Here is a 57810-nt window from a genome sequence, read left to right as displayed (position 1 = left end):
AATAATATATTTGAAGATTGTAACGTTGCCTTAAACAGTAATCTACGTGATATTTCATAAAGGCACTTCCATATAAGCATTTCATTTTGATCGGTCAGTTTGTATAAGAGTTTCAGCATACGTACGATTTTGGCGGTTCCAACAAGTGAGCACTTTCATCGGAAGAAAAGGTCGTATGCGAAATTCCAGTTCGTTGTCTCAAAACTGAGAGACCAGGTCACATTTATATATAGAAAAGGAGAGTTCGATAAACAGATGAACATCGCTTCGTTTTGGTAATACAAACTTCGTGGCAAAGTTAATATAACCGGTTCCGGGTGTAACGAATCTTATGGGATAGTGATTAACGGAATTATGCAATGATGTGGCCATTTTGAGAAGTAATGTCAGTTTAGTGTGTAATCTGTCGTTGTGTTTAATACAAATTTTGTAACGAAAAGGAGAGAGTAATGCTCACCACAAGTATTGTTATAAAATATCGCACTGAAGGTTTAGAAAATATATATGGCATCCAAGTGAAATATTCCCTAAAAAAAATAGATGACTGTCTATATTTTTAAAATTTACTCTGTATATTAACAATTTCTTTTCTACGTTGATATTTTAGAACTTAAATATTTAGTTTAGTAACCTTGAATAGTTGATATTTGAGCTTGTCTAGCCGTTGAAAGAATAATGCTCTGAATAATGCTATGCAGTGTAAAATAAATAAATAAATATTCAATTAATGACTTTTTAAGGGGGTATTCTCATGTAATCACGTCGACAAATCGATTTTGTTTTTTATATTTTGACAGTAAAACCTATTGAAAACATGCTGTGAAAAATTCAGACCGAAATTCATAGTATTTGATAAGTTACAGCTCATAGTCGCCGACGTGTCGTAAGCGACTGTCTACCAGGCGCCATGACAAGTCTGCAGCTGCAACGTTTCTAAACGCATTTTTCTCGAATCATCATTTTCTGAAACTGTTATGGTCCTAAAAAAAAAAGTATGCAACCGATTGCTTTAAAATTTACATACGTTCTTCTACTCATTTATAGTTATCGTCCCTACCAGAATTGTTTACTTTCGAAAATATTTTCATATTTTTTTAAACGGTTTTTAACAAAAAAAAAACAAGATTTTCGTGACTTTTTTTTGAAGTTCAACATTTTTTTTTTTTTTTTTTAATGAAATTGATTATATTTGGTAGGGACGATAGCCGCAGAACTACTGAATAATAATCCATTCGATTTTTTTATTTCAGACAACATGAACAGCCGCTATCACCATGACCAGTGAACTACTTATTTTGTTGGGGACTACTTTGATTTAAAAAAAAGAAATATTAAAAATGAAAAACAAAAACGAAAACAAAATTTTTTTTGTACATGTCAAAATACAAATAAAAATATATTAAAAAATTAAAATGATTGAATTTTGTTGTCGCATAAAAAAAATTTTCTAAAAAGTGGCAAAATGTATGCGTTCACATGCGAGTACCCCCTTAAATATACCTTTCGCCGAACCGATCGATTTGCATAAAGTCAATTGAGTTTACATATATCGTAAAATTATGCATAATTAAATCTGCCAGCTGTCACTGAATGTCCGAAACTATACTCGTACAAGTAGAAAATAGTACGATAACATTGTGAAGTGATTAGCATAATTTGTATTTGTATTTGTGTTTGTATTTGTATTTGTATTTGTATTTGTATTTGTATTTGTATTTGTATTTGTATTTGTATTTGTATTTGTATTTGTATTTGTATTTGTATTTGTATTTGTATTTGTATTTGTATTTGTATTTGTATTTGTATTTGTATTTGTATTTGTATTTGTATTTGTATTTGTATTTGTATATGTATATGTATTTGTATTTGTATTTGTATTTGTATTTGTATTTGTATTTGTATTTGTATTTGTGTTTGTATTTTATTTGTATTTGTACGTGTACTTGTGCTAGTATTTGCACTTGTATTTGCATTTGCATATGTATTTGTATTTATATTGAAAAACTAAGTTCAGTTAGTTCAATTGAATGTTAACTGCGAGTAGTGAAATGTTTTTGCTAACGGCAATTTGTATTTGCGTTTGTATTTTTATTTGTAATTGTACGTGTACTTGTGCTAGTATTTGTACTTGTATTTGCATATGTATTTGTATTTATATTGAAAAACTAAGTTCAGTTAATTCAATTGAATGTTAACTGCGATAGGTTTTTGCTGGTAAAAAGCTAGTTTTTTCTCCTTGCTGAAGTCAACTATCGAATTAGCTTCCTGATTTGCGGTAATGCATTCCACGATGCACTCGCTGCTGTAAGTTTTTACGCGTTGTACTTGTTTCAGCCAAAAGGAAATAGCCGCAAAGTGATAAATCCCAGTAAGGACTGCACTAAAGCCACATTTAGGGTCAGTGCGGAAGTTTTATGGCTCTCTAGTTCAACTTTACGAATTAAAGCGCGAGCAGCGCAGAGTAAATATGTATTTGCCAGCAATGTTTTGATTTTCTGCTTGTTGTTGTTGTGCAGGAAAATGTGCTCGGCTCAATAAGCCACATTCTCTTCTTAGCGAGAATGCGCTCTTGTAGTAACATATTACATGCATAAATATGGCATGCTTTGGATTAAGGGCCAGTACTGGTGGTGGGTCGTTGCGTATAATGAACCACATACATACGAGTATATGCATGTGAAACGGTGAAAGGTGTTAACCAAGCGCATTTTCCGTGGAATAGTGGTTCAGGGAACTTTTACTACGCAGTAAATGGTGAACCTCAGTTCAAATTTCCGAAATAATCAAGTTTTTATAGAATTCTTGCACTACATATTTGAAATCTCTGTCTTGAACATTGTGGAAACTTTGTGGAATCTGCCTGCTTTTCTTCTAATTTGCACTTAAAGATAGCTTCAAGATATATAACAGTTAATTGCATTTTCCATGGAATAGTGGTTCACCATGATTTCAGTTCATATTTCTCGTTTCCGTATACTATTATATTATCTTTTTATAGAGTTCTTGAAATCTGTGGAATCTGCCTACTTCATTCGAAAGTCAACACTTTCACAATATAAATGTTATTCTGCTAACTTGCTTCAAGACACATAACAGGAAATTGCATAGCACTAAATTACGTAAGTCAATAGCTTTTTACGTAGAAGTTATTAAGGATGAACAAAAGCACTAAAGGTGTTGCCAGAGGACGAGCTACAACAATCATATTTTGAATTATTTTAATCAGAAGTATATTTTTGCTTTTCAGGAATGGTGTTCACATACACATAAATATGTATATATTATATTATTATGAGAGTTTACTATTAATTGTATTTAATAGAACTATTTTTCAGTTCTGATTTGAGCTGATGTATGATGCAAAAGGGTCATTTAATCCTTAGGTACATTTTCTTAAACTAAAGTCTACACTTTAGAGAGCTCGTAAGCTCGGAAAAGTCCTTGTTCCATGACTATCGAATTTTATCTTCTTGCCGACGTTTGAATCACTACGGTGCATTAGATGAGACCAGCTTTATTGGTACCGTGTTCCATGATTAAGTTTTCGCTAAGATGACTCGAAATCGAATCGTGTACTATTTGGAAATTCTTACTGGTAAAGTTTCATATGCCGCATATTCTTCAAATTAATTCAAAGCTTCATGTTACGAATACACAACGCTATATGCTCTCAGTGTAGTTGTAAAATGTAATTGTACAGGTTGTCACCGTCAAATATGAAGCTTGAAACGTGAAGCTTGTTTATGTAAAACATTCGGAATGCATATATATTATGGAAACTGTACCGCTATAAAAGCTCAGTCTTTCGAACTTCGCTAAGCTCAGTTTTCGAGCTTTTAAAAACTCTGTCTTTCAATCTTTGAAAAGCGTAGTCTAGAAAAGCTCCATTTTACGAACTTTTTAAGTTCTAAATGCTGAGCTTTGCAAAACTACAATTTCCGTTTGGTGAAAAGCTTTCACTTTAGTGCTTTGTGCTCTGTTGTCCTTACTTTCGCGATTTGTGTAATCAAAGTTCCAACTCTCTTATAATAACTATTTTTTCTGCTCTTAATTGCCATAAAATGGTATTAAGGCGTGATTGCTGTAGAGAACCACTACTAAACAGCAGAGGGCGCTTAATGTTCAATCTTGCAACAGAGGTAAGGAAAAGGTGTGGTATAAATATGTTGTAAATATGATGTTGCTGAGTGCATTCACATAGGTGAACTCACTACCGAGAAAATGTCTGTCTTTCTCTTTCGTAACAAGTTTAAAGCTTCAAGTCACGCTATATGCTTTCAGCGGTTAAGCAGATGTAAAATGAACTACATTTAAGGTTGCCACGTTTAAATATTGTGCTTAATCCTGGCATATGTACATAATTCAGAAGGCATATACTATAATATCGAAACCGCGATTCTATAAAGCTCGGTCTTTTGAACTTCGGAAAGCTCAGTTTTCAAGTTTTTTGCGAGTTGCGAAAAGCTTCGTTATTCCTGTTTTTCAAAGTTCTATTTTTTGAGCTTTGCAAAGCTACAATATTTGTACAGTAAACCGCTTTGAAATTTCTAAGCATTAACTTTAACAATTTGTAATCAAAGTTCCAACTCTGATTAAGCAATATTTTTCTCCTTTTAATTTCCATTAAATGTTATTAAGACATAATACTTGCAGTTAAGCACTATCAATCAGCAGGGGTCGCTGAACAAAAACTTTTCAGTAGGAAGAAAGGAAAGGTATGGTATTAATATGTATAATATGTATATGTGATCTATTTAAACAAATGTGAAATTGACAACAGGGAAGAAACCAATTTGTCTTGATACCTTCAATGTGATTGACTACACTTTGAGCACCTTAAATATTTACTGGAGTGTCAATCAGAGTTGTATGCGTGATGCTTCAGGTTTACTAAAGAAGACTAATCTATTTCAATAACTTAGGAAGAATGGGTGCTACCTCAATATAATTAAAGACTTTTCTGAATTCAACTATGGGTTACAGCCAAACTCAACTCTAAATATTCGAAGTTAATGTAAGTAAATATTTTTGGTGAAGTTTAGACTGTTAGTTGTTTTGAGCAATTCTCTTGATATATTAACTTAAAATATATCATTCAAAGCGCTATACCAAAAAATCGCACAAACACAACAATGCATAAATGAAATTCTGTGCAATTTAGTGAATAACTAAGCGTTATTTCGATACAAAACACAAACGCCAAAGTTACGCCCAATTAAATGTTTTAGTTAGCTGCAACAGAACAGAAGAAAAAACAAGAAACATTAGAGACAAATGTGCGCAGCGTTTGTGGCGAGCGTTTTGCGGTGGTGGCATGTCCACATCTGCTGCTAATGTGTCAACAGTTGTAATGCGTTTTATTATCCTATTTCCGCAGACATTTTATATGTGCCCCTTTCCTATTTTGCTGGAACAAATTGTGTGCCGCAACAAAGCTGCTTAAAAAATAGCAAACGGAAAGCGCCAAACAAACCGAGGAATGCAAATTAAAAAACCCCCTAAGAAGCGAAAAAAAAAATGTTGGATGAAAAAATTATGTTGTAAATGCTGCTAATTAAATGCGCACCCGTTTCCCGTTTCCCGTTGCTCGCATATCCGGCATTCTTGCTTTGCTGCTGTGCTTGCGCTTGGACGGATATGATGTTGGGCGCTAGAAAAGGACGCGAAGAGCACAAATGGGTTCTGTCTACAGCTTTTTACTAACAGCATTGCTTTGTTTTTGTGTGTTAGAATGTACATATTTGTGTTTAACTACGTACGGGGAGCTCTAAAGCGCCTGTGATTTATTTTCTTTGATTAAAACAATTAAATTAAATTTTCTTATTGGCGATATTTTGCAAATAGAAAGCAAATGCATTAAGTACAAATGTATTAAATGTTTCAAAATAAATTTGTACGAATTTATGAAATTATTCGCATTCCTCAGCTATATACATATGTATATCCAATACTCCAAGCGTGTGCCGATTAACAAAGTGCCAGAAATGGACTCTGAAAATGAGTAGTAATTAAAATGCTAATGCCAACATACAACCAATTTTCGTGAAGCAACGGTTCGTGACTTTAGAACGCTTGTTTTGTAGTCACCTCAATCTGAGTGGCAAAAGTGTTTCGAAAATTGGTTTCAGCGCATGCAAAGGTATATAGATCTTAATGTAGAAAATATAGAAAGAGAATAAAACGATTTTCTATCATTAAAATCTTTTTTTGTTCTCGAGACCCGAAAAATAATGGGCAACCCTTGAAATTGATTGGAAGTATAATTGGCTGAAAATCAATATATGATGCACTTTCGAAATAGCTTTCAATAGCACAACAACTATACTCGAGTGGTAGTCCTATTTATTGCCTTAAGAGCGATTAGTAATCTTTACTTCAAATGCGGATATATACATTAAAAATTAACAGAGATATATACTATGCTTATGCTTCATTTCTAATCGGTTTTTCCCCTCTTCCCGCTTTTGCTTATTGCTTTTACCCTTGACGAATATAAGCGTAAAGAATAAACAGTCTGAACTTTGCTGAACACTGGAAATATTTCCAAACGAAAGCAACGATCTGAGCTTCACAAAAATGTGTTTGATTTGCAGTGAGCAGGAATTGATAACAAAGAAGTTCAGAGGTTATCACAGATGTAGGTAATACCCGTCCGTGTATAAAACGGTGATAATATTGAAAAGCCAGCTTAAGCGAAACAGTCGCTTGGAGCACGTCGCAGAAATTAAAATGATCCGCTATATATTGCTCCTGTTACTACATTATTTATTGTGGTTTCCCATTAAGAACGTTTGTGGTGAAAGGCTAGATTCAAGCATGATTTATGACTATAATTGTGATGTGCAAATAGATGTCGTTAAAACGTTCATTCAGAAATTGGAAGCTGTGGAAAAGCGGGAAGATGACATTTTGGCACAAATATCTCTAATTGAAACCAAACTGCAATCGGTTGAGGAACAGCTGAGGTACTGCAATCAATTATTTGTAAAGATTATTCGTACTATTTTTGGTAAAATTTCAGTGTTCGAAAGTCGGTGCCTTCAAGTTGTTTGGAGGCAGCAGCTGAGAGCTTCAAAAGTGGTGTTTACAATATAACATTGGAGAAGTTTAGTGGCACACCGTTTGCCGTATACTGTAACGAAGAGGTGGACTATGGTGGTTGGTTGGTTATACAACGGCGTGTCAGTGATGCCGTGGACTTTGATAGAGATTGGCAGCAGTATAAGGACGGTTTCGGGGTGCTGGATGAAAATTATTGGATTGGTTTGGAAAAACTACATGCGTTTACCAGTAGTTGTCAGCATGAGCTCTATATTGAATTGCAGAAATATAGTGGTGAAAGTTATTATGCGCGCTACACGGAATTTATAGTCGGCAGTGAATCGGAGAGCTATCCTCTTAAAATATTGGGTACTTATGCAGGCACTGCTGGTGATAGCTTGAAATATCACCTGGGTATGAAATTCACCACTCGTGATCAGGATAATGACCTCCGTGCCCTTAAAAATTGTGCTTTTCTTTTCAAAGGCGCCTGGTGGTTTAAAGACTGTTATAATAGGTAAGTGCGGCACCGTAAGCTTGTGCCACGTGTATTTGAGATTTATGTGCATATTTGTAGTCATCTTAATGGACCATATGGACAAAGGAAAAGAGGCATCAATTGGAACAACATACATCAGAATGAATCTTTGAAATCAGCACAAATGATGATACGCCCCACAGAGAAGTGCCTAAGGCGCATGTCACTGAAGATCAAATGATTTCATAATTTTTTGGAAACGGTTTTAATTTTTATTAATTAAATATATTATTAATGTCTTCGTAAATTTTTACATTATGTAATTTTTGATTAACACTCTCATAAGAACAAAATAATGCTTTAAATTTTATTAGAATTTTTTTATTGTTGCAAACGCACATATACATAAAAATTCTGAAATTTTTTGAAAAAATATCTTAAACTCGGCCATTTGCGGATTTTTAAAATAAAACTAAAATTTCAGTAAAAATTTCGCGATGTTTTTTTTCAAACACTTGTAATCGAAAAAAGCCTTAGTCCAACTTTTTAAGAATTGTATCTCAAAGACTTGTGTAAAATTTCTTAAAGATCGGTTAAATAGTTCTCGAGAAATACGCCTTCAAAAAATGCGCACTTAGCCTAATTAGCCTTGAGCGCACAAGTTCTCATGGCTGGATCTCCGAAACTATTTCACGGATCAACTTGAAAAATTATAACAACATTGTGGAGGTGTTATAACAATAAAAAATCGATACTTTGAAACCCGTAAGTCCGTATAACTCCTTAATAAGCTTCGATTATTGTTCTTCATTTTACCGTTAGTGATTTCCCTTGGCAATATTAAAGAAAATATGATATTTAAGCAATACAATCTTTGTTCAATATATTCAGACATAGTAAAAATCGAAGCCCAAATAATGGATTTTTTCCATGGTTTTTACTGACTGCATTGTCTTTGTGAAAGAAGCAGCACTTACTTTTTCTTCAAATATTCATGGTCCTTCCTTTTTCAAGGTAGTCAATAAAACTTATTCCATGCGCCAATTCTTTTCAGCCGACTATTATGTTTATCCACGCTTTGGAGTAGATTCATCGTATGTAATTCACTTGGATGACTGTTGATTGGACTTCAAAGTGAAACGATGGAGACATGTTCCATCCATTGTCACATATCGACGCAAAGACTCACAAATATTTGCGATTGATATGATATACACATTCAGTAGATCACTTTAGAGTGCCTGCTATCTCGAACAACTTCACGTTAGAGTCATTCAAATTGTTTTTTGGACCTCTTTTGGGTGTCCACTTTTTGGGTGCTCATTTCACCACGTCTACACTTAGCATAGTAATTCTTGAGGATTGATTTTCCTCGAGAAGTGTCATCAAGCCAAGTTTTTGCTGCAACTGTATATTTTCCCTTCAAAAAGCAATATCTGGTCAACACGTGAAACTCCTTTTTATCCATATTTCTCACAAAAGCAAAAGCTGCTTCACTTAAAAAGATATAATTCACAAACTCAAGATCCGACAACTGTTAAATTAATGCACGCGCCGTTTGAAAGTTTGGGCTTACTAAGGATCACATGTATTTACTTCTAGTGTCCAGCTGGAGACTTTTCTGTTGATCTATTGCGACATGGTGTACTGTGCGAATCAATCTCAAAAACAATAAAATAATAATTGTAGTTCCTAGAATAAAAATTCGTGAAACTGAAGAGATGTCAACCACAAGCCAAAGCTTTCACTTTTAAGTTGGTAGTATTCAAAGCAATTTCATAGAGTTTGGATTTATTTATTTTGGTATATACTATATGTACATACATTTACTAGCAAACTATTTGACTTTGAGTGCAGAAATATTTAATATTCGCATTCCTCTGTTTGAGCGCAGTATCTAAGAAGAGTTCCACAACACCCACAAAGCATTGGCCGGCTATTGTACTATTTTATGCTCAATATTGTGCAACTGAGAGAGCAAAATGGCATAACTATTTATGCAATAAGTTTTACGCAACCCAAGAAGGCAAGTTTTTATCTGCACTTTTAAAGGAATTCTTTTACTTTTATGCCTATCAGAATTGGTAGCGTTCCTATCTTTCTAAATGGATTCATCAACTCAAAATGACCAGCATATTTTCTCATAGTTGATTGCAAATTTATGCTTAAATCATATATGTATGTGTCGGATTATTAACGCAGAACTGTGTTGGAATTCCCAATGAAAAGTAGAGCTGAATTATTGTGCATAGTTGATGGGAAATGCCATAGTAGTATTAAACAGCGGAATGCTATCAAATAAACTCCAATCGCCAGAAAGCAAATGTGAAAAGGTAGTGAAGTGCTATTTTGAAGGCTCTATATAAGCATCTCTGTGCAATTTAATATGAGTTATAGCGGCATCAAAGCATCCGCCATTATATGTATATAAGCAGGCCGTAAGACCATACCCTCCACCCGCTTAGGCAGAGGTAAGCACCGCCAAGCGCAATTAGCTGCAAAGCTAAACAAGCTGCTTATTTTATATGTATGTAAGTATTTGCTCACACTGGTCGCGCGTATGTTTTCAAATATTCTATATGTAAATGCAAGTGTTATTGTGGCTGGCATGGCAGATTAATTAAAAATACGCCTTGCAGCCACTGCCAACTGCATATATATGCGCATGTGTGTGTGCATGAGAAGCAGAAGAATCGTACTCTAATAAGCATTCGCTTACACTAAGCTGGTAATAAAAAAATGCAACATAAAATTAAAGGTCCGCAATACACATTTACATATACATTTACATATATGCATTGACGCATGAAGCTGTGTATATGGTATGTATTTTTGTATTTCTGTATATTTGTATGTATGTATGACTGGAAGCGTACGATATTTCGCTTGTAACGGATGCTATAAAGGTCCTGTTGGCGGGTGTGCATGCGATATGCGGTTATAAATACGGCACTTATAATGTCAGCCTCGACGCTTTGAGTGTGTGCGTGCTGGCCTGTAATTAAATGTAACCAATACCAGCCAAAGGCGCGTAAAAGCAGAAGAAATAAAAATATATACATGTCGTAATCATACATACATATACACAAATGTAATGTGTTTAGCCGTGCAAAGACGAGTTTATGACGTGGGTGTCAGCTCCTTATGCTCCCACCAGTTACAAGCCACATGTGGGTTCACATATATACAAACATATGTATTTTTGCATTTCCGCTACACTAGCATGTTTCCTTTTTGACGTTTTTCGCCTTCAACTTGGCTACATTCATTATGAATTTTTTCTGTCTTTCTTTTACTGTCCTTCAAGCAAATTTCTTATCATTTATTTGCTTAGCCAAATGTTGTTTGCCTTAATGTTGGTGTTGTGTTTTGCGGCTGAGATTGAGTTCCGGTGCGCAACCATGCAAATTCTGCATTAATGTGCAATTATATTGTTTAACAGCAGGAAGCAATGTATAAGGCTCGAAACAAAGGCATTGAAATAAACAAAAGCAGCTTAAAAGATGCAAAGCTTTTAAAATATATGAAATAAAAAATAACGAAATTTTTTTAATTTTAATTTAAGAAAGGCATTACAAACAAAACGAAAATATAAAGTAGTGGAACCTTGCCAGAGTTTGAACAATTAAGAGATTTTCGTCCAACAATAAAAAAAATTTTGATTTATAATTAAAATTTCAAATGTGATATTTCTTTTAGATCGAAGACGTACTGGAAACATAAAAACATAAAACATTAAAATAAGAAAAATGTGGCGAAACTGCATTGTTCCACTTTTTCATACGAAGAATAAGATTTTCTCTTTTACTTTAGTAGTCCGTCCACAATTCTTACACCTTTTTTAACGCGTTCAGCTGCCCCGGCATGCTCTCATACAATACTTTTATGAAATCTGGCGAAAACTGGTGCCCTTCATTATCGACGCGCACCTACAGCTCGTACATGCATTTCAAAAAACTCCATAAGTACTATGTATACAGGGTTTGCGCAGACCTTTTCAGTGTTGACAAAATCGCGATTTTAACCAATTTCGTCCTAAAATCGAAGAGTGTTTAGGATCATTGTCCTGTTGGCATATAATCCGGTTTTCCCACGAGTGAACCATATCCATAGCAATCGATAAATTTTCTTTCAAAATGCCCAGATGTTGTTCTTTTTTCATCTTCCCATCGATTTTAACAATTGGACCAACTCCATACAGCATAATACAATCAAATCTTTAAACATCAACCTCCAAACTTTACAGTTTGCTTTACTTGATGAAGTTGAAGTGGCCCTGAGGTATTTCATCAGTACCAGTAACAGGTGATCATGCTCTTATCAGTTCCTCGCCGTCGTGTTTGCAGAGCTCAGCCGGAAATCCTTCGGTCCCCGCCACTTTGTTGTTCTTCAGACGAGTAATTGATATTCGAGCTCAGGAACTTCTGCTCCATCATCATTGATTGTTCACCATCTTCTGGTGTTATGCTTTCACTACCATTCAGCAGGCTGAAGAAGTGTTCTCTCCACAATTTTAGTATGCTTTGCGCAACAGTCACTAGATCACCTTTCGGGGTTCTACAAGAGTATGCTGCGGTCTTGAAACCTTCTGTTAGTCGCCGCATCTTTTCGTAGAGTTTTTGAGTATTACACCTACCGGCCAGCTTGTCAAGGTATTCGTTCTCACGCATTTCGGCCTCTCTCTTTTCTTGTTTGCAAATGCGTGTCCCTTACTTCTTCAACTCTTCTATCTTCGTGCCAGAAATGTATAAAATATCAGGATTTTCGAACGTTTGACTGATGATTGTTTGTAAGGTAACTTAATGAAACTCAGGGAACATGTTTTAGTATAACAAATCTTATGCTGAATATGTCGGTTAGTGTATGAGTTATATACAGTATTGCTTGATTTCAGACTTTCTTGGTTTCTAGTTGACGTTTTACACCTTAAGTTATATCCCTGGCTTTGATTCTGGCAAGTTACAATCATATAAATGTTCAGTTGCACCCGAACTTAGCCCTTCTTTACTTCTTTAAACTTAAATTTTGCATTATATTTTCCCTCAAAGCAACAGGAACCAAGCTGTTATTGCAGTAGCCCGCTACAGCTGTTGTTGTCATAAATCTTCGACAAGTGTTGTTTGCCATTTGGCACGAGCGTTTATGGCTTTCTAAATGTGCAATATGGTTATGAGCAGAAAGTCCAGCTCGCACATGCAGGCATAGCTATAGTAAGCCTTTGTTGTTAAGGCTCTTTTTATCAGAGGTTATGGTTGGCATGCCGGGCGCGCAGTTGCTGTTGCTATTGCCATGTTTGCTTTTGTGTCAGACAATTAATCAGATATGCACATGTACAAACAAATGTCTCGCATTCAATGCGAAGGTGATTGGCACTGACAGCAGGCCTCCAAGAATATCAACATGCATAGGCATGCATTAAAATTAAAACAAGTAAAACCTTAATAATATCTTTCATAATTCCAAAAATGATCTTAAAAAACAAGAACTGCATCGGTCAGCCTGTATGACACCTATATACTATTTGTATACGATATCGGCGGTTTCGTCATATGAACAACTTTTTGGGGAGAAAAGAACGTGTGCAAATTTTCAGTTTGATATCACAAAAACTGAGAAACTAGTTCGTGTATATACCGACAGACATGGCCAAATCGACTCAACTCGTCATGCTGATTATTTATATACTATATATATTTTATAAGGTGTTTGAGATTTCCTGCTGGTTGTTACAAACTTTACGGTGAACTTAATATACCCTGATTTGGGTATAAAGGCAAAGTGATCCTATTAAAATGAAAACACAATTTTTATATATTGCAAACAAAGCAATTACGATACTAAAGATCGCTCTTCTGCAGTTGCTCGACGTATGTCCATAACCTTGAAACTTAGAATTTTCTCAAACTGGAGCAATGGTTGTGCGCAACGTCTTTCAAATATCTCTATTTCTGAAGTTGCTGTAAAGATGGCTTGCAGAGCTGGACGTCATAACCACGATAATATGTTTATGTGTTCAAATCTACGATTATTGGAGAAGCCAAAAGCACTTGATTGGCATAACGATGCGATAGCGAGCAAATATCAACATAAAAACCACGCACATACATGCACACGATGACAACAACCACGTGCGTGTAATAATCGACACCAGCCCTCACCTTCACAACATCAACGGCAAGCACAAACGATCAACAACAAGTTTCAATGATTGTTCAGAAACCGACAAGTGGCGCTGATGAGATGATTATCACAAATACCATAAACACCGACAGCCTTGCAGAGCAGTACTCCCTATACCCATGGCATTGTTAGTGCAGCATTGTTGTGGTTGATGGCCATACCTTCGATTGCCGACAGCTGCGTATCACTGTAACAACCTGCTAATCAATTTCAATTATGTAAGCTGTGAGAGCAAGTTGACCTCTTATCGGCGACGATTGTCAGTAGCGTAATAGCAATAACAGCAACCATCATTAGCAGCATAACACAAGTGAATCTATAGGTACGTGCGTATCCAAAAGACAGTGCTACAAGTGACAAGCATATGTATACCGCACATTGCTCACATACTTGTGCACAGGAGCTAGTTGGTGCTGGTATTGCTGCTGTTGCTGCCGCTTATCAATCACCATATCTCACATGCAACGGCATTTTGAAGCAATCACGGCCGCAACAGTCGTGCTACGCATGTGATTTAGTCTCGCTTGAGGCCGAATTGCAACACATAAGCGGTTTTGCATAACTGTCTCTCCTATAGTTGTGTCTTGTATAAGGTCCAAACTCTGCTGCCTGTCGGTTAACTTAAGCGCAACATATACCGACTTATATATTATGTATTACCCAGTAATCAAACAGCCAAAATAATATCTAACTCAAAGTGCATTTCTATTGAAATAGACAACACAATCAAAAAAACACAATCAAAGTGCCCGAAAATTTCTCACTTCAGTTGTGATAAAAAATCTCTGAATAGTGGCATAATAAACATCAAATACTTCTTCTTCTTTAATGGCGTAGAAACGTCAAATTCAGTCTAACAAAAACCAAACAAAAATGAAAAATCATGTCCGCAAGACAAATAAATCAAATGTTAACTGTAAAAATCTATTCGATAATAAATGCCAATGAAAGTCTGCCGATTTTCCGAGCGATATTAGCGACCATCAAATAATCGTAAAATTCAATTTAGAATACGAGCTATGCCCGCAGCCATTTAACAGCAGTAAAGGAGGCGACGTCTTTCAAAAATAAGATGTAAGCATAAAAGGAAATCAATGTCTCTATTAAATTGACAGCTTCATTGAAGTCAGAAATCGCACTCAATAACTTTAGCTACATATTTATGTATTTATGTATTTATGAAGTTATGTGCTTGTGTATTGAACAGTTTAATCTACTCGTTATTAACGTCTCCTGCTCCTTTATTATATTATTTGTCTTTCGATTCAATTTACTAATATAAAACCACTTTATTTATGTACTCGTATATAGTACATGTACAGCATTTTCTGATTATTGACATTATGCAAATTACTTAAATTAAGCCTATATTTGTTAATAATATTTACAAAATTTCAAAGCTCAAAGTAATGAAAATATTGCCGTTTAGGAAAGTGTTGTTGAAGGAGGCAATTCGAAAACGTTCTCAAAAATTGATATTGTCTTACACCACAACCTGGTGGATTTTGGCTTGTATCCGTGTACAATTTTTCTCAATCAAGAACTGAAGCCATTTGATTACCGTAAACGTTGTCAATTCACTGATTTTGCCTTAGAATACGTATAACTTGAAAACGAACACGATTTTTTTAAGAAATTCATCTTCTCCAGAGAGGCTCACTTTCATCTGCAATAACTAAACAAAACTGTCGATTCTGGTGCAAAGAAAATCCACAAATTATTCATAAACAACCATTACTTTCACCTAAATTGACAGTTTTTAGTGGTTTTTGGTCAATTGGAATCATCGGTCCGCACTTCTTTCAAAATTAAGCTGCTGACACTGTTTCTGTCAATGGAGAGCGGCATAGATCAATGATAACCAGCTTTTTATGGCCGCAATTGGTTGAAGTTGATCTTGACAACATCTGGTGGCTAAATGCAGGGGCCACGTGCCACATAGCATGTGCAACAAGAGAATTATTGCGAGAAAAGTTTGGAGAATCGATTATTTTAAGAAATTGTGACATTGGATGGCCCCAAGAAGTTGTGATTTATCACCATTAAGGTACTTCTTGTGGGATTATTTCAAGTCTTTGGTCTACAGCAATAACAAAAAAGATTCTCTTCAAACTATAGAAGTCAATATGCAACGTGCCATACATAACTCACGACTGCGGTCGAGCGACAGAGGTCGCATGAGGGAGAAGCCTCCCTTGAAAAAAGACCTATATAAATTTAACGTTCGAACCTTTAGCAAAATCACTAAAAACCCTATCTCAATAGAGCTAGGCCTGTTCGATAACAACACAGAGGGTGGTGCGGTCTCCCGCGAGGAGTGGAAGAGAGTAGCGGCGGCTCAGTCTTCCGTAAGGTATTCAGAAGAAGCCCTGGGTCATCCCAAGGTCTGAGAGTGCCGGATGGAACCATGGCTTCATTAGCTCATTAGATATGCCGATGAGCGATCGGCCGTTCTATCGCTCGGGTGGGGGAGGTATGGAGGAACACCAGGCTGCAGGCTGTGGAAAAGCATACCTTCCGCTTCACCCTAGGGCTCCCGTCTGGTTGCCTGCTGAACCTTCCTCAGAGAGTGAAATTTAGGAAATCCTCAGATACTGCAACCCGTCAATGCGAATGCATGACTGGAGAATATTAAGGCTGCAGTGAACCGAGAACCATATCGGTAAGCGATGATTTTGCTAAATGTGGAGTCCGTCGGTCCTCTCAGCAAAACCAAGAGAGCCATAAGCTATGGGTTCGTAAGGATAGTCCAGAGAACGACCTGAGACATAACGAGCTCTATAGGTGGTTCGTCAAATGGCGACTCCGTCCTCAGTATTGAACAGCTGTTTGAGGAGATGCGGGTCGAGCGCTTCTGGAAAAGAGTCTGTAGGATGAGATTCTTCCAGACTAATCTCCAACATGTGAATCTGCCAATCTCAGCAACGCTGATATGGTGACGACAAAGCTGGAGAGTGACACCGAAGCTTTCTGGTTAATCTCTGCATACATGCCGCACCACCTCCTTTGTTGGTCAGGAAGACCTTGGCTGAAGTATCACGAAGTGGAACCTGTGCCATCATTGTTCCGGCGCCAACTGGGGACATTCAATCTGGGGCAGATCGGACCCCAATAACAGAGGTGCGTCTCTTTTTGATTTCATTGTTGGCGAAAACCTGATCATTAGTAACAGGCAGGGAAGAAGTTCTTCATCTCACACTTATCTCAATTTCTCCATTGATCGCAAACTGGAGGGTCTTTGACGATCGCTCCTTCTCTGATCATAAGTATATCGGGTTCAGTCTAGTCGGAGAATGTCCGCTAGAAACTCTCATAGAAATCCTATAAATATAAACTGGGAAATGTACCGCAAGAGGCTCCGACAACCTCTCCAACTTGCGCCGAGTGTATGCTCATTGGTCTCCATCGACACAATAATTGGAAGTGTAAATAAAGAATTTTATATTAAAGGAGAACATTTATTTAAATCTTGAGAAGTACTACAACTTAGCAAGCAGCACCTTCAGCTTACTTATTACTAAACCGATATAAGTATAGTGATATTAATTTAAGGTTTGCTTATTTCTTTATCAGTAGTTTGGTATCATAAACTAGTGCTACCCACTTGCCGTATATTGCCTCTTCCTGGTTATGCTATTGACTTTGACATATTATCACATATGAGTTAAATTTCCGTTATAATTATAACTAAGTAATACTGTCCTGTTGAAGTTTCCTACATTTCCCATTAAATTTTTTTGATTGATGATGGTTTTCTATGTCGGTTTCTTGGTGTCCTTCTCATATAAACATAGCTCATGTATGTAAATATATCTTATTGACGGAATTGAAGTAATTATTACAACTAGAGCATATTTAATATGTGGTGCTCTAGTTGTCTTCAAAATAACCTAAATGCAAATATTTAGTCAGCCGTTTTTCCAATTCTTCGAGGAACTCTTGGCCAGCATATATACGCTTGCGGGTATCAGGGCACGTCATTAGTTCTTCTGGGCCAGTATCACCCCCATGAAAGGCTATCCAGGCAGGTAGGAATGTGGTAAGGAGAAAGAGCTCTGCGAATATAAATAGAAGGAACATAAATATAAATGCTATGTTAAAAGAGCATGCTTTAGCTTAGGCATCAAAGTTTTTCAAGCACATTGAGTATATGTATAGTATATGGTATATTAGATTACCGAAATATTTTTGCTGCGTACGTTGTTCAAGCAGCTGCACCAAGTTCGGAATTTGCCCCTCAAAACCGATTTTCTGCAGTGTTTCCTTGAATTGTGTGAAATAGAAATACAGCCACTGTGGAAAGTTTTCACGTTGCTCTGAATTCAGCAGCATATAATACGAGTAAATTAGGTCGTTGATCATTGGACCGACATAGGACAACTGATAATCCAATAACATCACATCCAATAATTTTCCCGAACTCGGATCATGCTTGAACATCATATTTTTGCTGTGGAAATCACCGTGGCACAACACATAGAGACCATCATCCTTTGGCGCATCGAAGTATTCCCTGAAGGAGGCAATGGCGCCCTTGAATAACTTTTCGCGTACAGATTCCAGTAGCGGTATATAATTTTGCATTGTAGGCATTGTCTCTAGTTGTCGAATTAAAAGATCAACGCCTTGCGACATGAACTCATTTTCCTCAATTTTCGGCATGGAGAGTAGGCCTTGGCGATAGTTTTCAAAATACTCAGGTTCCTTAAACAAATTAAGATAAAATTATTTTATTTTATTTATGTAAATACATAGTTATATATATGTAAATAAACTCACCTCTAAATTTATTTTGTAGCTTATGGCATGCCATTTGGCTAGTTTCAGGTAGGCCTGCTTGATCTCCTCACTATTTGCATAACGGCCGCGCAGCACTTCATAACCCAATGGTACAATATCTTCAAAGATTATAATCTTTCTGGGGCTTAGCTCATGGAAGAGTATGCTGTGGAGATTTATGTATATAAAAAAAAAAACCAACAATGAGTTAACATAAAGTATAGCAGTGTGTATACGACTCACGGTGCCTTGAGTACTGTATCATCGCCGATGTCTCGCAATATCTGCTCGAAACGTGGTATTACTCTCGTGTACATGTCAATTTCAATTTCAAATATTGTTGAATCTCCAAACATATCTTTCTTGTGTCCATCCATTGCAGGCATTGTTTTCATAATCATCCTTTTTGTCTTCTGCCTGCCATCACACTCGTACTCGACAACAGCACGAAACATAACACTCGCGTAGTGATCTCCTTTGAGTGTGGCGGGCGACAGTTCCGTTTTGAGTAGCTGTAGATCCTTGGCATCGGTCTCAAAATTACGCAACACTTTGGTGAAGAACTCATCGTTCAACCACGCAGGTGCTTCCAATTCATCAGCATTATAGTTTTGGCTATTATTTGGCGGCATTTTCTTGATTTGTTTGACTTGTTACAGCTTGCAGCAATGACCGACTACTGAGGAAAGTCTCGGCTAATAACTCACATTTATATAAATTCGACGGCCGAGATGATATTTCTAAAATAAACAATTTCAGCAGCATTATTGCCACTTGAGTCTGTCACCTATTGTTAACGGTTTGCTTGTATGTGTTTTGAATATGATCAGCAATAAGTTTAAGTGAAACACTGAGAAAGAAAACAAAGTGAAAAGCAAATTTCTTTGTGTGCCCGCAAAGTAGACGCTCAAAGCCGAGCGGAACGTGAATGCACGGCTCATGAAGTAATGCTTTTACTGCCATCATCAACATAGTTCCATAGTTCGCTTGAGAAGTCTCAACGAAAACTTTTTATTTTGAGGCAATGTCTCTGTACGGATAAGGATTAGTGAACTTATAAGTAGAATATGTTTAAAAACGGGGATTTTTCTACAAGCATATTTACTTTTGGTTAAAACTGAACAGGCCCAGCGATTAGTTAGACCAGTCACTTATTCTACGGAGAACAAAACTATTCCTCCAAATTACATAATACTGTTGAAATTGGAACCCCTACTACTGAAACCCTATTTTCAATTATATTTACTTCGGTTTACTTACAGTGTACTATGTTCTTAATTCCAATGCTGATGCATACACTCCTCGTTATAGCATCGTCTCTACATTGATATGAATGATATGAGATGCGCAACACCCAAGCAAATTAGTTGAACACATTTCAATGAACAGCGGCGGTTATAAACATACTGTCATAGTACGTACAATTTAATATTTGCTTAGAGCAGTTATTTATTTAGTATTTTCCTTACACGCTATTTCTAAACAAACGCACACGATTTATCAGTGTCAGCGTGCCTACATACTATATTTAAATGCAGAAAAGTCAACTCATGGCAGTTAATAGAGGTGCGGTAACGCATAGCGGTTTTTTGCGAACAAATTACGCTGTATTAAAAGGCGTGTGTCTGTATGTGAATCGGAATTTCATTTCAAAAATCGTAACTAGTATTAATGAGCGCTTTATACTAAAGCAGCATAAGTTAACTTATGCTGTGTTAGGTTTTAAGAATTCTGATTAAAACGTCTTTATATTTCAGCTCGACTTTATATTTCAGCGCGATTTTATATTTCATCTCGATTTTAGTCTAATCGAAAGCTTTAATTAGCTAAGTCTCAAGATCAATTTTTACTTAAAATAACTCAAATTATCCCAATAACTTTAGTCTGCTTAAGGGTTTATATGCATTTGCAAGGTAGAATCATTTTTTTAAGATTTTTTTTATTATTCGAAGGTACATTTTAATCCAAAAAAAAAATATGTTGTAAATATAAAAAATGGGCATTTACAAAATATCATGTACTTAAAGGGAACATTCCGTGTCACGGTCGATTTTAATTTTTTTTTTCCGATTTTTTCATAGTGAAATGAAAAAGTACAGAACCTCCAACTTTTATTATCGCTACAATGGCACCCATGAAGAAAAGACATAGATAAACGCCGACCATGATTCCAGCAGACTGGCTAACCAGAAATAAAAAAGACAAATATCAATTTAAACTGTAGATAGATGGTTATCCCTAGAACTAGGTTTTTCTAAAAATCTTGAAAACTACTTTTTTTTTAGTGCTTTGAAGCATTAAAACTCACAATTTCATATCGGCGAGTACTGTCGAAAGCATGAAAAAAACGGTTTATATATTCTCAGAAATCTTAGTTTGCCATTCTTAGATATCCACATGAGCCAATTAATTTAAAATTATGAGGTTACATGGGTTTCCTCGGGTAAAAAACTGCATTTTTTCAAAACTTTTTTTCTCATATAAAAAAATACATATTTTATTAGAATTTTTTACTGATACAAACATACACTATTAGCAAAGAAATTTTGAAATTTTTGAATAACAATATTTTATACTCGGTCATTGCGACGCCATTTCCGGTGACCCCTCGGAAAAAAATGCGCCGACGTTGGCAGGAGTCCTTACAGAATAATCTAAATTGAGAAAAACTTAACTTAGAACTTGGTTTACTCGGATCAACTTGAAAATTTAGGAAAATATTTTAGAGATGTTGTAAAATTTAATAAGATAATAAAAAATTAATTTTTTGAAACCCGTCACATGAGCTTAACCCCTTAAACTTTGAGAGCAATCGGTGTAATCGTGGAAAAGAATATCTTGTACGGCACGATTTCGGTAAATTACTTTACCAACACATGCTATGATTGCTGTAGATTAGATTTATGCAAAAAACAAAAAAAAACGATTTTCTGAAACCGTTCCACGGCATGACTTCCTTAATATTTAAAAATATTGTGTTGCCATGTTGCCTTAGCCGATCTCTGAGTGGATCTCCTCCAAAAACAGTTGTCTGGAATGAGCAGGAATTTTTTACTTAAAACTTTCTTAAATACGAAAACAAATAATATGAAGACAAAAAACAAATAACACACAAGTCAAGATTTTGACTTTGAAAGAAATGGTGGGTTTTTAAAATAAACGTACTTTTTGTGAAAGATTTTTACTTCAGATTGGTTTAAAAATCTAAATAATAAGAAACCCTTATTCCCTCGATCATTATCGGAAACATTTATCAAAGAAAGTCATATGAAAATTTCAAGTCGATGTTTTTTGGCGTTTTGGAAAAATTATGCTCACTTTCAAAATTTTGGGAGGCGTTTACAGTACGAATATTTTTTTAATATTCTGGATTACTATAAAATATCTTTAAATATTTGTTCAGACGATAGTTATGCAAAATAATCGATAATTTGAATTCACAATTGCATAGTAACCCTTCAACTCATTTTAACATTTTGCCATATTAGTTGTTTTCGCATATTAGCGAGAACTCGATACAAGAGAGTGATTAGCAAACTTACTCTCTTGCATCGTTATTATTGAACCATTGTAATGTCTTTACTGATATCATTTTGTTTCTACATTTTTGACCAGTTTAGACATTGTAAGGGGCTCAATTGATAATTTACAAAATTTCAAAGCCTAAAAAACAAAGGTCTTCACTTATAGATTTAAAAAACTTCAAAAAATATATTATGTTTGTTTATAGTAGAAGCAATATATCGCTCGCCTCTAAACAGGTATTAAAATATATATATTTATACACCAAAGAAAGAAACAGGCGACGCCTTGTTTGAACAACTGCTATAGTTTGCTCGATTCGTTGTTTGTCAACGCTTGGCGAACCGAATACAGCTTTTATAAAATGCGAGAAAGTAGCCGGAATGAGAGGCATAGTAAGTATTTCCGAATATAAGTGCATTGAATTGATAGTCAAGTCTTATTTCAATTAACAAACTGTGCAATACAACTGGTGCACTCACAAAAATATGTCATGCACAGCGCATAGTTGGAACATACCGACATAAATGTAAGTACTTATCGTCACATAAAATGCAAAACAATGCATAATCAAAAATTCACAATTTAGTTTTTCTTCATCATATTACATTTAAGTATATTCAAAATTAAAAATATTGCTAACAGGATATAACGAAGTTATAACCACTCGGCTATAATCGCGTAAGCGGTGTCTACGCCAATTAAGAACCATTTTATAGCTGATTTATAACCACTTTATAACCGAAATTGAAATTTTGTTTCAAAAATGCAAAATTTCAGTTTTTGTCAACATATTACATATAAGCATGTATACAAATGTTTAATTTGCTACTAAGATATAACCAATTTATAACCAAATTATAACCGATATTGAAACAAATAACATTTCTTCCATCTATTTTTAACTTATGAAAAGTGATGTTACTTTGTTTTGTATTTTAGTTGACGATAAGTAAATAGACGGCATTTGGCAAACAAACAGTTAATTACATACATTTTATTTGTTCTTACTATTTGTTGCGAGAAATTATTCAAGTTCACATTAAGGCGAATATGTAGGTAAATTTGTTTACGCGACTTAAGTGGTTGCAATTAAAGTCTGTGTGTTTTTCGCTGCAAAACAACTTTGTATTTTTATTCTTAAAAGATAGCACTTAATTAAATACAGTTAATTTATGCAAAGTAAATAATTATTGTGATATGTGATGGTAAATGCTGTACTGACAGTATATTACGTTTTACAGCACGCAACTGAGAAATTAATTATATTTTTTTAATACATGTTATTAAATAATGAAATAATAAAACGCAATGTCAATCAGTCACTGTTTGCCATTCTATATCTGTATATGCCTTCAAATTATGACGCCACTTGACTTGTATGTTATTATATAAGTACAAGTTTATTAACATTTTATAAGAAAACTGCTTCTCTACTTTTGACATATGCAAAATATTCCTTAAAGCACTTGATTTTGACAGCTCACTTTGTATGGCAGCTAAGTACATACATATATGCTATAGTTTTCCGATCACAATAATTTCAACGGAGATCTAACTGATGCCTTGGACCATATTTTATCAAATAAGAAGGTTTCCAATACAGGCATTTGATTCTTCACTGATCAATGTGTTATCCTTACTTGTACATCCTAGGGTTTGCAACAATAATTACATGTAAACATCATACATATGGCCTCCAAGAGTTCTTTACAATTTTCGAATAGTTTTTCCATTAAATCAAGTCGTACGCCATGAATAGCACGTTCGATATTAACTGCTAAAGCTTGAAGAGAGTCTGGATTATTGCTAAAGAACAATGACTTCAAATACATGCTACAAGAAGTAGTCCAATGGTGTTAAATCACAAGTTCTGGGAGGCCATTCTATTTCACAATTTCTTGAAATAGTCGAATGTACACACTCTTCTCTGGAAAGGAACCCCGTGAGAACAATTTTATGCGGATGCATGGCCAAATTCTTTCACAAAATTTGCCAGGTTATGATTTGAGGAAGTCCCAGTCCTGGAGAACGCCTTGGAATCGACAAATTGCGGTCTTCAGCAACACTTGCCCGAACGGCAACGATATATTCATTACCTCGAGGGGCTCTTTGTTTAATTGGCACTTGTGCATTATGCTAAGAAAATGTACGTTGTTGATTGTTACGACCATAAAATGCCAAAAGCGCACGGAAAGTTGTAATTGAAGAACGATTATTTTGATAATAAAATTGAATAATTTGTACGCTATTCTTGCGTATATCTTTCCATGCTAAATGTACACTTCGAAATCATATCATGCCTATTGGAAACCCCGGTAGATACTTATATGCACCAACATACCTAGATAAGTACTATTTTTGACTTCGTTCAGATGTAATACAAAGTTGTGAAATGTGCCAAGATGACGGTGCAAAAACTTATTTAATACGGTCACTTTATAGTAGGGATAATAATATTAATGGCAATAAAGATAAATATGGAGGAATCTAAAAAAAATGTGTTATGTGTTTATCAGGTGGCTGAACAGTTTTTATTTGTGCTGACTTGCAGTTAACTTCAAAACTCGGCGAAAACAGCTTTATCAACCAAAATTAGAAAATAGCCAAACAAGGTATAAAAGACAATAATTTGGCATAGTTTAAAATATTAGATAGTAGTCAAGTAGCAGGTAAAAAATATAACTTAGAGTCGCTAGAAATAATCTATGCTATAACAGCAATAGCTTCCTTTTGATTTATTGTATGAGCACAACACATACTCAACGTAGGATCAGACGTAGACAATGAAGCCTATTTTACCTTAGCTACAGCACTAATACTAATGTGCATATGAAGATATTTTTTTATCATAAAATTATCGGTCTCATAATTACACCAAGAGTGAGCGGTTTAATTCAGCATTTATTTATTTTATACCCCGAACAGGGTATATTAAGTTTGTCACGAAGTTTGTAAGACCCAGAAGAAAGCGTCGGAGACCCTATAAAGTATATATATAAATGATCAGTATGTTGAGCTGAGTCGATTTAGCCATGTCTGTCTGTCTGTCTGTATATGTATATATACGAACAAGTCCCTCAGTTTTTAAGATATCGTTTTGAAATTTTGACGTTTTGTAAACGTCATTTTCTCTTCAAGAAGCTGCTCATTTGTCGGAACTGCCGAAATCGGACCACTATAACATATAGCTGTCATACAAACTGAACGATCGGAATGAAGTTCTTGTATGGAAAACTTTCACATTTGACAATGTATCTTCACGAAATTCGGTATGAGTTATACAGCATATATGTAGCTGCCATACAGCGCGATCGGAATCAAGGGCTTGTATGGAAAACTTTCGCATTTGACAATGCATCTTCACGAAATTTGGTATGAGTTATTGTTTATGGAAATAATGTAATATCGATAGAAATTGTTCAGATCGGCTCACTATAGCATATAGCTGCCATACAAACCGAACGATCGGAATCAAGGGCTTGTATGGAAAACTTTCGCATTTGAAGTGGTATCTTTACGAAATTTGACATGGCATACTGCTTAAGGTAATAACATAGTCTCCGAAACAATTCTTCAGATCGGCTCACTATAGCATATAGCTTCCATACAAACTATGCACATAGTTACTAAAAGAAATGCACCTGTGAAGGTTATATTAGCTTCGGTGCAGCCGAAGTTAACGTTTTTTCTTGTTTCTATGTATCTTTTATTGCGTAATTTTTATCAGGAAGAACTATAAATGTTGATTGTATATTCTACTTCCTAGCGATAAAGTTGCGCTTTGTAGTCATTGGCAACCATTGCAGGCTTTTAAGTGCAATTAAACTCGTAAACAAGCTTCTGACCTACGCTGACAGCTGAAGCGCGAATAATTGTTGCACCCAGCGGAAGAAAACGAAACAGCAGCCGGCTGCTTAGTGAGAAATGGCATAATAAGAAGACTTTAATTCAGTTTTCAATTTCCATCTTGTCTTTATTATCAAATCGTAAGCGATAAGTAATATATCTTTCATACGACAAAAACACTTTCGTTCTGCTTTTCTCTGAATATACTATATTCACGTAGCTATAAAGCTTCAAACACAGCATATGTTCCATCAGCTGCTGTTAACCGTTTTCGCACCATTTTTGAGCACGCCTTGAATAACATGAATAATTAAGTATTAGAGACCTTTGATTGTGTTTTTTTTCCAATTTCAGTGTTAATTTTTATGCTTCTAAGAGTTGTTAGGCTTATGTTATGTTTATTTATAAAATGGTCTCTCGTGGGTTTGCATTTCTTCGTCCGGGCTCTGCATCAATTTTTATACACTAAGCAAGTTATAGCTATTAAAAGTAAAAAATGGTAAATACTGATATAATGCGATATAACGAGCAAATCAAATTATTTATTCTTCCAGCAAAGCCATCGTAAAGATGGCGACAAGTGAACAAAAGGTATGAAAAAACCAAGAACAAACCTGCTTCTAGATTTAATCATATTTATTTCTTAAGTAGTATTTGCATATTTTTTTGTTGTTTCGACTTTTGAAATATGCTGAGTTATACTATAGCTATATTGCTTCATTTAGCTTTTTCGTCGGTTTTTAGCAATGTCGTTCTTGCCTCCTTACCCAAACTTTGATAGAGTGGACCGTCGAAGTGGAGTTCATTGAACAGCAAGTAACGGAAACTCAGTGGCAACAATGTCGCGCCGTGGAATCTACTCAACGACGAGAGATGGTAGGAGGATATTAGCAAGTGACCGCTATGCAGCGAGTAAGGGGCAGCCCATAAGACATACTGAAATAATTTTCTTTAAATTATTTCTTAGTGTTCTGTTTTCGAACTTCCTATATTTTCTTTCGACGTATTATGACTCTCAACCGCGTCACAGTGTTTGCAAAGTATTATTTAATTTTCTTTTCAAAATTACTTCATTCAGTCAAGTCAGGACTATACGGAAGCTGGCTCATCAAATCGATGATTTAAGTGCCCAAAATTGCAGTTCTCGCAGTCGATGTGGAGAGTTCGCATTGTCCAAAAGAAGAGCGAATCGTCTGCGGAAGTAGGTTTCCTAATTTCATGACAGACAACTGGCAAACAAATTGTTTAGTAGAACTAAGAAAGTGGTATTATTGCGGCGTGTTCAATTTCTCCAAAAAACAGGCCAACAACTCTTGTCGGATTCAGCTCGTCTGGAAACCTTTTACAGTCGACTGCATAAATAAATACACACTTCATCCCCTGTATTAGGTCAAATGCGTGTTTCGAAGCACCGTTTCCGTATTTTTATTACATTTTTCGGGACCCAACGTCACGAGTCTTTTTTTGATCGAACGCGAACAAATTTTATTTTACAGTCAAATGTCCAAGCCATATTTTTGCTGATTCCCCTAACGGTTATCACAATCTCACAAGCGGTCACATGAAGATCTTGCAATATGAGTTTGCGCACAGCATCAATAATCTCCGGAACAATAACAGATTTTGGACGATCTTGACGAAATTCGTCTTGGAGTGATCTACGACCTCGAAAATATCTTACTCATGTCGAAACGTTGTCACTATTTATACCATCAAACTTGTTGAACTTTACGATAAAGTTGACAGTCATCAGTCATGTAAGGCTAAGGGTTCGAATCACGAGTGATAAAGGATGGATGGAAATTATATATGTAAGTATATCCAATTTGATGAGTAGAAGGATACACACAGCTATTTGTTGGATTTGTGTCGGCTTTGCATTTTATGCACCTCTATCAAAACAAAAGAACAAGGCAATAATATGTGATGATTAAATTTTCTATTTTAAGGTAATAAAAAATATGAATTGTTCATTGTCTTATCATCTTAGCGTTTCTCCTTGTGAGACCTTTAGCTCAGACTTTTCAGTTTCTGTTTCTGTTTTTCTTCTATGGTATTTCGGCTTTGTTAGCTACCACTCAATAACTAATTTCGTAGCAGCAAGGATAACTTTTATATAATTGTTAATGGAATTCATTCGAAGTATGCTTCACACATACTATATGATTGCATATGTGTACGTAAGTGTTTGTATATAACTTTAGGTTAATCCTGCCTTTAGGTGTGCCTAGGTATGTTTTATGTGGAAATAAGCAACCACCAGAGTATGCTTGATTTGCGGTTGCAACAATATTTGCAAAATTCGTCTAATTATATGCCTACTTTGCAATCGATACTTTGTTTACAAAGATATCTCAAGGATATAATTTATATGCAAATTTAGCACACACCTACGCTGGTTATTGACGCCTATATATGTGTGGTACTATATATGTATAATATCACATAGAGGCAATTAAACATACATAGGAACACACAGGCGCGTATTTCTCTATACCTGTTCGTGTTATGTAAACAACGTTTGTATTACATCCTATATTGCAAATCGAAATTTCACGAATTTTTCAAAGTAAGTTGTTATTTAATTGCTCGCATCGCATTACGTCAGATAATATCATTAGAAGCAGGGCAGCAAGTACAGGAAATACAGAAGTCACTAAGAACGAGATGCAATGAAATTTACGAAAGGGTGAAAGACGGATCAGGGCGAGATGGATGTACGATCAACAAAGTCATGTGCAAGAGATTCTCAAAAAACTCGCTTGCTTCTTACTCACACGATCACGAACGTACTGTCAGACAGCTGTTGGTCTCCTGACAGGTCACAGCCTACTGGCATCACATGCCGGATGGACTTTCAGGATGGACATAAATGATAACGATACATGCAGAAAGTGTAGTGAAGTTATTACGAGAGAGACGCTGGATGACCTCCTATGCCTGTGTCCAGCAATAACTAACTCGTCTTAAGTATTTAGCAACTTCAGAGTTCGAGGGTTTAGACGAAGTTTCAAACGTAGACATCAAGCCGTTGTTAAATTTCTCAAAAATCATTGACGTCGTGTGCGATGAATTCTTCAATTCAGACTCTATTTTTCATTTCTAAAGACCAATAGGACTATGTATGGCGTGGTAGCCGGCTAGTATAACCAAACCTGTTATTTGATGAAACTCTTTGCAATGACTGCTTGCACTTTATATCAACAAACGCTTGTTGAAAGTAAATAACCATGTGTGTTTTGTTCGTTTAACTGTCTCGATCACTAAGGGGGTATTCTAGTTTAAGAATTTAAAAACCCGATTCCTTTTTCACAATTCGATAGCTTAGATATTCAGAAACAACTCCTTTAAAGAACTTTTCAAATTTCAAATTATTTCCGAAGATATAGCGAAGTTAAGAGCATGAAAGTTATACGTGTTATACCAAGAGTATCAGTTACGCTACCTGAGGCTTAACGTTAAACCCACAGAATAAAATATGTCATTAATATGGTAGAATAATTCCGTATCGTCTTCTAGCTCCAATCTATTGCATATCTTTCTTCTATATCGGGTACGTGGTGATTTTCGATTCAAGCTGAATTTGTACAGTTTTTGTTGGTCAGTATGTGTGACATTTTATTGAAATCAGGTGAACATGTTTTCTATATCTTTTTAGATGCTTTAAATAAAAAACAAGAAATATGTTTACCAACAATTTTTTAACTATATATTTACTAACACTTCAACAATAAGTAATCAAAAATAAAACGAAAACTCAAACTGTTTAGGCTGTTGAAGTGGAGGTTGAACAAATGGCTCCAAGTCTAACACGATTGCAATGATCTGTAATAGAAAAATTAAAATATTTAATTATTTATACAGTCAAATGCTTCTAATGTAACTAACTAACTTTTTTAACTAAATTAAGCTGATTTATTATCTACTATTTTTTGACTTTTTTGTAATTTTTTTTAGTTTTTTTCTGCCACGATTAGTGCGATAAAATCATACATATATAGAAAAGACTTAACCAAAGCAGTTATGTGGAATCAAGAAACTGTGAAAATATTTTTGAAAAAAGTTGGTTAATATTTTGCCCAATGTAAGCTAGGCCAAAAGACCACCTTAAGGCAATGTGTCACAAGTTAATTTTAGACAAAGCAAAATAGACTTTGAACTGTTCTCAGGTCTTTTAAAAATGCTCGCTGCCGATAGTGAAGTCACCAATAAGGCAGTCTATACTGAAGTAATGGTATTGAGAAATTAGAATATCGCCAAAATTACTATATGATTTTCGGTGAAAAATAAATTCAACAATGATATTGAAATTAAATCAAAACTGTGTCTTTCTTTGATACGTTAGGGGTTTTTTAGTCGGTTTGAAGAGTTACATAGGCAGATACCACTTGAGGTCTTTGCACGTATATTAATGGACGCCGGGTCAACTTATATTGAATATTTGTATCTTCTTGCATAGATGCATAAAACCTTTTAATAATCAGGGCTACAGTCTACCAGTTTCATAGATTTGGCATTTCGTTATTTCCTTAATTACATTACTCAACAAATCTGAAGGAAAAATTTGCGACTGGTGTGCTGAGAGGTCTGTGCGGTATTTGAGGAGTCGTGATTACGAATTCAAGTTTAAAAATTGTTACTCACGTACAGCTAATTTTGTCATTTTAGTAAAAAAAATTCTACGTATAATGAAATTTTTACAGTTTTACTATCATCTTCGGTTTAAGCAGCCCAAAATAAGCAGGCAACAGACTCTAACATCACAATCGCAATAATACTGTATGCTAGTGTTTTTATTTGCCTCTGTAGTAATACTTCTTAAGCATAAAGCTTATCAGAATATGAACTATGTGATGTTGATTAAATATTACCAAAAACTGAGAAAGTATTTTTCACATTTCTAATAGGAGTGGGTATTAATTCTACTTTTGACGAACAAACTTATTTTATTGTGTGGTTTTATCGATAGAACTATAAATTAGTGTTAGTCCTATAATGAATCTATTTTGAAAACATTCTTTTCATTTTGTTGTTTCTAATATTTGAAATAAATTTTCATTGACTTAACTATAATAGTAATACTTTTCAGTTGCATTTGCTTACTTTCGTCCTTAAGTCTCATTCATCATTCAAAGTCTAATTCTCTTCGAAATAGCCCAAATGTAGATATTTTCGCATAAGCTTTTCGAACTCTTCGAGGAACTCTTCATCCGCATATAATTGCTTATGGACAGCATTGGATGTGAATGCTCCTTCCAGGTCAGCCTCACCACGGCGAATGGTTGTCCATGCAGGTAAATATGTCATAAGTAGAAAGAGCTCTATGAGTAAATGCAAAAAAATAAAATATATAAAAATATTGACAAAAGCAACACTTGTCACTAAGCAACAAAAATTGCCAAGCACCGTGCATTTATATACTGTTTTTTATATATATACTATTATATATGCATGCTAATCACTTTACCAAAGTATCTATGCTGCCAGCGTTGTTCATGCAATTGCAGCAAGCTTGGAATTCGTCCTTCAAATCCAATTTTCTGCAGTGTTTCCTTGAAATGTGTGTAATAGAAATACAGCCATTGCTCAAAGTCGCCACGCTGTTCTGAGTCCAGCATCAGGAAGTACGAGTAAATTAGGTCGCTGACTAGTGGACCGACAAAGGACAGCTGAAAATCTAATAACATGACATCCAATAGTTTACCGGAGTTCGGGTCGCGCTTGAACATCATATTTTTGTCGTGAAAATCGCCATGGCACAATACATAAATGGCATCTTCCTTCGGCGCATCGAAGTATTCCTTGGCCGTGCGCTTCGTGCCTTCATATAATTTTCCTTGTATCGACTGAATAAATGGCAAATATTTTCGCATTGCAGGCATTGTCTCCAACTGCTGAATTAAAGCATCAATGCCATGCGTCACTAGCAAGTTTCCTTCGAGATTTGGCATAGAGAATATGCCTATGTGATATTCGTCAAAATATCCTGGTTCCTTAATTCAAATTATTAAGAATAAAGATTTGAGTGCATTAATTACAAACTTTATTTGTGTCAACTCACTTCAATATTTATTTTGTAGCTTATGGCATGCCATTTGGCTAACTTGACGTAGGACTGCTTAATCTCCTCAGCATTTGCATAACGGCCGCGCAGCACCTCATAGCCCAACGGTACTATATCTTCGAATATTATAATCTTTCTGGGGCTTAACTCATGGAACAGTATGCTGTGGTGATGAAAAAAAAAATAATTACAATCAGTTAACATAGAGTATGTCATTGAATATGCGACTTACGGTGCCCTGAGTATGGTATCATCGCCGACGTCTCGTAATATCTGCTCGAAACGTGGTAACACCTGCGTGTACATGCCGATTTCAGTCTCAAATATTATTGACTCCTCAAACACATCCTTCTTGTTTCCATCCTCAAACGGCATTGTTTTAACAATCAACCGTTTTGTCTTATCCTGCCCATCGCACTGGTACTCAACAACGGCACGAAACATAACACTCGCATAGTGATCGCCTTTTAGTGTGGCAGGAAACAATTCCAATTTATTTAAATGCAAATCTTTTGCATCGGTTTCGCAATTGCGCATAACTTTGGTGAAGAACTCATCGTCCAGCCACGCAGGTGCCTCCAATTCATCAGCGTCGTATTCAATGCTATTATTTGGCGCCATTATCTTGCTTTAGTCACAACCTGTTACAGCTTTTGGAAATGCCCGCACACTGAAAAAGATCTCAACTCATAGCTCAAATTTATTTGAAAGCGACGTCTGACGTATTATCTCTAAGAGGCACATCCATTTCGTAATATTGCTACTTAAGAATGTTACTTCTTATCAACTGTCTATTATTAGGTGCGTATAAATCAAGGGAAACACTGAGAAGAAAACAAATTGATCTTAGAAAATCCCATCCTTCTACACGGATAAAATAGTGAATAATAAATGCTAAGGCTATACCACAGCATTGGAAAGCGGTTGTAGCTTACGCGGCTCTACAGTCTTTGGAGAATGGTTCAATATAACTTATGACTTACATTTACCTTAAAATTTTTTATTTTCGTTAGTGTTTTCTTTAAAGCAACTTTTGAGCGACTCGATACCACAATGTTAAGGTATCGACTCTATTACCGGTGCGCTAGACTAACTCCGAGACAATTTACCCGGCATTTGTATCGACATCTTTAATACAAAATGATTCAAAATAATTGTTACCACAAAATTTTTTCAGCGTACAATATATCTTCTTTCTAGTGCAAATACATAGATAGTAATGTAAATAAATATAATTCAATTTTATGAGATGCACAAATTTACTTTCAAAGTGAAAAGGCAAAGCTCATAATAGAGATAATAACGTCATTTTGGAGCACGTACAATATAATACTTGTTTATGATACTTATTTATTTAGTATTATTCACACATGCGATTTCTTCAATAACGTGCCGCCATGTCTACCCATATAAACTTAGATAATGCTAAGTCATCACATGACAAATACAGCAGGTGCGCCATTGCACAGTGTAACTCTGCAAATTAGTTTGCTTAATTGAATAGACATTTTCTCCTCTTTCGCGAGTGTTTTGTGAAGAGAAAATTTTCATCAGAAGGTGAAAAAAGTCTTCTTTGAATAACACATAAAGATCGATGGAGGGCTTAGGTTCATTGTCAATTAGGTCAACCTAAGTTAAACCAAAACGGCAAGTCTCGCATAGGACGAAGTAATCCAAGTTGGAATAATAAAAAGTTTGAGTAAAATATTTCATTATTTATATGAAAACAAAATATTGAAAATAGTCCTTTTTTGTTTTGAAAAATACATGGAACCCTTTTTGAGTTACCCGCGTATTCTCTTTAACGCCTACAACTCTATAACTTAGTTGTTGTTTTCTAATGTATGTTTTTTTAATATAATCTAGAGAGCAGAGAACTGCCTAATCGGAGTGTGTTATTACAAAACATATTATCATATTATTGCCTGTTATTGCCGTTCAACTAGTACTGATCGTGATTTTAGCTACGATTTCGGCACGACCGACCCACTGTGCCATGTAACGCGCGTTCCAAGAGAAGCGGTGCATCATGTACTTATACTTATTTAATTAATACTAATCTAAACAATTATTGCGTCACTTTTGTTGCTGTCATTTGCCACAAGCATTAAGACAAGTTCACACTAAAGCGTTAATGCAAATATGTATGCGAGATTTAAGTGGATAGAATTAAGGACTATGCCTTTAATGCTGAAAATATACATATATGGTAACAAAATAATAACAGTTGTGATAAAAGGTGACAAATAACGGGTTTGTGTCAGAACTGAAAACCACTTATCTGTTACAAATAAATGTATAAGAACAGTTATAAATTTAATCTATAGCAGAAAGGAATAAATTTTAGCGCATTATCTATATTCATTTACTAAGTACTCTGCTACGTCACACATATGTAAATATTGAATTTTACACGGCTTACTTAGGACAAGTAAGGAAGAGCTAAGTTTGCACGACGAAATATTGGCAAGTTTTGAAAAAAACTTGTATGAAAAACATATTCATTTCAAGAGTTATCTTCAAGAGATTTGGTATAAATTATTTTTGAAAGAAAATATGTATTATCGAAGAAATTATTCAGTTCAGATCATTAAAGCACTACATGCAGTGTTGTATGGAAAACTCTTTCGCGTAACGAGATATTTTCACATGTCAAGAGTTATTGTCTACAGCAATAATACTCCTAATAAATACATATAAATTATCGCGGCTATTCGGCATTGCTTCTCTGCACACCTTAAACACAAAGGGTTACGTGGTCTTAAAACAAGTGGTACAAACAAATCATGGCATATGTGAACAAAATAAAGGTCATATAATACAGACATGGATTAGGTTTCTGAGCTATTTATTTGACATGACTTGCAGTTTTTTCGAACAACGTGGAGTACAAAATATACCGTTGCTACAGAATACAAGAATCTGTGATCGCTATCTGCTAAAGTGATATAGTATATTATATGGCCATGAATTAAAAGCAGCTTTGAAAAAACATTAAACTTTTATTTAGTTGGTTCGTCACATGCTGTTACTGTGGAATTTTACAAACATTTGCGAATAACGCGCTTGAGTTGTTCTTGGGATATATATAATAAATCATACATCAATCATATTTATGTTTATAATTTTATTTATATACTATATATATTAATTTTTCTTTCCACCTATTAAGTCCTTGCAAGATATTGCGCAATATTGCTAATGTCTATTGTTGGTTTTTAGCCCAATTAAACTTATAAAGAAACACCTTGGACGGCTGCACTAACAGCAGTAACGCGCATAATTGGTGTACGCTGCGGCGGATCAGGAAATAGCAACCGGTAGCCGGGGACCGTTAAGTAGTTATACAATGCTATACAAGAAGAAAGACAAATTATAAATTGAATCATGAAGAAAGTTTTTAAATGCACAATAGAAGGAGAAAATATAATTTCCTAAGTGAAAAACTATCGGGTGATTTTTTAAGAGCTTGATAACTTTTTTTAAAAAAAAACGCATAAAATTTGCAAAATCTCATCGGTTCTTTATTTGAAACGTTAGATTGGTTCATGACATTTACTTTTTGAAGATAATTTCATTTAAATGTTGACTCATGTGGTTTCAACAAGATGGCGCTACATGCCACACAGCTCGCGATTCTATGGCCATTTTGAGGGAAAACTTCGGAGAACAATTCATCTCAAGAAATGGACCCGTAAGTTGGCCACCAAGATCATGCGATTTAACGCCTTTAGACTATTTTTGTGGGGCTACGTCAAGTCTAAAGTCTACAGAAATAAGCCAGCAACTATTCCAGCTTTGGAAGACAACATTTCCGAAGAAATTCGGGCTATTCCGGCCGAAATGCTTTTTTTTTTCTTAACAAAAAGTTGCCCAAAATTGGACTTTCCGAATGGACCACCTAAGACGCAGCCGCGGTCAACATTTAAATGAAATTATCTTCAAAAAGTAAAGTTTCAAATAAAGAACCGATGAGATTTTGCAAATTTTATGCGTTTTTTTTTAAAAAAAAAGTTATCAAGCTCTTAAAAAATCACCCGATACAACAAAACATTTGTTTGAAAATTTTTATTTATTTCGTTTTTATTTCATCTTTTTACTCTGCATATTTAATAATAACTTCTAACTTTCTTTAACTTCTTCGTCAGTTTCTACCTCTAACGAAGTAAGCCAATTTTCGTTTGTTACACACATTTTGTAAGAATGAACCGTCGAAGTGGAGTTTCTTTAACAGCCAGCAACGGAAACTTAGCCGCGCCACACAGTGAGACAGCCCAATAGTAACCGCGGCAAAAAATGGTTTTTGACGTGTCGTCCAATTTGGATGAAATTTTCATAGTATATTAACAGATATATGAGTAACAATTCCCTGAAATTTCAGCCTCATAACTTCATTACTTTTTGGTCTAGAGCAAGTCAAAGTTGAGGTATGCCAACGCGCTTGAAATATGTTAGTTTAATATGTAATAATCAAAAGCTTATTAAAATGAAAATACATAATAAATGTAACTTTAAAGTATTTTTTTAATTAATTTAGTTATTGTAGAATGAGTAAATGAAAAAATAAATTAAAAAAAAAACACAATTTTTTTTTTCTTAACAACAGAATTGTGGTGCAAAAATTGAACATTTTGCATTTTCAATGGCCTAGGAAATATAGAGCAGCCCCTCGCCCTAGGTGCAGACTTATACCAAATGAAAGTTTGAAATCTCAGCTTTAATTTAACGTAGAGGACATATAGCAAAAGTTTGCAAAAGCACATTAAACATACAAAAAACTACAAAAAGTACGTAACGCGCACATTCTGTCGCTATACGTATGTTAGCATGCAATAGCATGTTTACAACTTTTTACTTTTATTTTTTTTTATTGTTTACTATTCACTTATTGTGCATGAGAATAGTAATAAATTACATTTGTTTTTTGGTAGTTATTCAGAATTATGCTTTAAAGATCATTTATGTTTTAATAAAAATATTCTTGTTTACATAAATTTTATTTACGTTATTAATTTGATAGATAATTTTGTTGAAGGTCATTGACTTTGGGTTAGATAGTTGCTTAATTTTTAATTTAAATTGATATTGCAAGATATTGTTCTTATCTAAGTTGTGTTATGATCACTTTCTAATGTGGTTAGTTTAATTGTTATATTGTAATGCCGCTTGTTGCCTGGCAAGAAAATAGAAAATAGTCTCTTGCATTATAATTATTTTTGTTGTCCAAAGCTCATAAGCAGCCTAATATAGTGAGCATAATTTTGGTTTTGGTTGTTGTTGGTTTTTGGGCATTTTTTCCATCCGCTGAGCCAAACCAGTTTTTTTTTTTGCTCAAACATATGGACATTTGTACACACATAAATTGGCTGGTACTACATGCCCATCACTGTGCATAAAGTTCTCATTCACGGCAGCAAAATGGTATCTGAGGCTATATTGCCAATAGGTTTGTTTGCAATTTTTATTTTTGAAAGTATTTTTTTAAACTTTATTTAATATTAACTTTTTTTTTGCTACAGGAATGTTATCCGAAGAAGCGCAAAAAGCAATGAATAAGGAGTGTAGAAACTGTAGGCTATTCCATACTCGTAAAAATTCACGTAGTTCTACGAATGAAGATGTAATGCACTATTTGCAAATATCATCAGATCCTTATATTAATTCATTTAGAATGAGAAACAAATTGAAAAAATTAGAATACCATGATGATGTTAAAAAATTATTGATTGAATGAAAAAAAAAAAATATATCCCATTTCAATGGGAGGTGGGCGTATTAGTGAGCGTGTTATTGTAATTTTTGCATGAAACATTTTAAATGATATAAATTACAGTAATATAGAATTTGAAGGTTGTATTTAATATATTTTAGAAAATATGGCACTTTTTATGTTGAGGTAGTATGGGTGATGGGGTTAAAAGTGGGCCAAAGTTCAATTCTTATTTCAAATAATGTTTGTAACTATATAACATTCAAGTATATCAAAATTGAAAGTTATACCTAAAGTATTACGGACAATACGGCACTTTACAAATTTCGACTGTATGGCAGGTGGGCGTAAAAGTGGGCGAATTTTCTTAATTTTTTTTTTTTTTAACTGGAATTGTCTCAAAAATAACCTGTGCAAAATTTCAGAGCTTCAATGGCTCCTTGTATTTAATGCCGGCGTTGTCTCACTGTGCGCCATGGACTCCACACAACGAGGAGAGACGGCGGAGATATTTTAGCGTGTGACAGCTATGCAGCGCGAAGTGTCCCAATCCACAGTACGATAACATCGTGCGATATGTATTCTTTGTACTCTGCTTTCGCACTTCCTATATTTCCTTCCTGCTTATTACAACCGGCAACTGTGTCAGTGTGTTCGTTACTTTTTTCCCTTTTTTACACTTACAGATGTTACTCTAGCATTTTTAACATATATTTATGGATATGTGTTGTTTTTCTTTTAACTGGCACTAAACTTATTACCGTTATTAGTTGATAATACTGTTATTTCAAAGTGTTCGAATGCGCTGACGAAAAATTTGGATGTTACAATGTCACGCTAAGTGTCAGAATCACGAGTGGTAAAGGATTATTTATTTATTTATTTATTTAGTAAAGTCTATGAACAATGATTCTTACAGACTAATGAAAAACTAGGATGCATATTAGAATTCTAAAATAATTAAATTACAATAACATGAGTAGATAACTTAAACTAAAAAACAGAATTGAGGGTATTAATGAAGGATACCCTAGAGTGAGAAAAATCAAGTAGAACTTTCTCGGAAATCGAGTTAAACTCCCGCATAGCCCTCTTGAGGGGAGCATATTCAGCAAAATTAGTACTTTCCTTTTTGTAATAAAATCGTGAAATGGATCTGAGACAACGCTGGGGAGTATTGAAGTTAAGTTTTCCGAATAAGTAGGGACAGTCAATTTCCCCGTTAATTACTTTGTAGACAAATGAAGTGAGAGAACGGACCTTCGATTTTCCAGTGAGTTAAGATGTAAAAGCAATGAACGCGATGTATACGATGGTGTTGGGTCAACAAACTTTAAGGAGCGGAGAGCATATTTAAGAAAGATCTTTTGTACACGCTCGATCCTGGTAATTGACGATATGCAATATGGTCTCCAAATAAACACTGCATACTCCAAAATGGACCGCACAAAACATGTGCACAGTAATTTTAACGTATAGGGGTCGGAAAAATTTGTAGAATTTCAACGGACAAAGCCAAGTACAGAAAAAGATTTTGAAGTTATATAGTTGATGTGATTACTGAAAGAAAATCTGTTGTCAAAGATTACCCCAAGATCTTTGATTTCAGTAACGCATTTTAGGACGCAATTAGAAATACTGTAGCTAGAAGGTAAGATGTTGCGTCCCCTACCATAGGAGATCTGTGAGCATTTATCTACATTCAGAAAAAGTTTCGATTTCAGGCACCAATTATGAAAAGCATCAATATCACATTGAAGTTTGAGTACATCTTGTGTGTTATTGATTAATGGATGCAGATCTAACATGGGACAACCCGTTATTAGATGCTTGGGCTGATAAAAAATCCATTCGAGCAATATGATAAGCTCGCAAAGCTATTTGTTGGATTTGGCTCGGCTCTCGAGAAGTATTAATGATAGCGATTTTGACCTCGGACCTTTTTTGTGGCAAATAAAATTTCCTACAAGTTTGTCATAAACATTTTGTTTATAGCTCTTGTCATTTACGAGATATACTTATACAGAAAAATGCGAATTTCGTGGAAAAATCAGGTTTAGAGCCCCTTACTATCTCGGCGTTGTGAATTTCGACTTCATCGCAGTGGGCACTTTTGTAGAGTGTTCAATTTTGAGGAATATGTGTTTAAAGTTATAGAAATTTAAAAATAAAAAGTCACGATTGTCGTGTATTTTCAATGGAAAATTTTTAATTAAATTTTTATTCAAATTAAGAGGTCAAATTTTCGGCGAATTTTTTTTAGGATATTTCCAAGAAAATTTCATGATGGGAATGAAAAAACTTATTAGTTAACAAGTAAGGAAGGGCTAAGTTAGGATGTCACCGAACATTTTATACTCTCGCATGATAAAGTGATAATCGAGATACTGTTATTAGCAACTTTTTTGCGAGAGTATAAAAATGATGCCCTCTGAATTACATGAAAATGTCTGAGAGATTTACCGATATTTTCGGTGAAAAATTAGGTTATGTTAGGTTAGGCACTGAGTTTTTTGTGCTCGATATCAGGGACCTTGAAAAGTTATAGTCCGATCACGACAATTTTTCCACAAGGGTTACCTCAGCTCAAATACCATATTTGTGTAAAGTTTTATTCCGCTATCATCATTGGTTCCTAATGTATATATTATACAGAGAAGGCATCAGATGGAACTCAAAATAGCGTTATATTGGAAAAAGGCGTGGTTGTGAACCGATTTCACCTATATTTCGTACATGTCATCAGGGTGTTAAGAAAATATTATATACCGAATTTCATTGAAATCGGTCGAGTAGTTCCTGAGATATGGTTTTTGGTCCATAAGTGGGCGAAGCCACGCCCATTTTCAATTTTTAAAAAAAGCCTGGGTGCAGCTTCTTCTGCCATTTCTTTTGTAAAATTTAGTGTTTCTGACGTTTTTTTGTTAGTCGGTTAACGCACTTTTAGTGATTTTCAACATAACCTTTGTATGGGAGGTGGGCGTGGTTATTATCCGATTTCTTCCATTTTTCAACTGTATATGGAAATGCCTGAAGGAAACGACTCTATAGAGTTTGGTTGACATAGCTATAGTAGTTTCCGAGATATATACAAAAAACTTAATAGGGGGCGGGGCCACGCCCACTTTTCCAAAAAAATTACATCCAAATATGCCCCTTCCTAATGCGATCCTTTGTGCCAAATTTCACTTTAATATCTTTATTTATGGCTTAGTTATGACACTTTATAGGTTTCGGTTTTCGCCATTTTGTGGGCGTGGCAGAGGGCCGATTTTGCCCATCTTCGAACTTAACCTTCTTATGGAGCCAAGAAATATGTGTACCAAGTTTCATCATGATATCTCAATTTTTACTCAAGTTACAGCTTGCATGGACGGACGGACGGAGACAGACGGACGGACAGACAGACATCCGGATTTCGACTCTACTCGTCGATCACTTTGCCCTGATCACTTTGGTATATATAACCCTATATCTGACTCTTTTAGTTTTAGGACTTACAAACAACCGTTATGTGAACAAAACTATAATACTCTCTTTGGCAACATTGTTGCGAGAGTATAAAAAAAAATATGTTTTATGTCGAAATAGACATCAATCAAAGTTTGCCATTAATTGTTCAGCTCTGGCTTGTGGTTGCAACAATATTTGCAAAATTCGATTAATTATGTGTCTGCTTTACAATCAATGCTTTGTTTACAAAGACAGCTCAAGAATATATTTTATATGCAAATTTGGCATACACACAGGTTATCGCCTAATATCTCTTACAAAGCAAAAAGGCAAGTTATGTGAGTATCAATATTTCATATATAAATAGCCTATTTTGCTTTGAAGCTTGGCACCTTTGTAATGTAGTGCAAGTCAGAATTCCGTGATTTTTCTACAAAGTAAGTTATTTTTAATCAAAATATTGCCTTATAGCTCTATATGGTGGCATTGATTTCAAGTTGTTTAAATGAGAAACACCTCAATTAAAAAGAGAATAACTCAAGTGGAGAAGTTATGAGGTGTAAAATTCCAATGCTTTGCACGAATATACATGGCCGCAGCGCATATGCACACCGGACACAGAGCGCCGTTCACACACTTCTTCGTTTGATTACAATTAATGAAAATGTTATTTAAAAGAGAACTTATATACATATGTTTGTAAGTATTTAACCTTCATCGTGTTAAACTACTGCAAGCTTATTGTGACCATTAACTAAGGAGCGCTTCGGTTTGAAACTAATGTGAGCCTTGGATTGACTCTTTACAAACGGAAAAATATTGAAAATTTTGCTAAAAACATAAAAAAAATTGTTCAAAGAGGTTTTCTCAAGCACCTGATTACGTGCAGCTAACTCACAATGCCTTAGGTACTTAGCGAGAAACTCATTAATTTGTATTTGCCTTGTGACAAGTGCATATACATATATGTACATATGTATACCAAAATAATGATGTATAAAAAAATTTGCCACCTATACTCATTACTCCATAATTCTACGAAAACCTCCCCAAGCCGCCAACAACCTACCGTACCCTGACGGAAAATAGCTAAGTTCCAAAACACTTTGGTTTTCGTGTGAGTATAATCATTACAAATTTTCATATTCTCCAACCAAACAAAGGAGTACAAAGAACTTCAGCAGGAAGTTCTTGTAACTTCGCCATAATATCGAACCAAGCTTGAAATCTAACTTGAAACACTTCACAATTTTCGGCGTTAAATTATATCGATATAATGTGGGAGGGGCGTAGTCGCTGGAAAAGAGGAGCAGTGAGCCTTTTCTTGGATGGACAGAAGCTCAAGGAGAAGTTTGGAAGTGGAGTCTTCTATCGGCAGCTCTCAATGAACTCTTGTTTCAGATTGTCAATCCAATGTAGTGGCTTACAAGCAGAAGTGACAGTCATAAAGATCAAATCTACTTCTCTGAATTGCTGCTTCTTCTAGAGAGGTGTGCATCTTTTCCGATAGCAGAGCTGCTATAGAGAGAGACCTTGTGATCGTCGAGAGTGAATTCATAACTAATCAAAAGTGCAGGACCTTATTTGCGAAAGTCTTCTAGCTCAGAGTGGAATCTAAAATGTCCACAGAACTGCTAGTTCTTAGCAGAGCTCACATCGCAGTAATGATAGGTGTCCGAACTGGACAATCCCCTCTTTGAACTCACGCGGTGAAGGTAAAGATCTTGGACTTCAACTTGCTACAGTTGCAGTAAAGAAGATGAGGTAGAAACATTTAGCCTTTTTTCCTTCACTGTCCATCATTCGCCAGACTAATGATGAAACATCTCGGTTGCCATGATTTATGCGAACTCGCCGCATTGGCTGGGAGTCTTGTTAACCTGAATTAATTTGTGGAAGACTGTAGTCATTTTGTCGATATGCGACAGGCGTCTCTGGCTGTCCAAGTGGAATTATATGGGGGTCTCAAGAGAAAAAAGTCCAATTACCGAACTTAAGTATGGGTAGATTACTTAGGTTCGGTAATTGGACTTATTTCTGCTTACTCTGACCCAAACAATTCGTTAGCCAACCTCAGTAATTATAATTTTTAAATGGTGAACCATCACCGCTTCCATTTTTCCAGCAAGGTTACATGTACAACAAGCTTGTGCAGCAACTGCCTTGATTTTTTAGTCATGCAGCTCTCTCACTCGTACCGGTTCGTTTGACACACTTCGTCGAATGCTGGAAAATCATTAATCAACTATTTCGTCATATTACGTTAATTTTGTTTATTTCCATTCCACACGTTCGTTGGCCCACTCGACAGGCTGTTGATGCATACCAATTTACCGGGCAGCTTAACCAATGTGATTAGTACGAAATGCAACGGCACCGACCGGCGCGTTAACGAATATTTACGGTTCACCTAACCTTTTTTGAAGGAGCTGCGCAAATACACATAAATAGGCTTGTGCAAGGACAGGGTCATATGCTGGGACGAATACTGCATGTAACGATACTAAAAGGAAGCATTCGCGTTGAGCCAGGCAAATCATTGGTTATCGTATTAAGAGTATTGAATAATTTTTGTTTTTTTTATAATTCTCGTGCATAGATTGCTTCCGTCATCCATCCATGGGTCTCGATTAGGAGGAGCTTTTCGTTGGAACATCATCATCCATGCGTACAACATGTCCTTACCAGCGCATTCGTTGGATTTGTAAGTGCCCTACCATAACCATGTCGCCGTAGTGCTCAAACAGTTCGTGATGCCATCTTCCGCCCATGCGTAATGCTCAATAGCCTTATGCAGAACAGTTCTCTTGACTGTTTTAAGTGCTTTCTCATTTCGGTTAGTCAACGTTCTTGTTTATGCGAGTATAAGAAGGACGAGAATAACGATATACTTATAGAGCGTAATTTTTTCTCGCCGAGAAAGCTATCTGCTTCTTAATTACCTACCGATTCTAAAGTAGCACTTGTTTGCCAGGAATGGTAAATGTAGACAAGGCTTCGAATAGGCAGCTCCAGTCTATGATATCGAAAGCGGTTTTAAATTCTACAAAAGGGTAACAGGTGGCGATATACCTGTCGATGGTCTACTTCACGATTTATTGTGTCGCAAGAACCTGGTCTTTGGTACATTTGTCATGTCTCAAGCCATACTGTTAAGGCTGGTGTTTTCATCAATCTAAATCGTGCTTAACATCTGAAAGACTCGCCATTCCAATACCTGGCACCGGCTTTAAACATGTCAGCCGGAAATCTACCGGCCCCAAGGGCTTCCTTAAGCTGAACGTACTGCTTTTGGTATTTAGTTGTATAGGGAATTGTACCCTTCAAGTTTTGAGTGTACTCTAAGTATCTGTTAATAGGTTTCCATTCCTGTCCTTGTTGTGAGTTTTCTGTAGTCGTCATTGTTTTGGGAGGTCAACACCCGAGGGTTTTATGCTTATTTCCTGTTAGAGTTTTACGTGTCGGGTTCCAAGCCCAGCGGCACAACAGCTGAAAGTAAGGTTTCGTTCATTACATTGCTCCAAGGCAGACAAACTATTGCAGCTGCACCTCCTAGTAGACAGGCGCTGAACCTTATACAGTTCTTAACCCGCTTAGCTCAGAGCGCCAAAATTGACGCAGTCGCCGAAGTAGGGATTGAATATGGAAGCTCACGTAAAGCTGTTTACCTATGGTAACTACCACAGCCCACATACACATCAATATCATGTGATCACTGGAAACAAATTAGATAAAGGTGTTTCATAAGTCTATCTTGAAGTTTTTAGGAACTAATAATGGAATTCCTTTTTAAATAAAAAAAAATAAATTATTCCTTTACCGCCGACTCCCAAATGTGCGATTACTCGACTGACATCTACAGGGGCAGACTTCAGCGAAATACTTCTTCACACAAATTAGCAATGTACATATTGCATTCTCTTGCTCGCATGTTTATTGGTATCAGTGAAAAGCGCATAACTTTCTAATTGCCTACCTGTCAACGGCATACTATGAAATTTTGGCTTAACAAAGAATTCTGGGTTTCGTAATAACGACCACTAACTCCACATACTCCCAAGCACACGCACACGCCTGTAAGCATGCAAATTGAAATTCGCGTCGGTGCATGTATCACGCATTTCTCCTATTCTATCTTCTATAAGCTTAGCCTCGTGACGGGTCGCTCTTGCTGCTGCCTGCCGACTAGATGGCCTGCATTTCGCACTAAGCAAGAGGCCGGATATTAATTAGGATTTCTGGTTTTCGTGGCAATTCATCAACTGATCTGGTATTGTGTCCATTTTGCTGACTGTGGCTGCTGTCGCAGCTGTTGTTGTTGTTGCTGTACTTGCTGTGTGGCACTGTTGTAAATGTTGACTGTTCTGTTGCTTTACTTTGCTTTCGGTTCCACCTACATCTGAATTTGATGTTCACATTTGCTTTGCTCATGTTGAATCTCCCTTTGCTGATTTCTTTGTGTGTGAGTGCATGCGACTCGCTTAAAACCTGTCAATGAAGCCGTCTTTCGAAATGTTTTGCAGGTGGTGGGTTTCATTTAAAGGAAATCGAAAGAAGTTTGATACTTTTGGAAATTGACAGGAATTAAAACATGATTAAAGGGAGTTTGCTCTTTCGATAACTAAAAAATGTCGCTTCTGCAGGTTAATCTAAAATTTCAAAGCTGGAAATTATTGGTCGTTATCGGTTAGGCCAATAAACTTAAGTATAAGTTTGACCTCTGTAAGAACCCTTAGCCGTGCCAACTTGCTTTGAGCAGCGAATCGATAATCTATCTATTCATGGGCTCTATTGCCACAGCATAAACTCCTGAGTTGCTCCAAAATCGCAAAAAAAGGAGTCAGGCTATCGGACAGTTAAATCCGACGAGAGCAGCCGTTGCAATCATTAACCTAGGAGCTATATTGGGTCAAGCGAACTTGAGACCCAGCATTTTTGACTCAATGGGTATGCAAATAAGCAAAGTGAAGAGATTCAAAAGCTATTATTTCGCTCAGAAAAATCAACGGTTTGATGTGGTTTGTGGGTCGGGTGAATTATTAAGATAAAGTATAAAGTCTATACGAAGTATCTCGCTTCGATTCAGGCCTTGAAGTAAAACATCACGCATGTGATTCGTCAGTTACCAGTCAAAATCATCGAACGAGTCATCAAAAATGGACTCAAAGGATGAGCCATCTGAGACGTAGCCGCGGCCAACATTTGAAAAAAATAGTATCAAATCTGGCATGTTAATTTTTGAGTTATAACAAACTATAGAAATTACTTCAAAACATATTTGATGTCGCTCAAAAGTTATTCAGAAGACGACTTAAAAATTATGATTTCATTTTACTATCAGATGATATCTTTCCGGATTTCCCCGTTCATTTTTATCCGAACTCATCATCTGCGTATTTTAACTTGAAATGTTCACCTTCTTCTGCGCTTTGTAAGACATTTTTCATTTCCGTTAATTATTTTCTCTGTTTCTCCGATTTGACCTTTCGCTGCATGCAACCAAATTTCAATCCCTGCCTAAAGTCATAAATAACTCAGCGGCCGCAAGTGCTTGCAGCTCACGCCATACTCAACCGTTATTGTGTTGTGTTCCACACTTTTTCCCTTGTCTTGCCGCTTTGACGTACGAAATTTGTCGCCAAAAATAGCGAACAAAACGCCAAAACGAGCCGAGCAGGCGTTAACAAAAAATATAAGGTTAAAGAAGACAATAATATTATCATGAATTGGTAACAATGCAAGATGAAGTGACTTGCGTGGCAAAGGGATTAGTGATGTAGACTCGAGCGCAAATGCCAATGCCTTGCAAGTACAAGTGCAGAAGCACAGATTTTCGGATAGTGGCAAGAGCGAGTCTTGGTGGGCGTGAAAAAAAGTATCTCTACGAACATTTTTCTTTGCGCCAGCTTCATTATTTTGTCGACATTGTGTTCTATCACTCCCACTTGTTTAATGAAACTGCGGCAAAACAAGATTGCCGACATCTTTTGTGTGCGGCGCTGCACCAACTTACCATGAATGATTACATAATTTAACTAACAAATTTGTGTGGCAATTTATCATAGATTAAAATTCTGACAAATAATTTAGCAGTAAGTTTACTTACATAAATACTCACGCTTAGATTTAAGTAACTGCGTTCAAGCGGCGAAATTTTAATATTTTGTTGACGCAGCACCAAACATACGCACTCCTTCCAAGCACCGCAGTCATGCTGCTTCTACGCTTTTAATTTATGCAACTGCCGTTAATCTTTGCCGATTGTTTGTGTTTACCCATCAGCGTGAAGCCGCCAAGCCTTGCCGCTAACAGTTTCTTGCGGCTTACAATAACGCTTAGTCAAGTTGCAGCGAATAATTACAAAATTCTTTCTTGATCATGTCATAAATTGAAATTTTAATAAGTTTACGCAGAATTTATTACCCAAGCAGCCATTAAGGGAATTTTCATATTAAAAACAAAAACAATTTGAGCAAAGTTGATTAATTTTATGCGTTTTTTTGCAAGCATTGAATAGCGGCCGATATTAAGCGCATAAGTTGGCTTAAGATATTAGCCGAGGAGAGTGGCGTGTAAAAGCTTTCAAATAGTATTTAATAGTCGTTAACGCTACCGTTGCCAAGTTCCTGGAACTCATTCTAAATGTTCTTATTAAATTTAGTTTTAAGTTATAATCTTTCAATGTGTTCAAGCGTCTGTTGTAGTTTTTGTACGAAAAATATTTATCCATTGTAAGTGCTTATTCTGTAATTAGCCTCCATATCTGCATCCGCAACACTATGACATAAGTACCCGTTACATAATTATGCACGATCAGAGTGCGATTGATTGAGTTCCGCTTACAGGTCTATAAGTAAATGATTTAAGTTTCGTTATTGATTTGCTTAATACCTATTATAAGGTTATATAGTCTTACGCAAACAGATGCACGCCTTGTAGACAGGAATTACGAAATTAATACGTTTTAATATGTATACATCACAATACGTTTAATGTTAATTTAGAAAGTATAAACGTTCATTCCACTTATTTTCCCAAGCCCTATTTTTTTATTGAATTAATACCATTCAGATTGTTTAGTATTTTTTAAGAAAAAAAATTGATCGGTTTCAACCAATTTGTGGTTAAAGTACACTTAATTTTCTTAGGTTGATTCGCATATGACCGTTATATAGGGTGCAAAGCCAATCGAAAATAAAATTCTTATATTGAATCTTTGATCAGACATCTAACCTAACCTAACCTATATTGAATATATGTATAAATAAGGGATATTTGGTATTCCGCTTAAGCCAGTAAATGTATAGCTTTGGAAAGTTCTCTAAAAACCCTACACATCAGTCTCATTGATTTTTTGTGCATTCACAGAAGTGCCTTTGAAGTTCAGTGTTGCTCATACGGCATGGTGTACTGTGTGAATATAAAGAGTTTGCGTTATTGGGGAAAAAAGCTGAAATTTCAGACGGCTTGCCAAAAATAAAAATAAATCATTTTTATTTCATAACAAATTCAGTAATTAAGCCGATAAATTACTATTTGAATTTAGTAATAAAACATTAATCGCGATTACTGAGAATTAATTAGTTATAAACAAACCCAGGCATACGCTTTAGCAAAAATCGCGGCTGTTAAGTATTGAATTACATGAGTGGTTTAATTGCAAACGAATTGTAAATGTCAGAGATCAATTGACTTGCGTGTTGCGCAATGCTAAGATTTAACATTTAATCTGCGAATATATATAAAAAATATCAGAAAAAGCAATTTCAACAAATGTTATATTTTGTAATAAATGTTTAATGTTAAGTGGCGGTTAAATAAATTAAAAATTTTATTCAAGAAAAGCGTTTATTTTGGTTTTTATTTCTTCGCACTGTAAACTTTTTTGTCTGTTCTAATAGCGGGGAGTACTGATGCTTATAAACATATACCCTTTCTTCGAATATGCACATACCTAATATGTAAGTAAGTAAGTGCACTCGAAAGCATGTTGACTTTTATGCTGTTTAGAGAAAGTTTGTTTACTTCTTACTTCTTCTCTTGCTTTGAGTATCTCTAACCGCATTTGTGTTTACACGCTTCATACATAATTGTAGACTTTTTTGATGCTTGGTCGCATGTAGACACACACAAACTCAAACAGGATTTTCCCTGGCAAAAATTATTGGATCATGAGGCTCATATGTGGAATTTTAGAGTATCCTGTAAAATGATTTGCTGTGATACAGCAGCGGACCAAAGCACGTCAGCATACCAACTCATTGCTATACGATTACTGCTCGTGTTTTAGGGTTCGTATTCGTCACACTTTGCAAAGTCGACTGAATTTAAATTACCTTAGAGCAATGATTAAAGTGTATGTTTATAAGGTAGTGATGATAGAGTAATGATTACAGATTAATGATTACAGAATAATGATTACAGATTAATGATTACAGAGTAATGATTACAGATTAATGATTACAAAGTAATTATTAGACAGTAATGATTACAGAGTAATGAATATAAATTAATGATTACAAGTAAAGTGATTACAGACTAACGTTTAGAAAGTAATTGATAAAGTGTAAAGATTAGAGATTAATGATTACAAATTATTGATAACAGAGTATTGAAACTAATAACTGTAAATTATTTACAACGCAGTCCCCATATTTTTTCTGATATGTGGTTAAATTTGAAGTACTTTATGGTTAAGGGGGAGTAGTATTACAAAGCAATACCGGAATAGCCGCTCTTTTTGCTGGGTTATAGCAATTTGATGCACAAATTCATATCTTGAATACACAAAGCCTTTTTTTTTTAATTTAATTAACTTTATAATTACGAAATTGAAGCAAAGCTTTAATTAAAATGTGGGCGATACAAAGTCACAAAACCTTACTCGTATTATTTGTTCAAATTGAATATATGTATATAGCATATAGCTGCCATACAAAGTGAACAATCCAATCCATTTAGATCATTTAAATTTAATGGTGTGCTTGAATTTATCTCCTTCTATAAATATATTTTTTTTTTTACTCATACTATGTATATATATGTATATACATATAGGTATTTTGTAGAATTTACCTTCCATCCTTTCTACAAATTAGCATATAAGAAATATGTAAAAAAACGCAAAATATTTAGTTATTCATCAATATTTATTATGTCACCTTCAAAGTAATCCCCACCAGATGTAATACACTTATGCCAACGATTTTTCCAGTCCTAGAAACACTTTTTATAGGCACTTTTTGGGATGGTCTTCAGCTCCTTCAGCGAGTTTCGTTTAATCTCTTAGATTGGTTGAAAACTTTTTCCACGGTATGGAAATTTGTGGAACAAGAAAAAATCACACACAGGCAACACTGGTGAATACAGTGGTTGATCGATGGCATTCATTGTACAAATCGCATAGCACTACTTAGGTGTACAGACTTAAGCAGCTGCTGTAAGCAAACTGGCTTATAGATCGCGCTGCTATTTGACATAGTAATTAAGAACAGTCCTACCAACTTAGCAAAATACGTTTTATTGAAATACAAAAGGAATTTGATAACAATTTCCGGGTGATATTTTGTCAAAATGTAAGTGCATTAGAGTTTCGTATTCGTCGCGTTTCCATTTAGTATTGCTCGAGGTATAAAGTTAGCGGAGAATATCCGCTCAGCTTAAGTTTTCGCAAACACTCCACTATGGAGAGCGTAGAATTCATTCCTTTTGTTTTTATAGACGCTTTTGAATTCCGTTATTTAGACTAGCGTGCAAACGGCAACACTAAATACGCCGCTCAAAGCGGCGAAGTTTTAACAATAGTTGCCGTTATTCACGCGTAAATGAAAACTAAAGCAAAATAAAAATTCGCAAGCGAAGCGAAATTAAAGTAAAATTCGCAACTGAAAGGCATTAACTTAATCTGTTTGATAATAGGTTGTCAAAAAAGTCCTGCGGTATTTTCGCTAGTTGGCGCTGAAAGCGCGTAGTTCTAGTTTTGTTCGTCGCATCGGGTCATGCTATACCTTTTTGGAAAGCTCATTTCACGAGCTAACATGTGTTTGATTGATTGTCGTTTCTTTTAAGTCGTTCGTGAGTTATAGCGTCGCAAACATGGAACAAAATAAAGAGAAAATACGGCATATTTTACAGTACTAATACGATACAGGCAAAAATGCATCTCAAGCCGCCAATAAAATTTGTACAGTTTATTTACCCGATACAGTTTCCATTTCCACCGCACAACGATGTTTTCAACGTTTTCGTTCTGGTGTAGAGGTGGTCGAAGATGCGCCACGCTCCGGAAGGCCTGTCGTCGAAAATTGCGATAAAATCGCTGAATTGGTCAAAAGAGACCGGCATAGTAGCAGACGTAGCATCGGTCAAGAGCTGGGCATGAGTCATCAAAAATTCATTTCAATTTCAATAAAAAAAAAAATTCAATAAAAATACCGCAAGACTTTTTTGACAACCCATTATTAAGTTGCATGCATGCGCTGCTTCTGTGCGAACGGGGGCGCTCTTATTGCAACGAGTCAGCGAATGCGCTGCTAGAACAACAGCAACAATTCCAGCTTACGAGATCTGGGTCAGTGTCAATGCGACAAATAAAGATGCTTACATGGAAGAAACACTAAAAGTAGACTTGGATTGACGCTCAAGGTTTTTGCACTCAAATTCATGCGTTCAAAAAAATAATTCAATGCAAGCTGCATCTCTACTGCGACTACATTTGATAAATAAATTATAGAAACTGTGATCGCATATGAGCAGACATGTTAAATTCACAAATCCTCGTAAGCCAGTGCAACTCAAACTCAAAATTATTGCTTCATGCATAAACGTGTGCAAAGGCTGTCTACGGTTACACTTTACATACGCCAGTTGCTCTGCCTGAACTTGGATTGAGAAAGATGTTTGGTCCACCTGCATCGAACACATTGTAAATTAGTTTTTGTTCCTGCAGGAATATTAATTAAGTGGCCACTCAGGACTCAAAGCACAATGTGCTAAGTTGCTCTCGTGCATTTGTTGAGCCACTGTTTACCAAGTACGAATCCACTACTTACATTGTTTGTGTAGATGAAAAGTGATTGACAAGCTTTTGGATTAGAAATCAACTCTTGCAGTGAAGGTATAGGCAATGGCTTTGTGTTCACATATCGCATATATAATATAACGAGTTTGTTTCTTGACTGCCTTGACACTGATGCCTTGGCTGCCACGTCAGCCTTTTTAATTTTCTTCAAGCTGCCTGAAACCGTAGACACAGCAGCAATTTTCCGCCAAACGACAATTTACATTTTGAGAAATTGAATGTTTCATATTCACATACACATGCAGCCACTTAGCTGATACACGTCAGTCCAGTGTCACCACGAGTTGACACTTTGATATGAGCAGGAGGGTGAGGTCGTGACTTGTGCGACGCACCGCAACTAAGTTGGTTGGCTGCAGCCAATTGACTTCGGCTATGTCGTTGGCTTTGATACATAACAATGGCGACTGGCAACACCAACTATTCCACAAGAAGAGCGTATGTAACTGTATATGCCTGTGAGTGTGCGTAAGCTTAAGAACATATTAAGTGCAATAATATTGCAGCGTGCGATGGCTGAGTATAACGTTATAAAATAATATCACATATAGCCAATGGCAACAAAAAAAAAATGTTGATATTTACTTGAGTAGGGGCTTTGGCTGGCACAAGCAATAGTTGCTTGAATTGTATAGACAGTGTCACCGCAGCTCAAGTGCTGACGACAATTGACCATTCCATTATCATTTCACGTAAATGCTTCGCCATGTCTTCTATAGCTCTCTTTTAGGGTTTAAAGCCGGGAGATGGTCTTAAAAATAGTTTAGAATATGTGGGTTTTGAAAAAGTTACAGTTATATAATATTTGAGGTATCTTCTCCAACTCCAGCTTTAGCTCGTTAAGTAAAGAGTTAAATAAAGTGATCAAGCCTCGAAAAAAGCGTTTATACTGGGTTCCCATGTAATGAGGATATTACGGGAAACGAAATAGTGGATGAGAGTGCCCAAGGTACCATTTATCTGGCTACCGAAACTGTACAGGGAATGTCCATTGTGGAGTTTCTCATAATGACAGACGGATCAGGTTGAAACAGAATGCCTTAAGAACACATAGGAGTGCCAAGATCATGTGCACGGGCACTGGAAGAAAACACGCATACTTTTTGCTCACACGGTCTTGAAAAGTCTGCAGAAACGTTGTTGGCCTAGTCACAGATCACAACTTACTGACATCACATGTGAGCTGGATGTCCATTCGCCACAATCATGCCGGGAAATAGACATGCGACATGACAGTTCTCTAGTATTTTGATGACTCATGCAGAAAATTCAGGAAATTAGATATGAGAAAGACACTGGAACACCTTCTCTACTTCTGTCCGACCTTACTAAGACTCGTCCAAGATATCTATGAGTTTTGCAGTTCAAGTGCTCTTGCGCAGTTGTCCCGCATAGGCAAGACTGCGCTGTAAGAAGGTATCGACAGTGAAGCCTCTTGCCTATTGAAATTCGGGGCAAGCGCAGGCATCTTAAAGGATTACTACTCCTCATTTAAGCAACTAAACTCCATCTGGTATCGCAAAGGGCCAAAACTGGTCCATTCGCGGCATATTGGCCTATCAGATTAACCTAACTTAACCTAAAGTTCAAGTGACAAGATCAAGTATTAAAACCTAATATCAAGTCTCTCTTAAACTTCGAAAAAAAGTGTTGATGTCCTCCATGCGAATTCTTTAGCTCGAAATAAACTGAACCTCCAACTGGCATTACTAAGGACCACTAGATCTATGTAAGGCGTAACAGCTAGCCACTGTACTATAACCTAACATTTGGATCTAACGACCGACTTATATTGAATACCCATATTTATATATCTACTTCTATAAATATCGATATATGGATATACATACTATAAAGTCAACCAGATAGACGAGGACTTAAAAAGGTGGTATACTGGGGACCGAGGCATATTTAAACCGATTTTTGGATCGGAAAGAAATGGAAGTAGATGTACTTGTGAACCAAATTAGACCATTTCACAACTGTGAGAGGTGGTTGTAGGAAATATATTTTAAATAAAATTTGGTTCAATTTGTCGAAAGATTGGCATTTTTACCAATTTTAAGCTTGGCATGGGCAGGTTAACGGTTGGATAGAGCAAAATAAGAAAATCTATTAAACGCGGTATTTTAATCAGGCTCTTTATACACCCCGATTTACTTAATTTCTATGTTATTACAAATAATAAACAAAAAACAAAACTACTATAGCCATCATCAACAATTGAATGACAGTTCACCAACATTTCTGTTGATTATTTCATTTCCAAACAATTATGTTAGCTTAGTACGTGCAGCCAGTAAATAATAAACGCGTTAAGCCGTTAAGCTAATCCGCTTAATGTTGTCCATTTGTACATACACAATGAATACATGTGCAAATGTGTAGGCAGAACACGGAAATATTACGTATACGCCATGTGGACGTAGCAAAATAACAAATTATGTCAGCATTGCTATTCCTGTTTTGTTTTTGATTTTTTTGCATCAATTCCCAAATACTTCTATGGTATAGTATAACTGAGAACTGCGAAAGACATTGGCCTTTAATTGGTATTTTCTATATCTCCTATATTATGTATATCATATTATGAATAGGCTTACATATGGCTATGTACGTACTTCTGGCGTAGCGCCGACAATCACTTTTGAATGTGTGCAAGAACAAAAGTAGAGAGACCGAATTATGTCTTTTTACTATTATACACAGATTATGCGCATGCGAGACGGAAAAGAGGATTAACTAAAGCGGACAAAATAGACGGTGAATGCGAGCCGCGCGCACACGCAGACATCACAGACACACACATGCGTTATGCTTCAATTGCACACAAATCTGCGAGTATTTTGTTTCTACCGTTTTAATTCTATTTAAGTGCACTTAAGCAAATATTCGTGCCGCACAATTGACGTATTAAATATGTGCTTACGCTCTTCACTGCCATTCAGATATTAAAGCTTAGCTTTTGATATAATTAAAATGAGGTATGCTCAATTGTGTGCTTCTTGATTTCAAACTTAATACCTAAACCTACCATTGGTACAATTTCACAGATGTTTTGCTAAATAAAACTGTTTTCCTAGCAAGGGCATGATTTTCATTTTTTACTTTGAATGGCAGCTATTTGCTCCGATATCGGCAAATGAGAAATTTCTTAGAGAGCAAAGTGCGTGTGAAAAATTTCAGGTCGATAACGCAAAACCCGGGGTACTAGTTCACGGGCATGTAAGCGGATACACATAGTTATAAAGGTGTTGGGTGAATTTTGCATACTTGTAATTAGAAAGTAAATTAAAATTAAAATTAGTAAATTAGTAAATTAAAATTTTGCTAAAATTTCGTAAGTATAAGTTAATTAAATTTAAGTAAATGCTTTTAGATATTCTGAATATTTATGTGTACACCATTCAGTTATAACCCAGTAAAGAGAGCGACTACTCCATTAATGCTTTGAAATACCACTCGCCATTATGATTAAGTAATCAAATGTATGTACATAACAGGCAAAATATGAAAACAGCGTAGTACTTAAGTAATTAAAAGATATTATTTTCAATAATAATAATGTAATCATTACTCTTTTATCAATATTTTGTAATCATTAATCTGTAATCTTTACTCCGTAATCATTACTCTCTACGATCTAATTTGTAAATATTAATGTGTAATACTTAATATGTAATCATTACTTTGTAATCATTACTCTCTAACATCTAATTTGTAAATACTAAAATGTAATCCTTAATCTGTAATCATTTCACTTGTAAACATTAATTTGTAATCTTTACTCCGTAATCATTACTCCCTGATAACTACTTTGTAAACATTAGTATGTAATCATTACTCTGTCATCATTACTACGTAATCATTACTCTATAATCACATTCTGCTTGTCAGTCAATTTTGCAATGTGTGACGATTACGAACCCCAAAACACGAACAGTAATCGGATAGCAATGAGCTGGTATGCAGACGTGCGTTGATCTGCTGCTGTATCACAGAAACTAATTTTACAAAATACTCTAATATTCCACATATGAGCCTCATGATCCAATAATTTTTGCCAGGGAAAACCCTGTTTGCATTTGTGTATGTCTACATGCGACCAAGCATAAAAAAAGTCTACAGTTATGTATGAAGCGTGTAAACAGAAATGCGGTTAGAGATACCAAAAGTAACAGCTAAGTAAGAAGTAAACAAACTTTCTCTAAACGGCATAAAGGTCAACATGCTTTCGGGTGAAGTTACTTACTTACATACTAGGGCTGCTATATATATTCTGGCCTAGGGCAACACTAAGTGTTGCCAGTTCCAATCTGACATTTCCATTGGAAAGTTTGACATTTTTTAGCATAACATCACCCAGAACGTTTTGTCATTTAATCGTGAATTGTTTTATTTACAGGGAATTAAAAAATTCATCTCGGCCAAAAAATGGAATTAACTCGTGAACATTTTCGTGCGATCATTTTTCACAATTTTCAACGTGGATTATCACAACAAGAGTGCATCGATGAACTAAAATCTTTGTATGGCTATGAAGCACCATCCTATAGCACTGTGAAAATCTGGTACAACGAATTCAATCGTGGCCGACGCTCGCTCAAAGACGAATTCCGTGAAGGTCGTCCAAAAACAGCCGTTGTGCCAGAAAACATCGATGCCGTACGTGAACTGATAATGCAAGACCGTCATGTAACATACCTTCAGATAGAGGCATGCCTATGCATTTCTCCCACCAGCATACATTCGATATTTCATGAACACCTGACCGTAAAAAAGGTTTGTTCTCGTTGGATCCCGCACAATTTGACAATCGCTCAAAACAAGGCTCGTGTGGATTGGTGTAAAGAAATGCTGAAAAAATACAATCGCGGTGCTTCAAAAGACGTTTATAAGATCGTCACAGGTGAATCATGGATCTATGTATGCGTATGAGCCAGAAACAAAACAGCAATCGACAAAAAAAAAAAACAAAAAAAAACATTTTCGTTGATATATATGCCTATTTACATTATTAGGCCAGAAATATATACAGCAACCTACGCATTATGTGCATATTCGAAGAAAGGGTTTAGGTTAATAAGCATAAGTACTACCCGATATTAGAACAGACAAAAAAGTTTCGGTACAAGGAAATAAAAACAAAAATATACGCTTTTCTGACTGAAATTTTTAATTTAATTAACCGCCACTTAACATTTATTACAAAATATAACATTTGTTGAAATTGTTTTTTCTGATATTTTTTATATATATCCGCAGATTAAATATCAGCATGTAACCAACACGATTCGTTAGTCAATTGATCTGCGAAATTTACAATTCGTTTACAATTAAACCACGCAATAGTTAACAGCCGCGACTTTTACTAAAGCGTATGCCTTTGTATGTTTATAACTAATTAATTCCCAATAATCGCGATTAATGTTTTATTACTAAATTCAAATAGTCAATTGTAGGCTTAAATACTAAATTTGTTATGATGTCAAGTTGAAGTCCCTTTATTTGTGCAAACAGCTCTGATATTGCAGTTTTTCCCTAAATAACGCATCCAACGCACACAAGCTCCTTATGTTCACACCGTACATCATGCCGTATGAGCAACACAGAACTTGTAAGGCACTCCCAAGAATGCACAAAAAATCAATAAG

The 57810-nt window shown here is 35.6% G+C and overlaps 3 protein-coding genes across 5 annotated transcripts; 1 reads left to right on the top strand and 2 right to left on the bottom strand.

The window, feature by feature from the left end:
- The first annotated feature begins 6704 nt into the window (after window positions 1-6704).
- On the top strand, window positions 6705-7820 carry LOC126767844 (ficolin-1-like). Its single transcript, XM_050485520.1, has 3 exons — window positions 6705-6965; window positions 7022-7558; window positions 7619-7820. Exons 1-3 carry the CDS (start codon window positions 6730-6732, stop codon window positions 7758-7760), a joined length of 915 nt encoding a protein of 304 aa, XP_050341477.1. The 5' UTR covers window positions 6705-6729; the 3' UTR covers window positions 7761-7820.
- Window positions 7821-17136: 9316 nt separating this feature from the next.
- On the bottom strand, window positions 17137-19167 carry LOC126767831 (uncharacterized). The gene is made up of 4 exons (XM_050485498.1): window positions 18722-19167; window positions 18479-18644; window positions 17878-18403; window positions 17137-17754 (listed from the first exon to the last, which is right to left on the bottom strand). The coding sequence occupies exons 1-4, from the start codon at window positions 19108-19110 to the stop codon at window positions 17570-17572; spliced, it is 1266 nt and encodes a 421-aa protein (XP_050341455.1). The 5' UTR covers window positions 19111-19167; the 3' UTR covers window positions 17137-17569.
- A 10364-nt stretch (window positions 19168-29531) lies between these two features.
- Window positions 29532-33128, bottom strand: LOC126767832 (uncharacterized). 3 transcript variants are annotated; one of them, XM_050485501.1, is made up of 6 exons: window positions 32897-33128; window positions 32146-32737; window positions 31911-32076; window positions 31317-31842; window positions 30953-31170; window positions 29532-29674 (listed from the first exon to the last, which is right to left on the bottom strand). In XM_050485501.1, the coding sequence occupies exons 2-5, from the start codon at window positions 32532-32534 to the stop codon at window positions 30986-30988; spliced, it is 1266 nt and encodes a 421-aa protein (XP_050341458.1). In that variant the 5' UTR covers window positions 32535-32737; window positions 32897-33128; the 3' UTR covers window positions 29532-29674; window positions 30953-30985. The 3 variants fall into 3 exon arrangements, with proteins under 3 accessions (XP_050341458.1, XP_050341456.1, XP_050341457.1); XM_050485499.1 differs by having other exon boundaries at window positions 32903-33128; XM_050485500.1 differs by having other exon boundaries at window positions 32146-32583; window positions 32903-33128.
- Between the last annotated feature and the right edge of the window lie 24682 nt (window positions 33129-57810).

The sequence above is a fragment of the Bactrocera neohumeralis genome, chromosome 2 (assembly GCF_024586455.1).
Source record: "Bactrocera neohumeralis isolate Rockhampton chromosome 2, APGP_CSIRO_Bneo_wtdbg2-racon-allhic-juicebox.fasta_v2, whole genome shotgun sequence".
In the NCBI taxonomy this organism is placed as follows: Eukaryota; Metazoa; Arthropoda; class Insecta; order Diptera; family Tephritidae; genus Bactrocera; species Bactrocera neohumeralis.
Note: the sequence above shows the minus strand (reverse complement) of the source record. Positions and strands in the feature narration are given on the sequence as shown.

Coding starts and splice junctions, on each gene's coding strand:
- LOC126767844 (XM_050485520.1), top strand. CDS start 6,730: ATGATCCGCTATATATTGCTCCTGTTACTACATTATTTATTGTGGTTT. Junction 6,966..7,021: donor TCGGTTGAGGAACAGCTGAG/GTACTGCAATCA, acceptor GTAAAATTTCAG/TGTTCGAAAGTCGGTGCCTT. Junction 7,559..7,618: donor TTTAAAGACTGTTATAATAG/GTAAGTGCGGCA, acceptor GCATATTTGTAG/TCATCTTAATGGACCATATG.
- LOC126767831 (XM_050485498.1), bottom strand. CDS start 19,110: ATGCCGCCAAATAATAGCCAAAACTATAATGCTGATGAATTGGAAGCA. Junction 18,645..18,721: donor GATACAGTACTCAAGGCACC/GTGAGTCGTATA, acceptor AAATCTCCACAG/CATACTCTTCCATGAGCTAA. Junction 17,755..17,877: donor TACGCAGCAAAAATATTTCG/GTAATCTAATAT, acceptor TTATATTCGCAG/AGCTCTTTCTCCTTACCACA.
- LOC126767832 (XM_050485501.1), bottom strand. CDS start 32,534: ATGGCGCCAAATAATAGCATTGAATACGACGCTGATGAATTGGAGGCA. Junction 32,077..32,145: donor GATACCATACTCAGGGCACC/GTAAGTCGCATA, acceptor TCATCACCACAG/CATACTGTTCCATGAGTTAA. Junction 31,843..31,910: donor GCTACAAAATAAATATTGAA/GTGAGTTGACAC, acceptor ATTTGAATTAAG/GAACCAGGATATTTTGACGA.